General features: G+C 54.9%; 17 protein-coding genes across 17 annotated transcripts in view; 9 read left to right on the plus strand and 8 right to left on the minus strand.

Moving 5' to 3' along the window:
• Window positions 1-2,195: 2,195 nt before the first annotated feature.
• C8A04DRAFT_33784 (uncharacterized protein) lies at window positions 2,196-4,340 on the plus strand (the record flags this gene model as incomplete). The annotated part of the gene is made up of 3 exons (XM_062782598.1): window positions 2,196-2,205; window positions 2,864-3,130; window positions 3,202-4,340. The coding sequence occupies 3 exons, from the start codon at window positions 2,196-2,198 to the stop codon at window positions 4,338-4,340; spliced, it is 1,416 nt and encodes a 471-aa protein (XP_062640987.1).
• A 470-nt stretch (window positions 4,341-4,810) lies between these two features.
• C8A04DRAFT_33785 (Alpha/Beta hydrolase protein) lies at window positions 4,811-6,603 on the minus strand (the record flags this gene model as incomplete). Its single annotated transcript, XM_062782599.1, has 3 exons — window positions 4,811-4,977; window positions 5,055-6,277; window positions 6,353-6,603. The coding sequence occupies 3 exons, from the start codon at window positions 6,601-6,603 to the stop codon at window positions 4,811-4,813; spliced, it is 1,641 nt and encodes a 546-aa protein (XP_062640988.1).
• A 791-nt stretch (window positions 6,604-7,394) lies between these two features.
• C8A04DRAFT_24163 (uncharacterized protein) lies at window positions 7,395-10,066 on the minus strand (the record flags this gene model as incomplete). Its single annotated transcript, XM_062779003.1, has 3 exons — window positions 7,395-8,005; window positions 8,083-9,690; window positions 9,766-10,066. The coding sequence occupies 3 exons, from the start codon at window positions 10,064-10,066 to the stop codon at window positions 7,395-7,397; spliced, it is 2,520 nt and encodes an 839-aa protein (XP_062640989.1).
• Window positions 10,067-12,789: 2,723 nt separating this feature from the next.
• On the minus strand, window positions 12,790-16,290 carry C8A04DRAFT_24164 (uncharacterized protein; the record flags this gene model as incomplete). Its single annotated transcript, XM_062779004.1, has 1 exon — window positions 12,790-16,290. One exon carries the CDS (start codon window positions 16,288-16,290, stop codon window positions 12,790-12,792), a length of 3,501 nt encoding a protein of 1,166 aa, XP_062640990.1.
• Window positions 16,291-18,544: 2,254 nt separating this feature from the next.
• C8A04DRAFT_24165 (transmembrane proteins 14C-domain-containing protein) lies at window positions 18,545-19,015 on the plus strand (the record flags this gene model as incomplete). Its single annotated transcript, XM_062779005.1, has 3 exons — window positions 18,545-18,547; window positions 18,604-18,721; window positions 18,822-19,015. The coding sequence occupies 3 exons, from the start codon at window positions 18,545-18,547 to the stop codon at window positions 19,013-19,015; spliced, it is 315 nt and encodes a 104-aa protein (XP_062640991.1).
• A 1,399-nt stretch (window positions 19,016-20,414) lies between these two features.
• Window positions 20,415-20,660, plus strand: C8A04DRAFT_24166 (uncharacterized protein; the record flags this gene model as incomplete). Its single annotated transcript, XM_062779006.1, has 2 exons — window positions 20,415-20,555; window positions 20,628-20,660. The coding sequence occupies 2 exons, from the start codon at window positions 20,415-20,417 to the stop codon at window positions 20,658-20,660; spliced, it is 174 nt and encodes a 57-aa protein (XP_062640992.1).
• Window positions 20,661-23,863: 3,203 nt separating this feature from the next.
• On the plus strand, window positions 23,864-25,205 carry C8A04DRAFT_24167 (histone-fold-containing protein; the record flags this gene model as incomplete). Its single annotated transcript, XM_062779007.1, has 4 exons — window positions 23,864-24,023; window positions 24,587-24,697; window positions 24,811-24,938; window positions 25,014-25,205. The coding sequence occupies 4 exons, from the start codon at window positions 23,864-23,866 to the stop codon at window positions 25,203-25,205; spliced, it is 591 nt and encodes a 196-aa protein (XP_062640993.1).
• Window positions 25,206-26,374: 1,169 nt separating this feature from the next.
• C8A04DRAFT_33788 (RNA polymerase I-specific transcription initiation factor RRN3-domain-containing protein) lies at window positions 26,375-32,855 on the plus strand (the record flags this gene model as incomplete). The annotated part of the gene is made up of 11 exons (XM_062782600.1): window positions 26,375-27,619; window positions 27,685-27,782; window positions 27,841-28,035; window positions 28,091-28,268; window positions 28,326-28,399; window positions 28,468-28,784; window position 30,062; window positions 30,378-30,487; window positions 31,344-31,713; window positions 32,186-32,364; window positions 32,497-32,855. The coding sequence occupies 11 exons, from the start codon at window positions 26,375-26,377 to the stop codon at window positions 32,853-32,855; spliced, it is 3,126 nt and encodes a 1,041-aa protein (XP_062640994.1).
• Window positions 32,856-36,199: 3,344 nt separating this feature from the next.
• Window positions 36,200-39,846, plus strand: C8A04DRAFT_33789 (putative fungistatic metabolite; the record flags this gene model as incomplete). Its single annotated transcript, XM_062782601.1, has 4 exons — window positions 36,200-36,250; window positions 36,363-36,888; window positions 36,988-37,147; window positions 37,254-39,846. 4 exons carry the CDS (start codon window positions 36,200-36,202, stop codon window positions 39,844-39,846), a joined length of 3,330 nt encoding a protein of 1,109 aa, XP_062640995.1.
• A 1,867-nt stretch (window positions 39,847-41,713) lies between these two features.
• Window positions 41,714-42,750, minus strand: C8A04DRAFT_24171 (GTP-binding nuclear protein GSP1/Ran; the record flags this gene model as incomplete). Its single annotated transcript, XM_062779008.1, has 5 exons — window positions 41,714-41,845; window positions 41,924-42,129; window positions 42,199-42,352; window positions 42,447-42,539; window positions 42,682-42,750. 5 exons carry the CDS (start codon window positions 42,748-42,750, stop codon window positions 41,714-41,716), a joined length of 654 nt encoding a protein of 217 aa, XP_062640996.1.
• A 1,009-nt stretch (window positions 42,751-43,759) lies between these two features.
• C8A04DRAFT_24172 (uncharacterized protein) lies at window positions 43,760-44,692 on the minus strand (the record flags this gene model as incomplete). The annotated part of the gene is made up of 4 exons (XM_062779009.1): window positions 43,760-43,888; window positions 43,944-44,284; window positions 44,396-44,468; window positions 44,537-44,692. The coding sequence occupies 4 exons, from the start codon at window positions 44,690-44,692 to the stop codon at window positions 43,760-43,762; spliced, it is 699 nt and encodes a 232-aa protein (XP_062640997.1).
• Window positions 44,693-46,553: 1,861 nt separating this feature from the next.
• On the plus strand, window positions 46,554-49,535 carry C8A04DRAFT_33791 (uncharacterized protein; the record flags this gene model as incomplete). Its single annotated transcript, XM_062782602.1, has 9 exons — window positions 46,554-46,719; window positions 46,795-47,321; window positions 47,392-47,727; window positions 47,806-48,006; window positions 48,064-48,282; window positions 48,334-48,568; window positions 48,641-48,877; window positions 48,954-49,361; window positions 49,429-49,535. The coding sequence occupies 9 exons, from the start codon at window positions 46,554-46,556 to the stop codon at window positions 49,533-49,535; spliced, it is 2,436 nt and encodes an 811-aa protein (XP_062640998.1).
• Window positions 49,536-52,117: 2,582 nt separating this feature from the next.
• C8A04DRAFT_24174 (ribosome maturation protein) lies at window positions 52,118-52,989 on the plus strand (the record flags this gene model as incomplete). Its single annotated transcript, XM_062779010.1, has 3 exons — window positions 52,118-52,281; window positions 52,362-52,485; window positions 52,933-52,989. 3 exons carry the CDS (start codon window positions 52,118-52,120, stop codon window positions 52,987-52,989), a joined length of 345 nt encoding a protein of 114 aa, XP_062640999.1.
• A 2,867-nt stretch (window positions 52,990-55,856) lies between these two features.
• Window positions 55,857-56,444, minus strand: C8A04DRAFT_33792 (uncharacterized protein; the record flags this gene model as incomplete). Its single annotated transcript, XM_062782603.1, has 3 exons — window positions 55,857-55,916; window positions 55,980-56,296; window positions 56,387-56,444. The coding sequence occupies 3 exons, from the start codon at window positions 56,442-56,444 to the stop codon at window positions 55,857-55,859; spliced, it is 435 nt and encodes a 144-aa protein (XP_062641000.1).
• A 5,854-nt stretch (window positions 56,445-62,298) lies between these two features.
• On the minus strand, window positions 62,299-63,321 carry C8A04DRAFT_24177 (uncharacterized protein; the record flags this gene model as incomplete). Its single annotated transcript, XM_062779011.1, has 4 exons — window positions 62,299-62,479; window positions 62,540-62,770; window positions 62,835-63,081; window positions 63,222-63,321. 4 exons carry the CDS (start codon window positions 63,319-63,321, stop codon window positions 62,299-62,301), a joined length of 759 nt encoding a protein of 252 aa, XP_062641001.1.
• A 344-nt stretch (window positions 63,322-63,665) lies between these two features.
• On the minus strand, window positions 63,666-64,377 carry C8A04DRAFT_24178 (uncharacterized protein; the record flags this gene model as incomplete). The annotated part of the gene is made up of 2 exons (XM_062779012.1): window positions 63,666-64,244; window positions 64,312-64,377. The coding sequence occupies 2 exons, from the start codon at window positions 64,375-64,377 to the stop codon at window positions 63,666-63,668; spliced, it is 645 nt and encodes a 214-aa protein (XP_062641002.1).
• Window positions 64,378-65,222: 845 nt separating this feature from the next.
• C8A04DRAFT_24179 (uncharacterized protein) overlaps window positions 65,223-66,141 on the plus strand; it is a gene marked incomplete at both ends in the record, with an annotated part of 3,159 nt that continues 2,240 nt past the window's right edge. Inside the window, 3 exons of the mRNA XM_062779013.1 lie at window positions 65,223-65,522; window positions 65,584-66,032; window positions 66,098-66,141. The exon at window positions 66,098-66,141 is cut by the window's right edge and continues 2,240 nt beyond it. Coding sequence (XP_062641003.1) covers window positions 65,223-65,522; window positions 65,584-66,032; window positions 66,098-66,141 — 793 coding nt within the window. The remainder of the gene's footprint in view (window positions 65,523-65,583; window positions 66,033-66,097) is intronic.

Here is a 66,141-nt window from a genome sequence, read left to right on the forward strand (position 1 = left end):
ACCGCACAGTGTGGGATGAATGCACTCAGCTTTTGGCGCACCCGAAGCACCCATCACACGCCGCAACTCGCAGACTTCCAAGTTGGTTATGCCATCGTTTCCCTCTTCCCTTCATTTCTCATTCGCATCCTCATATCACGTTTCTTCTTCTTGGCTAAGCCATTTCCGTTGTTTGCTCAGGTTGGCGGTTGCCAGATTCAATTAGTTAATCGAGACTCAGAAAGGACTAGCCGGAAGGACGAGACTAACTCAGCCACTGACGTCACAGGAAGACTGCGGGAGCTGGTGGGGGAGTTTTGGGATCGAGAGCCTCTATCGCCCTTTGAGGATAGACCTCGCTTCATTCTCATGCGTGCCATGTCAGATTCCCATAACGGATTGTGATATGCACAATCGGCGATAACGGGTAGCGACCCTGGTGGGTTGCCTGCAGGCCGCTCGGGGGTTGAGGTTTCTTTTTCTTTTCCATGGAAGATGAAACTGCTGGTCGTGGTCAGCTGGTGCGGGCTGCCCCGGCCCTCAACATGTTTCTGAGTTGGGGCCACATGGGTGTTGGTGTTCGTTTGACGGATCGGCGCAGATCTTGTCTTGGTCAACTTTTCCGCACCGGAGAGGAAAAACGTTTGGGAGGCTAAAAGATGTTGACAGAAGAAAGAAGACAGAGAAGTAGACTACAATGAACAAACACCCTCAATCTGTTCTTGGATTTCTCTTGGATATTGCTCTTTGAGTTACCGTGTTATTGTTGTTGTTGAATGGCCTCAGTGGGTTCCAACCAACACTCTTCAGAGAATTCGGTCAACCCTGCCGGAGAACAAGTCCATGGCAGATGAACCGAAAACAAAACATTTGAAACGATGCCCAATACCCACCAACCGTGGGATGAGCCGAAGTTGGGCCAGCAAAAATCTCCATATTCATCTAGTTAGTTTTGTTTCGATGAATTTCCCGACTAATAATGTTAAGTCGTTGGTCCCATACATCCCTTCGGCACCAACCTTAATGCCCTAATGAGCTGTTCTTCGTATTCACCCTACTGCAGTGGATATACACGACTTTTGAGCCCTTACACGTCCACCTTTCCCCCACGCTCAAAACCACGCTTAGGCCTAGCGACCCTGAATGTTGGCATTCGCACTGTCCATCTCACTGTCGGCTTGTCTGTGCTTTCTTTTCTTCACGATCAGACACGGATGACCCCACCCCAACCACGGAGATGGGACAACCCCCAACAGCCCAGAACCCTGAACAGAGCGGGTCAGATTTCTGGCGATCACCACCTCACTCTGGCTTTTCGAGCTGAGGAGATGAGGGATTGGCCGTTGGTATGTTTGACGTTTTGATGAAGGGGCACGCCCGGCTATCAACACAAGCCTGAGACGGACGGAAGAGAATGAAAGCTGGGGAGAGTTTGTCTTGATTGTGAGATCACTGAGATCAGGTATCATCTCTCCTTTCCGTTCTTGCCGTTGGTCCCCCCCGGGCAAGAGGGAGGAACCCTGTCACCGCCATGTGCTGTGAGGCAGCCCACTAGGGGGAAGGGTTCTCATCGGCTCCATCCCCCAGAGCCTGCCATGCCCGTGAAGCCGACGAAGCCCACGATAACCCGGTCCATGCCATGGCCAAAAAGTCCCCAAGACCACCATGGACGCACCGGATTGGCCTCGTAAAGTTTGTGGGACATCAAACTCCGCCTGGGCCGGCGGTGAAACATCTCCCGCCAAGTCGGACTGCCGGCACCCGACGACGGCGACCCTCCATCAAAATCGCAAAACATTGGCGAATCAAGTCTTGTTATTTGCATCTTCGAGTTTCCCATAAGCGGAAAACCGACACAGGAAAATGGAGGGGCGGCCGGTCTGCCGGCCCCGCTTTACAAACCCTCGCTCTCCCCATCCGGCGTTGGTGTTGGCATGGGAAAGATGGAGAGACCATTTCCGATCGGCCTCCGCAAAAAGCAGATCGCACGAGCGGAAAGGGGACACAGATGACGCCCCGCGGCGGGTCTCGTGATATCCCACCACCCTAGTGTAGCCGACCGATGCTCATGTGGTGGATTGTTTGTTTCCAGGCGTTGCGGCGCTTGACGCCCTTCCCAGCCCAAGCCTTTGCTTTTGCCACCGTACCTCCAAGACGAGTAAAGTTGTCATCGGGCAGCGCATTCTGCGCTTTGGGCGGGTTCTTTCGGTTCGCCCATGGCCACGAGCATGTGCGCCCAACCTCTGAGACGACATGGGGCTGGCTGACGGAATTTCGCGAGGATGTCAGAGCCAAATCGCCGGTTGCGATGCGGGGAAAAGGACTCCTGATTGGGGTTATGATCCGGGTGATATTGGGATGGGGGTCTCTGTGGTGGTTGCGTCCATTATTAATTGTCCAAGGACGACGATGGCATTTTGGCATGTGAATTTGCGCTGCGTCCATCTAACGTTACCTGGTAGGTCTTACCTACTATCACGGGTAATTGTTCTTGGGTCGGCTATAGATGGTTTGTCTGATATTCTGACAATTACTTGAGGTTGGCGTGTTGATTACGAAATGAATAAATAACCCAGCACATAACGTGACTTCCATGAAGAGGATGTTGCATGTTGGGTATCGCGTTAAGTGACGGTTTTAGAGGGGTTGGCCGTTGATATCGCCCATCGGCCCCACTGTACCGCGCCTAGACGCCTGCCGCAGGCCACTAAAAGAATTGCCGTGATTTTTTTGACGGCCCCCACCAAACGGAACGACTTCCATTCAACCTGGAAAGGTTCAACAAACAGCCCCCGTTCAACTTCGGTGATGTTGCGAACCGCTCGCTTTCTGTGTGGAATCCGAGGCATCCACATTATGGCCACCGCCAAACAGACGGCAACAGCAACCGCTGCGACTGGGACTTCGGTTCCTGTTACTGCGACACAACTATCGTCGTCAACAACGGCAGCAACAGTCACGACACCAACATCCACATCACCAGCAGTGGTCCCGACACCACCCACGCTCACATCTATAACCACCCCGCATGTCCCAATTCCGCATCGTGGTGTCAATTACCGCGGGAAACTGGTGCTCGCGCCCATGGTCCGGTCAGGCGAACTGCCCTCGCGACTGTTGGCGCTGCACTATGGGGCAGACTTGGTCTGGGGTACGTTCGTTCCTTTCCCCTCCCCCAACTTGTTCATCTGTTCAATAACTTACCTCAACCCCCTTCTCCAGGCCCCGAAACAGTCGACCACTCCCTAATCGGCGCCACCCGCCGCATCAACCCCCGCAACAACATGATCGAGTACACCCGCCAGCCCTCCCACGCCAACAGCCCAGCAGCAGGCTACTCCGAAACCGTCATCTACCGCCTGGACCCGACCCGCGAAAAGAACCGCCTCGTCTTCCAACTGGGCACCTCCGACCCCGACCGCGCAGTAGCCGCAGCCCGCTTCGTCGCCCCCGACGTCGCCGGCATCGACGTCAACGCAGGCTGCCCAAAACCCTTCAGCATATCAGGCGGCATGGGCGCCGCGCTGCTGCGCACCCCGGAAAAGCTGGCGGGTATCCTCGAGGCCCTGGTCCGCGAGATCCCCCCGGCCTTTGGTATCGGTATCAGCGTAAAGATCCGGCTGCTGGAAACGGCGCCTGAGACGGAGGCGCTGGTGCGCCGTCTGGTGCGCACGGGTATCACCGGTTTGACGATCCACTGCCGGACTACGCCGATGCGGCCGCGCGAGCGCGCCATCCGTGGCCAGCTGCGCATGGTGCGGGAGGTCTGCCATGAAGCGGGCGTGGCGTGTCTCATGAACGGGGACGTGGAAGGGCGTGATCAGGCGGATGGGTTGGTGGCTGAGTTCGGCGTCGATGGCGCGATGATCGCGACCGCGGCGGAGAAGAACCCAAGCTGTTTCCGCGGTGCTGCTGCAGGGGGGATGGCTCCGTGGCAGGACGCCGTCACGCGGTACCTGCGTTACGCCATGGAAGCGGAGAACAAGCTATCTAACACCAAGTACCTGCTGGGTCAGATGATTCCGGGGAAAGCGCCGCAGTATCGCATCGTGCAGGCGGCGCGGTCGTATGTTGCGTTTGCGCAGGCGATGGGGCAAGAGGGGGAGGAAGAGGCGATGCGGATGGCGCGGGAGACGGATCGAGTGTTGGGTTTGGGGGAGTTTGAAGTCAAGCCGGAGCCGAAGGGCAAGCAGAAGAATAAACAGAAGCAGCAGCAGCAGCAGCCGCAACAAAACGTAGAGAAAAAGCGAAAGCGAGAGGATGAGGAAGAAGCGAGCGGGGAACCGGCGAAGAGGGTCGCGGATGCTCTGGAGGCTGTGCCTGTTCCGGCTCCTCCTACGGCGGCGTCGGTTGCGGTATAAGCGGCTGATCGATGGGTGTTCTCTCTCCTATTTCCCTTCATTGTTTCCTTCAGCATACACCACGGGACTGGTTCGGTGTTAAGGGCGCATGGTACGGATAAAAATGGGGGGTTGGCTTTTGAGGAGTATAGATGATATATCCCGGTGTGCGGGCAACAGGAGGACGGTGATGATGTACTTGTACGGGTTGTATGGAATATATGGAGGGAGGCAGACGGTAGTCTGCTCGGTAGACCAGGCTACTTAAGAATAAACCATTGGGGGCGGAGTCCAGCTCCTATCATCGTCTTCTCAAACGTGACGCAGAGTGAACTGTACCCTGTTGTCCTTGGGGGGAGTCACGCAACTGGTATCTTCGAGCCTTCTTTACCTATTCACCGTCTACTCCCCAGGGGGTACTGAACAAGTCCAGCTATGTCAGGCCCTTTCAACTCATCGCCCGACCTGCCTTTCAATGGGACCCTTACCCTTTACACCCTCTTCCCCTGCGCCAGTAGCTCCGAGACCTTGGGCGGCAGCACCAACGCGCCTCGGTCATTTCTTCGGTGGAAATCCACCAACGTCATCGCCGTCTTCTCGGGTAGGTCTTCGTGGATAAAATGCCCAGCCTCGGGGAAGACTTGAAGCGCGTATTTACCTATTTGCGTTCGCATGTTAGCGGATTTATCCCTTTAAAAAGGGGCGCACCGTAAGAAAGACAGGAGAGAAACATACCCTGCATCTGCCCAATCGTCAACTCGGTATCCAACCGGTCCGTTCCCGCCAGTAACAACATCTTGCCGCCACGGCCGCTCAAGAACTTCTTGCTAAGACCAGTGAACCAGCCCTCCCAGAAAGGCTGCGTAGCAGCCAGATCAGTTCGCCATCGCCACGGCTTATCTGGCTTGCCCTGTCCCGTCCGACTCCAGGCCCTGGTGGCGTTCTGGCCCTTTCCTTCCTCGACGCCGGTTTTAGCCTCATCGTCATGCTCTTCCCTGATGATCCCGTTTTCCTCAACCCCAACAACCCCCCGTTGGTCTTCATCTTTCCCTCTCCCTGGCTCTGGCTCTTGACGCACTAGTAACGCCGGCACGCTTGCCCGCGCGCTGACGGCGTTGCGTAACGTGCGCGAGCGCACATGCCAGTCGACGGCGTCGCGCGGAGAGGCAAAACCGGCGGGGCGCGTGGCTAGGTAGGCGTGCATGCTCTGCAGGGCGTCGATGGCTGAGCCTTCGACGACGTCAAGGACGGCGTAACCGAGGAGGTCGATGTTGAGTGGGCTGGCTGAGGCGGGGGATTCGGGCGATGGGTGTGTTGGTGGTAATGATGTTGATGGTGGTGGTGGTGGTCTCGCTGGTGATGATACGGAGCGATCGGGATGGTTGGGTGGTTTTAGCGTCGGCAGCAGAACTGAGGCAAACTCGGTCACCACAGCGCCACCGAGCGAATGGCCTACCAGTATCACAGGTGGTAGTGAGGTCCAGTTCATGGCAGCTTGAGTGAGAGTTAATACGGCCAGCAGATCAGAGGCTAGAGTCGTCAGGCTCAGATCCTCTGCCGTGTTACCCCCGCTCTCAACCCCATTCACGCCGTCATCTTCGTTCTCAGCACTAGTAGCAGTACCAGAACCGGCAGCGGCACTCGGGTTTGTAGTCGTTAACCCATGCCCGCGCGCATCCAAAGACAGAATCCCCGCGGTAGGCAACCGCTTCCGGATCTCCGCGCCCAGAACCGCGAATGACAATCCCGACGAACCGGCGCCGTGATGTGTGACAAACAGCGGGCCACCGTTGCTACTACCACCAGACTTAGCACCACTACTACTGACGGACGCAGACCCCGGGGCCGGTGAGGTGAGATAGGCATGGTAGGTGATAGACCCGTCCGCAGCAGGGAGGAACAGCTCGCGCTCAAAGTAGGTTGTCCACGGGATAGGGTCCAGCGAGCGGCCGGGGAAGCTGGCGTACGATGTTAGCCTCTTTTATCCTCTGCTGTGATCTCAATCCCCTCAAGAAGAAAACAAGCATACTCACCCCTGCGGCCGTGCAAATAATGCCCGCCCCGGCGACGGAATGATCGTGCCCGTAGACGACATCGACGACGCCGAGGACGAGTCGTCGTCTTGCGGGGTGTTGGGCACAAGACCGGAACCGAAGCGGTCCTCGGCTTCCTCGTCGGGCTCGTTGAATCCGGCCAAGGACAACGGGGGCGGCGGCGGTGCCATGGCGTGTTGGACGGCGGTGGAAAACTTTGCTTTTGCCCACTTCTTCTGGAGCTCGCTCATGATCCGTGTGCCTTGGTGGAAAGGAGGTGTGGGTGGTTTATTGAGTTGTGACCATCGGACTTGCTTGCTGTTTTCAGGGTTTAGTTTATTTTTATTTCCGTCTAGGGCGACTGGCGGTCCGATGACCGGGCCAGATGATATGACCCCAATTTTTTCTGGAAATATCCTAAGGGGCGCGAGAGATTGCTTTGCTGGAACGAGTCTCGCGTTCGGCACCAACGGTTGTGATGGCGGGAGCGTGCGAGTGTCTGGAGCATGTGAGGTCATTGGGCGGTTTCAAGAATTATCCGCACTGTGCTGCCCCTCAGTTCCGAGGGAAAGTGCGCCCAATGCTCCGTGAAATGAGGTAACCTTGGCAATATGTACGGTGTCAATAACACCCTTATGACCACTGTGCGAATGCTGGAGCGCTGAGGAAAGGAAAATACGAAAAAGAAGTCAGGAACATCATCTTCAGTTAAGTTACGCTAGGTAAACTTAATAACTAGTAGGCATGCCTGCCGCAATGTTTAAGCCGGTATCATGAAGGCGAATCAAGTACCTGGGTAATATATTTAATTATATTCTGCCTCTCACAGCCAACCTGTAAGTGTTTCGAAAAATAAAAATAAATACAAAGGGATATCAAGTCTGTATGTACGCAGTATATGCAATGCCCACCCGGGTATATCACCCACTGAAATCTTACATCCTGAGGGCGCCTACGTGAGGTCTGCCCGGATTCGCCTCGCCACCATCACCTCAATCCTCCTCATACACCCTCCCCTTCCTTAACCGATAGTTATGCTCCATCAAAACCTCCTATATCCTCCGCCCCCAAAACCACCGTACCCTCCTCCACTACCTTGACTTTGTGCTCCCCCTCCAAAGTTCCCGTACGCTCCTCCTCCTCCTACTCCTACATTCGGCACCGTCGGATCCCGCATCAACACATCCATCCCACTCACCCCATTCATCCCTCCCACCGCACTAATCCCACTGCTAGCACTCCGCGTATGCTGATGGCCCTTATCTCCTCCCCTGGCCGGCGGCGCCGCTGCCGCAACAAGGTTCTCGCGGCTTGGATCCCGAGCGTGCTGCTTGTTGTACGCGGCATACCCGCCGTTGGAGGTGGGGGGAGGAGCACCGCCGCGGGAGAAGTTGATGTGCCCGGTGTTGGAGAAGTGGCTGTAGTTGCTGCTGCTCCTGAAGTGGTTCTTGTTGTCGTTGGTGCCGTGGCTGGAGGTTGTGATGGTGGGCACGAGGGGAACGGGTGGGACAGATTTGTCGGACTCGACTGATACGAGAGGGACGATGCTGCTTTTGGACGAGAAGTAGTCCGATCCGGACTTGGGGTTGTTGAGGAGGAGAAGGGAGTTTCGGGCATCGAGCGGGGTGAGGGTGTCGCGGCGTTGCATTTTTTCTAAAAGGGGACAGTTGTTAGTAGGTGGACATGGGTGTGTTGTGGTGTTGAGAGGTCTCAACTTGGGGAAAGCTCACCCATCTCCTTCCGCCGCGCGCGATGGGGATTCTTCTTGCAGCACGCATTGATCGCATTCCACGCAATCAAAATCGTCAACACTCCCGTCAGCGCCGACTGCACAGCAATCAGCACCACGCCCGTGACGGTCTGCGTGGTCTGGGCGATCCCAAACTCCTCAACAAAGATCAAGATGCACGCGACGGACAGCACCCGCACGACCTGGATGGTGATGTTGATAATGTTGCTCGACTTGCGCTCGTACGGCCTGCTCCAAAGTAACAGAATCAACATGACCCCTTCAATTGCTAGCTGCCCAACCGTCTGCACCATGCCGTGCCCATCGCCCGCCGCGATCACGCAGCCCTTGGCAAACATGTAGAAGAGCGTGGGGATGAAAATCCACCAGTAATCCCGGCGGTACGATTCGTAGAACAGGCTGTACTTGACCCAGGTTTCCTTGTCGTCATACAGCCCGCCCGTGTCGCCCTCGTGCGCCTTGAGCTTGCGTGCAATGGCCCAGATCTTCCAGCAAAAGAAGGCCAGGATCGCGGTAAACAGAAACAGCGTGACGCCGGCCAGGGTTTTGGCCGCCCACGAGTCGCCACGGGTGAACTGGAACACACAGTATAACACCCAGATGCCGTACAGCAGCAGAATAAGCGACGTGATGGCGCGTGCGATCGAACCCCAATAATGCTTCCGAAACCCGGCGAGCGACTGTGGGAAGCTGCCGAAGAGCGCCCAGAACTCGAGGATGACTTTGACCAGCAAGATGCCCACGACAATGACCGCGATCACGATAGCCACGATGAGGAGAATCGTCATGAACGTGTTGGCCGACGGGATGCTCAGCTGCTCGGCGTACCCCTTGATACCCGACACCGTGACGCGGACAGTGCGTTCAGCGCCGTTCTCCTCCTGCCCGGCAGATGTGTCGCCCGAGGTGCCGTTGACGCTTGTTTCGATCTCGCGCGCGGCCAGCCGGACGAACTGCTCGGCTGCTCTCCCCAGTAGTGAGCTGCTCCCCCCTTGGCTTGGAGGGGCCTGCGAAGAGCCGTCCGGGTAAACGAGGGTCGCCTTCTTGAGGAAGGCCATGCTATTCTCGGTCAGATTTCCACCCGTCGCGGCGCGGAAACCGTCAATAGACGTCTGCAGTTGCTCCCATTGGATCAGCCCAGTCGAAAAGCCAAAGTTCTTGGAGAAGCTGCGGTAGACGGGCGGGTAGTTGACCGACATCATCCCATTGACGGCCATGCCGTGAAACCAGCCAAACACTTCCGTGAAGCTGGGACTCAGCGTGCCCATGCCGCCTGCTGAGCTCCCTCCTCCCGCTGCCGCACCTCCACCCCCGGCGATGGCAGCTCCAGCAGCTGACACGCCTCCGAGAATAAGAGCAGCGCCTGCTACGCCGGCCGCGATGTAGGACACCGCGGGAACACTGGCCGTCTTGCCGTTGGTCACCTGGGACTGGATGCAGGCCACGTCTTTGCCGGTTTCGAGCGACTGCAGCTTCAAGGTCGCCATAGCCGCGATATCTGGCACCTGGAAGGCGATGGCCGGGACGAGGTCGGCATACTTCTCGGGGATCTTTTGCGTGCCTTTGGCCGAGAAAGTGCCAGCAGGGACTGCTTCAAGTTAGCTCACCATTACCTCCTAAGAAAGAACTGCCGAGTAGCAGCAAACAGAGAGCGAAAACGTACCAGGACAGAGCTGCTCGACAAACGTTTCCTGCGAGCATGGGTCGAACGAGTTCGAGTAGATGTCCTCGCCGTAGGCCGTGACACTGAGGATAGCCGAGACGTTTTGTACCGAGCCGCTGGACCCGGCCACGTCGAACGAGACCGTCTTCGCTTCATTGTCGTACTTGATCTTGACCCGCTGTACCGAGACGCTGGTGTTGTCCTCGCAGGTACTGAAGCCAATGGTTTCCAGAACGTCGGCGGCCAAGACGCTGCTGGAGAGCAGCGCCCCTGCCAGGACAGCCCGAACAATCCCCCTCATCGTCTGATGTCCTGGCCTTTTTTTCTTTCGTCTGATTCTCGAGATCCTCTGGCAAGGTTGGGGATACCCAATCCCTCTCTCAGAATCGACGCCCTTGCTCTCTCTCCTCTGTCCCTTCGAATCTCACACGTCAGGTCGTCTATGGCGTTTCGGTAACGATTGTCGAATTCTAACGGGGGAGGGGAAAAGCTTCCAACGGAGAATTAGAAAGTAACGACGGTCGAACGTCTCAGAACAATGTGGCCGGGGATCAACCTCGGAACGAAGGGAACAATAGAACAAGGGAATGCTAAAAGTAGCAAAATAAAACTAGTAATAACAGATCCCTCTCAAAAAGATGAATGAATAAAGCTTGTATTGCGAGCGATCTAGCACAAGCCTCCAAACCCGAGGGGGCAAGGTCACGAATTGGCACCAGCCAAAACGGAAATCGACCGGGAATCCGTAAGGAACAAAACCAACAAGCAAAAAGAATTAAAATAGGAGAAGAACAAGCCAAAGCATAAACAAGAAGAAAGAAACGGGACAGGGGGTTGTGGGGAACAACGACGAGAAGATAAAAGCAAAACACAAAATCCTGGCCAGGGACCCAGCGGGTGTCTGAAACGGCATGGCGATGCCAGCGCGTGGTGGACAAGCCAAGGGCAACCCCTTGCATTCTCTCCAAGACAACCCCAGAGCCAGAGAAAATCTATGAAAACTTCCTTGGCCGCCCCGTCTTACCCCGAATCCCCTCTCTTTCCAACCCGAACGCACCCTTCAACTGGTGCGGGCATCTCTCCTCGTATCCATCGGCTGCGTTGTTGTTCGGCAGACCTGCCCGATTCACTCTATCCACGACTGTCCCAAAGCGGATATCGATTCACGGGTGAACCAAAAGGTCACACAAGAAGCGCCGGACTCGGGACGCCATTGGGAACAAAATTACCACCCAAGACAGGGGAGCTTCTCCAGCAAGACCCATCTTGCACCAGTCAATCCGCGCGGTCTTGCTGGCCAAGGTTCCGCTGGAAACGTTCGCCCCTCGTTCTGGGCAGGTGCAAAAGATCAAAGAAGGGAGCAAACCAGCGAGAGGAGAAAGGGCAAGTCTGAAACAAGTCGTGGCAAAGGGAAAGCGCTGAGCAAAACACCCCTGCCTCAGCCTGTCAAGTCTGGGAGGTCTGGCCCACTTGCCCCGATCGTACCGCCAAGACCCCCTGCCTGGACTGGTTTGGGCGGCTGCGCGGGCATTGATTGGCTGTGGGGCTTTCTGGGACCGTTGTGAATTGTCCGGGGGCTTCATTCGCAGGCGCTCTCGAGGCGCTTTGTTTTTCTGCCCGCTGGCCGACTCACTGAACGGCGCTTGCCGTGTCGCCTCGCATCGGAAACCGAGAGACATTGGCACGAGGGCAACGAGGCGATGTTGTGGATTTTGGAAGCTCGGGGTCTGAGGGAAGTGGTTCGGTCCGAGGGATGGGCCGGAGAATGCCTCCCAGTAAGGAAGCCCATCAACTGCGAAGTGAGTTAATCTGTGGGACTGGAGATATGAAAGCATAACTACACCATTTGTCCATAAATTTACCCTTGCAACGAACCATGCGAAAGAAGTTTACGTCCACGATCAGTTCGAACGCCGATTTCTTCATCTTCCATTCACCCGTCCGCGATGTGTAGTACGAGAAACGGATGACAAGAAACACTCGCAGTCATGAACCCCAAAAACGGCGCCGCGCCGTCTTAAGATTTATCGCGACCAAGCCGGTTAGTTAACTTCAAACGACATGATCTCTAATGAACCTCTTGATTGGCGTCAACTTCCTTGCATCGACTTGTTGATATTTACACAGTACTTCCCCTTTCCCCGGTGCTCGCGACTAGCACGGTACCCCGTATTGATGGAGAATGAAGGCCCAGACTATGTGGACGTCGTCTTATTACCTTCCCCACCACAACTGAAACTCTTCATTCAATACCCACGCAGTTTAAGTCTTGGTAAACGGTTGAAAAATTACCACCGCAAGGAAACGAGAAATCCGAGATTAACTAACGATCTTAAGCCCTGCGGCTTCCATGCGACCATCGAACCCCTCGCGTTCACCCCCCTAGTCGTCTAAACCATGCGTTCATCTTATGCGCCGAACGGTGCTAGTGTAATAACGGCCGGACCAAATCTCTGGATCTGACCTGAGTGGCATAACTGATCGACCGGTTAACTAGCTAGGGGGAGGGTTGAGATAAAATTAAAAATAGATGGGGTGGTGGCTCAAGTGCGAGAACTTCTCATAAATATTATGCCTCCTGATGCTTATCTCCGTTGGCGATGTTGGTCTAGGGCCGGTCCTTACTTGAGATTCTCGTGGCATGAATTGACTGACGGCAATAAACAAGACCCAACCGCTTAACTGAAAAGGAAAATGGTATTCATGATAAATAAATCCAGTAACTAGCTGCGCTCCAAACACCCCTGTCTATCGAATCGATCGTGGGAACAAAAATGCGCTTACAAACAGCACCCACCCCCTTAAAAAGAGATCATCTTTCTTCATCAACCCGCAACCCAGTACGTGCACCGTGTATTTTCCGGGGAAGGAAGGAAATCAACCGGCTAACAGGCAGAGAAAAAGCGTAAATCAAGAAGAGATAAACCAAAGAAGAGGATCGAAAAATTGAAGAAATATATAAAAAGAAAACCACCCGGCAAGAAACCCTTTTGCCTTATGCCCTTTGCCCTTTTCACACATGAACTAATAGAAGGGCCCCTGTGGTGCATTCGGCGACCGTCCATAAGGCGACACCGACCCCTGAGGCGAATAATGCTGCTGTGGATGCCCGAGCTGCGGATGTCCTTGATGCTGGTGATGCCCCGGAATCTGATGCTGAGGGGCATTACCGCCCACACCATAGCCCATTTGGCCGCCAATAACAGCAGCATCAGGACCGGGATTTGGCAGCCCCAACCCGAGCGCGTCCATATCTAGCGACGGAAACGGCTCAAGGTCTGGCGCAGGAGATACCGAAGCTGACGGCCGCGCCGGAGGTAGTGGCGCCGCAGACATGTATGGCCCCGCGGGGGACGTCACGGGTAGCCCGCCAGCCGAGAAGGCTGAAACGGCCGGCGCGGAGGGGTTGTTGATGGACGAGAACTGCGGGTGGTGTGCGCCTAAGGGGGATATGTTCATTTGTAATTGGGGCGGAACAAAGTCGTGGGCGAGGTTGTCAAAGCCGCCCGGGTTGTAGAGGTTGGCATAAGGTTGAGGTGCCGTGGGAAGACCCATGGGATGAGGGTACATGCCCAGCGGGGGCGGCTGGGCTGAGTAGGCCATAGGCCCATGGGCGAGAGTCGGAGATGGGCCGAAGGCGGTCCCGGCGACGCCAGAGCGGGGTTGGTCCGGGCTGGTGACAAAGGCCGGGGGGAAGTGCCGTGGCGGAGGGTCGTGCACCGGGGAGATGATGGTGTCCTCGTCGAGCTCGGCCTTGGCGACGAGCCGGAGGACCGGCAGGCTGATGTGTTCCATGTGCTTGGCCAGATGGACCGTCAGCTTCTTCCAGCTCGGGAACGTCTTGCCGCAGAAGCGGCAGGGTTCGTCCTGGGGCTGCTTGGGGGTCTCCTGGTGGCACTGTTCGACCTTGGCCCAGGTCGCGTCGTGGCCACCGTTGAGCTTGATGGCGGCCTTGGTCTTGACCTTGGGTTCGACGAATTTGTGCTCGCGCACGAGATGCTGGAGGAAGTTGTCGCGGCGGTAGCACTGGTGCGTGCAATCCTCGACGTCGCACACCCACCACTCGAGCTGGCGGTGCCCTTCGTTCTCATGGCGTACCCAGTCGGCTTTCCGCTTGAACGGCTTGACCTCCTTGCAGGGCGTCCAGGTGCACGCAAAGGGCGCGACGTCCTCGTGCACGTGCTTAGTCCAGTCGGACGGCTTCTGGAACTTCTTGGTCGTGAAACACAGCTGGCACTCAAACTCGGAAGGGAGTGAAGCTGTCGGTGGCATGGGGATGTCCTGTGGGAAACTCTGCTGTGTGATGGCCCCTTCTAACGGTGTAATGTCTCCGTCTGAGCCGTCGTATCCCGCCGAATGGGGGTCGACGGCTCGCTGGCCGCCTTTTGCGTTCAGTGCGCTGGCATTGCCGCCCAATGCAATACACCGGGAGCCGCAGGCGCAGTTCTTGGCCGCGACGGCCTGCAGATGCTTCACTCTATGGTTCAGGAGTTGCTTGTAGCGCATGGACTGGAGATAAGCGAGCCGCTCCGTCAGGACGGGGTTTTGGGATAAGAGAGGGTTTAGTTTTAGTATATGCTGCTTGAATCCCTTAATATCGGGTGTAATGCCGTCAATGAGCTTGTCGGACTCGCCCTTCATGTCGTTGTCCTCGTACTGGTCGTCTTCTTCTTCCTCGTCCCCATCCCCTTCCATCGCGTTCGCGTTAGGGGTTAGATTTGGGGTTGCGTTTGAGGCTTTCGTGTTCGGTACCGGTGGCCCACCCGTCTTCCTCCACAACGTAGCGATGGTAGTAAGGGAAGACCCCGTTTCCGACTTGCTCCTCGACCGACCAAGCGTGTTCCTTACCATCAGCCCGAGGCCGGCTGGGCTCTTGGGGGACGTAATGGGTGTCGCGCTGACCGAGCCGGCGCGGGCATGGCTTGACGCAATGGAAGCAAACTTGCTTCCGACGTCGGCGAACGCCGTGTTGATGGTGGGCACGCTCTGCTTCTTGGCCCATCCTAGGCTAGGACTCGGAGGTGCGAGCCGGCCCTGGGCCTTCTCCGTCGAAGACTGGGTCATGAAGGAGCTGGCATCGTCCGAGTCGTGGGTTTTCCGTTTTCCGCCGTTCACACTCAGTTTCCTGACGACGCGACTGCGGACTTCCCCAAAAATGCTCGGCCGCCTCGGGTCCCCTTTGTTGTTGTTAAGGGCGAGCCTTTTGAACAGGTTTCCGGTGACCGCGACCTCAGCGTCTATCGCGCCCGGCCAGCTAGTTCGCCGTGTTCCCCACGTCGCCGTTCTCGACACGACGGAATCGGTGTCCCGGCACATCTGTTGGTATTTAGCCATGGCATCCGCAGAGGACCCCGGTTGGTGACGAGAAGACGGCTTGGAGATGGAAAAGGGCGTGGGCGCGTCCTGCCAAACATGTCCCTGCCGCATAATCTCGAGGTCATCGGCTGTTGGAGCGCCGCCCGTCTCGGTGTAGTATGTCCGTCCCGGCACAAACTTGTTTTCAGTCCGTTCGCCGCCGGAAATCTCTCGTGGAGATATGTTATCGTCGCCATCATCCGGGGCCGCGACAGGATGCTCATCGGGATGATCCGTGTCTCTGGAGAGCGGGAGCGATACGGACGCCGACCTATTCCGCCAAGCGGCAACTTCCTGGTTGCGCTCTTCTAGGTCACGCTGGGCAGCTTGGTTGTTGACGCTATCGACCTCCTGAGAGGAGCGGGCATCGGGAGCCCAACCGCCACCCTGACCGTCGGGACCACGTGCGGTAGAAAGGGATGTAGAACTGTTGTGATGATCCTGGGTCCCTTGGGCATCGAAGGCGCCGATGTAATCGCTATCCCAATGCGAGACAGTAACTTGCGGGCTCTTCATGGCCGCAGTGGGGGCGACGCCGCCGTCGTCACTGGACTCGGTTCCGTGGCTGGTTTGTGGCGTCAGCTCGAAGCCGGGCTGTTTGACGTCAAAGACCGCAGAGGAGGTGTGGGCCAGCGACAAATCCTGAGGCACGACAACCGCCCTGGGAAAGTCCGGGAATCCGCCACGTGGTGAAGGCGCCTCGTCTTTGAACTGCTCGTTCGATGACACCCCTGGCATTGGGGGGCTCTTGTCGGGACTCAAGGGCAAGTAGGATGCGGTGAACTGTACATGCTGCTGTGCGTTGGGGGGTACGGCATGCGCACCGAGGCTGTCGGTGGGTTGAGGTCCGTTACCGTCAAACGGGACGTTTTCGTCGTTGAGGAAGGACGGGGAGGCGGTATCGACAAAGTTGCTAAAGTCGATGGCACCGAAAAAGGGATCCTCAGACTCGCTGAACTCGCTAGACTGATAGTGGACGCTGAGGGTGGACACCGAGTCGGCGGGTGTGTGGGCGTTCAACCCTGGCGACGACAAGTTGCTACCGAGCTGCGGCGATAGAGGGTTCAAGAACTGAGAGGGATCTTGCGATGGGATACTGCGGGGTTGTTCAAGCTGGTCCCGGCGGGTCGTGTTGGGGCCGGGCGGGTAAGAGCTGTAAGTGGAAGACATAGTTGAGGCGGATGGGGCCCGGTTGGCTCTTGAAGAGAGTATATAATATTTGCCCTTTGCCTGGGTACTGATCGCCCCGGGGCCGGAGCTGTGCTAGTGCGCAAGGGGTCGTGGGTGCTGTGCGTAAATCCCAGATTTTGGACGTGGGGAAGATCAGGCGGCACACATGGCCGGCGATGTGCGGCTGCAAACGCGGCAGGGCAAGGCAAGCTGAGAAATCGGAATTAACTTGAGAGTTTAGGTCGCGATCCAAGCTGCGACACTCTCTTTGAAACGCCTTGGGTTCAGAGCGGGTTGTAAGGTGTGGCTCGGGGAGGAAGCCTGAAGAGAAGAGGTAGTCGTTGGTCTTGCTCAAGGTGAAGGGTTGTCAAAAGGAGGGAGGGGAATCGAGCTGAGCTGCCTTTGGCACGCGCTCCCGTGCTAGGCCTGCTGTGGTAGCCGCCTCGCTTGGCACCCTGGCTCCTTGGGCGCGGAAAAAACTGGGGGGTGAGGCGCAGGGCGGCTGCGCTCCCGACCTTTTGGTTTTCAACTGACGGGATAGCGCCGAACGAGACGGGACGACTACTGCGGTTGGCCCGGGTTTGGGACAGAATAGTGTATAGGAAAGAAGACGGTTTTGTCCAGGCGTTACGGAAATCTGCTGCCTTCACTGAGGTCGGTCGTTCAAGATGAGGAAAGAAGCACGCCAGGTAACCAACCTCAATGGGACGCTAGGTCAGCGAAGTTGATTAGCTGTCTCTGCCTCTTCTGCGCAAAATATCTCGATGCGGTCTCGAGGCGTGATGGCCAGCGATCCGTTTGGTGTGCTTCGCCAATGGCAGGTGATCCGGTGCCCGAAGCAGCATCGAAGAAAACGCCCAAGACTGTGCCCACAGGCAACAGGGCTTCTAGAACCACTTTCGAACAAGAAATCGCTCTGATCGGGGCAGGGTTCTTATTCTCCGTCAATGTTCAGGTACTGCAAATTGGCTTGTCTCGACAGTAACACAGTTGTGATTGGCGAGTGGTCGCGAGGCTTGAAGCTTCTTGAGGCTGTGCAGGGAATTGATGAACTGGCAGAGCGGTGGGCGGAATCGAAGAACCATGAAAACCCCACAAGTGTCCATCCGTAGGGCAGGCGCGGGGGGCGTTTTGTGGGCCGGGCGGCTTCCTGCTGCACCGTCGCTGGTGGGGTTGATTGCTGTGGCTCTGTGGCCGAGGCGTTTTCTCAACTCGGGGCGAGGGTAAAGACCTCCATGCCGACCTCGCAGGAAGAGCTTCTCAAAAAGAAAATGCGACCCCCCATTTGCAGGCAAGGCACTTTTTCTGCATTGAATCACAATACCCCCACTCATTGCTCCCTGGCAGTGCGCCCGTTCGGCTCCGGTCCATATCATGTCGACGCAGCTTCCGATCCCGTTGAAGGTCCACTGTGCTTCGACTTGGTTTCTCTCCGGCGCTCAGTGATCATCAACCTGAACTACATAATACTTCCCACCTTTGCATAGTCTTCCAGACAACAACTCCTAGCGTAACTAAGCTCAACCTTATAATGGTGGCGGAAAACGGCGCGTTCGGGGAATTCCCGTTATGGTGCGCTAAAGGACCGAAGCCGCTCGCGGGGGCGGAAAAGTGCAGGAGGCTCGATATTCTTCAACAACACAGCCACAAGGCGGTGTTCGTGCCGTGCAAGCCCCACCTGGTCGAAGGCTTCGCTTGTGCTTCGATGCATTCATGATAAGATCCGTGTTTCGGTACCGACACGGGGTATTCTTTTTGGGATGCGTTTGGTTTGATCTGTTCTCTGCCAGTTTTGATTTTATCGTTTGGTTCGGGACAGGCGTTTGTGAACCGGTGGGTGGATCAAAGGTTTCGAGGCTAGCCCTTGGCTCTCAAAGAACATCGGAAGATATCACATGCTTAGAGGATAGATAGTCTTCCGGCCATCGATACTTGAGGCCAACTACACACCTCGCCAGTGAATAGCCCACCTCATGTCTCAGCTCAAGAAAATCGAGAAGAACCGCTCCCGTCAAGGGTTGAGTGCTTGAAGATGGCGGGCCTCAGTGGCTTCGGATGACGACATGGATCAGCACCCCACACATCGGGCTCGGCAGCTGCCGACTCGCCGCCATTGCGAATGATTGGCTTGGAAATCAGCGCGGACCTCCAGACTGACTGATCCGAGCTGTGCCGGAAAGAAGAACACATCAGCTCGACTCTTGTCCATAACAACAAAACAGCAACAATATTCCATCCTGGAAACGCAATTCAAATGGTGGGTTATATGTAACAAGAAGATAATCGATGCTCAGTCATTAACAGTGCTTGAAGGGTCTCGAACTCCCGTCATACGTGCTTGCGGCGCTGACGGCCGCCGGCGGAGCTATCGGCTACGCGCGGACGGGGAGCACGCCTAGTCTTGTTGCGGGGACGGCCGTCGGTCTTCTTTGTAAGTCGCCGATTTCTTTTCTTTTTTGGTTTTACAATTTGTTCCCCCTATCTTCCTCCTGAATCCCTGGCGACCGCTAACTCGCGTCCCTTCCCCTTAGATGGCCTCGGAGGCTACCGTATCAGCAACAGTGAGCCCTACGGCATTGAATTGAGTCTGTTGGCCTCCGTCGTTCTCGGCGGCTCGTCGATCCCTCGCGCCATTCGGCTCCAGAAGCCTGTGCCCATCGCATTGTCCTTGATCGCGGCGTACGGGGCGTACACGTTTGGAGATGCTTTCCGTCGCACCTTGTAAATGGGGTTCCGTCGTGGTACGCCGGGGAGAGGTGGTGGAAGTGGAAACGGGAAGATGATGTGATCTTATAGTCTAGAGCACCGCGGATACTTTCGCGTTGGTTCTGCTTTTATGTTTATACAACCAGCTTCTCACAGGGCTCTTCGTATCGTACACACCCCCTCGTAGCGTGTCCTGCTCTTTTCTGTCTTCCCTCCTCGTTCTCGGGACGTTGTCTTCTCGCTTTTCGATCGAGTCCATCCTTGGAGCGTGGTATCAACCGAGAGCCGTCGCAATGAACTAGTTCGAAGAAATGTTATGAGTTTTCGTCGATTTCTTTCCACTTCTGCCGTACTTTAGATCGTTTATCGTCATCGTTCCGATTCGAATCCTGACTACGCGACCGCTCTTCCCGCAAACACTTGATGAGTGCTTTCTTTGTATCGTTACACATGCCGGCCGCCTTCCACACGAAGCCCTTGGCGTGGCATTCCTCAAGGGCGGCCATGACTTGTGCGCACCCTAAACCCAGTGTCGTTGCGTTAGAGGGCAGATCTGCGCGGGGTCGGCGCTTGGAGTGTTGGGCTTGGGAGTCGGCTCACCCGTGTTGTCCTTCGTATGGAGATGAGGATGCATTGTCGCGACGGCCCCTCGGAGGCGGCTGGAGCTTGTTCTCTACCGGCGTTCCGTCGACTTCTGTTTCGTGGAATTCAATTCCAATGCAGACAAAGACCCGGGCGGTTGGGACGAACCCGAAGCTTTGGCAAGGTTTCAGGGATTGGCCCGCTGTTTTGTTGGTGGACCGCCGCAAATCTTATCGGCGCCCAGCTCCCACAGCGGGGCACGCGAGGCCGACCTCATTCAACGACGACGTCAGATCTGAGGTCGTTTTGAAAGCACGGCTGGTCCCTACTTTACCCCTCGATTTCACTTTTCTCAGGAATCAAAAATGGCTTCACAGGCAGCTGCGGGAAAGAGGCAGCAAGGTGCGTATTGTCCACCCCGAAACTCATGCTCGCCCACAACCTTGAAGACACAGCTTTTTGACACATCCCCGCAGACCTCCAAGTGCAGTATAGCACTTACAAAAACACGCTGCAACAGATCGCTCAAAAAATTGGCGATGTCGAACAAGAAGCTGAAGAGCACAAGTCAGATGGCCCTTTCTTACCCCTCCCGTCCACATTCCAACGAGTTCCTACTTTTCCCAAGACTCAAATCTTGCCATGCCAAACTGAAACCAGCCCCTCGCCCCACAACACCCGACTTCCGTGATCCCCCATCACACCGCTTGAAACAATTCTTTTTTTTTTCACTTCCTTCCCGCTAGCTCACCGCTCATTAGCTAACTCTGCAGGCGAGGGGTAGGCTTGTTCTTGAAACCTTAGAGCCTCTGCCGGGGGACCGAAAATGCTTCCGGATGATTAACGGCGTGCTGGTGGAGAGGACCGTCAAGGATGTCGTCCCCGCACTTCAGACCAATGCAGAGGGGTTGAAGAAGCTCCTAGATGACCTCGTCAAGCAGTACAAGACAAAACAGGATGAGTTGGATAAATGGAAGGTATGTAGTGAGACAGATGGCTCTTGAGGCGTGCGTGCGTTTGCGGATTCTGACATCGAGATCTCATTACAGAAGAAGAACAACGTCCAGGTTGTGCAGTCATGAGGGGAGCAGCCTTCCCAGGACCTCCAGACCCTAGGGGTGACGCCGCTCGGCGGAAATTTGTGACGGAGTATGGGGTTAGTATCGTGAGCGATATCAATGCAATGCTGTTCAAAGCATCCCTTCTCCCGACTTCTCGGCATGGGGCTAGGCAAGCCCGCTGAGGCCGGAGATGCCGTGATCGAAACATTGGGACACGGGAACTCGAACCCCTCGTCAGAAAGCTTAGGAATATCTATGACGCTATCTGCTTGCAGAGATCAGCATGCCCCATTTGGATCCATTGATTTATGTGGTATTTATTCGATTATTTGTTTTTTTCTTAGCTCATGTTGAAAGGTGTGTGTGCTGAGTTGTTCAAAACACATATTGTCTTTGTTGCATCGGCATGGGGCCTGATGTGCTGCCCAACCCACGAACACGCCAGCTGGTTGGGCTGCGACGGGATTGGAGCAGGTCATGTTGAAGTGGGGTGGCCCCAGAAAGAACCTTGGAATTAAAGTTTCAAGGTATAACCGGTGATGATGGGAGACATGAATCAAAACCGGCGACGGAAGACAGAATCAACCTTGTGATTACCCGGCCAGACTTGGAGTCCGATGTTCGCAGCTAGTATCTCGTCTCCCCACCTCCCCGCTTCGTATTGACGATTGATCTCTGTCTTACCCCAGATCTCAAAACCCCTACATAGGAATCAGTCTCCATTTCTCAAGTAACAATCTTGAACCGTCTACCAATGAGAGTTTCAAGACGTTGCTAAATTCTCTGATTGGGTTCGACGGCGCAAATTTAACACCATTCACATTCCTTGGATGGACCGGGCTCTCAGAGGAGGTCGGTCTCATCCACCGGCGGCAAAGCCTTGGCCAGTCGTCACACAAGACTGTGCTGACCCGGCCGACCGCTCTCCCGAATGTAGCCTTTCGGCCTGAACCCGCTCATCGGACCCGTCAGGCTTCTTCCGGGCCCATTTCTCAGCCTTGCTGTCCCTTCCTGCATAACCTAGACATGCAAGAAGCAATTGTCGAATCAGTCCTCGCGGTCCCCCACCCATATTGGGGTTTCTCTTGCCGCCTCTTCACCTGCCAAGAGCTCACTAGCGTCACAGAATTGACGACAACACTGCATCGTTGAAATCCTTGACCTCCTTGAAGAGACGGGTGACGGCCCTGGGAAAGGGACCACCGATGTGATGAAAACAGAAGACATGCAGTTCTCACACGTCACCTCTGGACCTAGTTTTCGGCAGAGCTCGACTAGAGCGGTATGACCGGTCCCGTCTTGACGAAAAGAAAGGTCCAAGCGTTGGGAAGTCAGTCGGGAACGGGAGGTAAAGAAGGAGGCCTCGGCTAGAATGAATGTGAATGAATGAGTGAAGCCCCTGGTCTGATGGAGCCTTATTGACCGCACCGGTTCGCCCGAAGATCGTATCTTCCATGGTTAACGTTTGCGGGCGGAATTGGGCTGAGAGCGAGGTTGGGAAGGAACCAGAGGTCTTGCTTGATAGGTACGAATACCCCAAGATGAGGTCCGGGTTGTGCAGGTGGGCCGATATGTTTGAATCGCTGGACAAGGGTGTAGCCTATACCTTGTCCCAGAGGTAAATGTCTCTAACTGAAGCAAAAAAAGACTAAATATGGAGTTTTAAACTGTGGATAAGTCAATCACAGGGGTTCTAAATAACGGAATTGAAGAGAACGAGACATTGAAGCTCATGAGACGGCTGCAGCTTGTATGGAGGCTCAGAATGCAAAGTACTTGATACTCGCAGCACGTAAATAAAACGCCTCTTGGCGGTCGATCTTTGTTGCTGTGGCCGGGATTAGGGCCTCCCTGGCGGGCGCTGCGACCATGCATTTCCTCGTTTCTCCCGACCTCCATCTTCCTTCCCATTGCAACAACCCCACGCGCGTGCGCTTGCAGTCCTCTCGAACCCCCGTTTTTCCTGTTGCATCAATCGCAGGACCCAAACACCGACACACCGAAAAGTTCAACGCCAACGCAGACACCGCCCACTCGGCGCAAACTGATGCACAAGGACAGGCCCGCCATTGGAAAGTCAACCGACACAACAAACTAGCCAGTCACTAGGGCGAGCCGACAGGTACGTCCGATAACTAGCCACGCGCGCATGGCTCTCTGCACCACGGCCCATCGCAGCGCATCGCGTCGCCGGTCGTGGGAACACTGGAAGCCGGGCCATTGTCTGCTTTGCCCTACAATTCCGGCACGTTTGCTTGCCTGCTTGTCTGGTAGTCTGTCAATTTGCTTGACGGATGGGCTCATGCGTCTTTCGCTTCCGTTGCGCAACCGGCACATTGCGAGCAAACTTCCGCGGCTGCCCTCACTCCCACCTTCACACACAGCCCGGAGAGGAAATGCAAGGACTTGTCTCTGACGCGACTCTGCAGTTAGACCGTGCCCCCACAGTTAATTATTTTTGTGGCCCCAAACTTTGAGGTCGTTCTCTCCGCCTTAGCTTCGACAACCGGTCCCGGATACCTCTTCGTCCTGTCCAAGTCCGGTGTGTAACCACGCGGGACGATACACTGTACCACGGAAACCAAAACACCACGCGTAGCCGAACGAACGGAACAGAACAGGGCACACAACAACAGCCAGTCGCCACTCTGCCCAGTTTTGGGGGTCGGTAACAAAGCCTCCCATACGGTCTAGACAAGCCCTGCACCAAGGCGATCCAGCAGCCGACGAGAAAGCTGCGAGATTGTTGTTGCTCCTCCTGTTCTCTCGCCCTATCAACCACTCGTCGCAGGGCCCGCAGTTCCCGCAAGTCCCACACCTCCTGCGCCCACCCACGGGCGCGGCTCACCCCACGAAACCCGGCCAGTCTCGGCCTCCTCTCGTCTTCTTCGCCCTGCGCGCGCCCCTCCCGGCTCCCCCCTTCCCACCTTTTCTTACCCCCACCCCACCTTTCGACGTACAGCGTTCCCTCTCACCCCCAACCTTGCCCTGCCGCAGCCTGAAAATCGGGCAGAGGAACCAGTCAGAGCAGCCCTGGGACACGCATAGAGGAACCGCTTGACGCAGCTCTTGCAGGTCAAGCCGCCAAAGAGGAAGCAGACCGCAAGCCCTACAGCCCTGCAACGTGTCCGGCGACACATCATCCACTTGAATCCAGCTGTGCGAGCTGGCAGGTCCAAAGAATTTACAAGAAGCCAGCAGCCGCTGCAGGTAGCCATCCAAATATGTCCGACTCTCCCCAATCCAATGCGAAGGATGTTGAACAAGGTGCACCGTCGGGTGACGAGGAAGTACACATGAACGACCCTCAAGACCCACACTCGACCGGGCTCGGCTATGAGTTCGAGGTCAAGGAGCAAGATCGGTGGTTGCCCATAGCCAATGGTATGTTGCCTCTTTTCCCTCATCTTCCTTTTTTGTTCGATTTGTTCAACGGCTTCTCTGGTGCTTCCACTCGGCTCGTTATGGTTTGAGTTGCTTGCTTGCGTACCTTGCGTGCCTTGCGTACCTTGTGTGCGCGGGGCGCGCACGAGCACGCAGTGCTAGTCGTTTCAACCGCAATGACGCTAGAAACAGCGAGACTCAACTCATTCCATTTGGCGCTCCCTCTATTACATGGTGCGGGTGATCGAGATCACGCTACTCGCTTTTGGTAGACCGGCGTTGGCTTCGGCGCTCTGCCTGCCTATCAGACAAACGCGCGCCACGCGTGGGTCTTGAAACAGAAGGAGAAGAACAATTGCTGCTCCCTTCGCCGTCCATGTCGGACCATTCATCACCGAAGTCATCGTCGCCGCAGCCGCAGTTGCAGTTGCAACTGCAGCCACAGCAGCCCCGACGCCCTCCTTCAACCCCCTCGCCAGCGGGCCCTCGCGCGGTCTCGTCATCTTCTAAGACAGTGGATAAGGCCGATGTATACGATGCTAACATTCGCAACTTTGCGCCAGTGGCCCGCATTATGAAGACGGCACTCCCAGAGAATGCCAAAATTGCCAAGGAAGCTAAGGAGTGCATGCAAGAGTGTGTGAGCGAGTTCATATCGTTTATCACCAGCGAAGGTAAGCTGTTCCTCTAGGTCCTTCTCCGCGAGACGCCCCATCCGCGACGACGTCGCCTGTGTTTAACTTGGCTTTCTTTTTTTCAATTGGCTAACAAACCTTTGTCCTATCAGCCTCTGAAAAGTGTCAGCAAGAAAAGAGGAAAACAGTTAACGGAGAAGACATCCTCTTCGCCATGAGCTCGCTTGGATTCGAGAACTATGGGGAGGCGCTTAAGATCTATCTCTCCAAGTACCGAGAAGTGAGCAGACCCCTTTCCTCGCTTATACTTGTACAAACACCCCCTACGCCATCCGCGTTACTAACTACTACCCAGCAATCTCAATCCAACCGGGGCGATAACCAACAGAACCGACCGAGCAGCCAAGGCTACGGCGCGCCCGGCGGCTCGAATCCCGCTGGTGGTTTCGGCGCCGGCCTTCCTGGGCAACAGGAGGGTGGTGAGGCGCAGGGATACAATCTTTATGGGGCCCAACCCGGTCATAATGGCGCCGGGCCTGAATACTAACTAAAGATTGGACTGTGCATAATGTTGGGTAGAGAGCCCCGATGCGTCCGGGGTTGTAGCTCTCTTGATCTGGGTGAACTTTTGTTTGGGTTTTTGTCTCTATTTTCCTTTCCCTTTTCTCTCTGTCCTATCCTCTCTTTACTTTTCCATTCACGTGTGCTTGTATGTGTATAAGTATCGGGGGCCCAGGCATTACTGAGATACCCGGGCTGTAACTATCTACGTGATACTGCTATATCTCCACTGGACAAGTAAGGTGCATGGCTGGCCTCGATTTTGAGCGGTGGTTTAATTGTCGAACAATTTCAGGCCATGAATCAGGGAACCTGGGCGGAGGAGTACGTAATCCGGGTCTTGGGTTGGGCGTTACTGACATATGGGGTTGATACACAGAGAATAACACCGTTATTCGTTGTTTGTTGTTTGTCGCCTCTCACATGCTAACCGCCGCTCATCAGCTCGGGGACGTACCTGTATACTTTGAATCTACCTCACGGCTTTCCCACAGTGCCGGTGTTGCTGCAAAGGGCCTCCTCGTCGTGATGTTTAATTTGACCGCCTTCCGCTTTTGGCACACTCAGATTCTTCTCAGCAGGCAACCCCTGGCCCACTGCGCACGTGCCATCCGCGGGGAACTTCGCGTGTTCCTCGAAAATCAGGTCTGGTTCAGGCCTTTTTTTTCCTCTTTTGATCACGCCGACTGTGGGGACGGCGGCAGAAAGTTTGTCACCGTCGTAGCGAAAGAAAATCGTTAAACTTGCATTTGCCCGCTGCACGCCACTAGGCCTTCTGCCCCACGACAAAACGCTTTGTGTTTTCATCGAGAACACCTTTCCTTCCGCATTTTTGACGGTGTTGTGTCGATCTAATTATGTTTGGCCAGTTGTCGTCACTCGCAAACCTCCCGCACCGCCAACTGATTACGATTATTTCTTGACTCTCCCGGACGGTTCGCCCAGTTGGCGGCCCCAGCGTCCTCTGGCGCCTAATCCGAGGAGGTGGAATCTACGAGGTTCCCTCTCCAGCCGCCGAATCGAGGAAGAAAACACACTCTCAATAGACCGTCTCTATTTCCTGGTCGCGAAGAAACGAGACGAGCGACGAAAGAAGGGACTCATAACACGACACACGACATACGGCACACAACCATCCATCACACCCTCTTTACCATGACAACAATATCCTCCCTTTCGCGAAGCGCCGCGGCGTCTACGGCTACCGTCCTTGCGTCATCCTCACCGATTAAACCAATACTCCGCAAAACTTCTTCCATTTTGGGCACGAGGCTACGAGGATCCGGCGGGAATGATTCCGACAATGACGACAACGACGAACCCCCGGCGAAGCGACAGAAAAAGAAAACGGTCGTGTTCAACGAGGCGTTGAATGTTGTTCGCGAGATCAACGGCAAGACATTGGAAGATGCGAAGGAAGAGGTGCGGCTGGCGCTGGAGGCGCACGAGCGTGGCGATGATGAGGAGTATGATAGGTTGAAGGAAATCTTCTTGGCGGGGTCGAGGCAGTATGGTGGGGGGAAACACGACGAGGAAGAGGAGGAAGATAGTGAGGATGATGAGGATTGGGATGTCACATTGGGAGCGAGACCGCAGGACCTGCTCGTCTACGTGGTTGCGCTTACTGGGTCAGTACCACTGCTCGGGCGCTCGTGTACTGGATTACTTCGAAGTGTGTTGCGGTGCAGCTGGCTAGAGCGGGACGAGACGTTTGCGAAGGCGTACATCCAACTGCTGGCGGCGCTGTCGTCGGTGCAAGGATCGCTGTTTACGCAGGTGCTCACCATGATTGTCGACAAGTTCACCGAGACGGGGCGGACCTCAAATATCAAGGGGTTTGCACCAGTCGATCCCCAGACCAAGAAGAAGTGGCTCCATGTTGGGCTCAAGTACCTTTTGGAACTGTTCCCGGCAGGACAGCGGATGGTTCTCAACTTGGTCGCGTCCAAATTCCCATTCACCGAGGAATCCAGGGAGCTTCACATGGAGTACATCGACCACCTGCTCCGCCTCAAGACCTCACGGCCAGAACTGGAACGGGACATCATGGAGCTGATCCTCTCGCGCCTAGTGAAGCTGGACGTTGAGATGACTCTGGATTTGGAGAACGACGACGACGAGACGACGAGAGCAGTACTACGCCAACTGGATACATCAGATGCCAAGGATGGTGATGGGGATGATGACGACAGCGATGCCGACTCGGTTATGAGCGACGACGACGATTTAGACGAGCACGCCAAACGGGTGTTGGTGATCAAGAGCAAGCTAGAGACGATGGATGCGATTCTCGATCTACTCTTCTCCATCTACAACCCTATCTTTGAGGAGCCAGAGAGCCCAAGGGCTATAGAGGCGTTCCAGGACTTGTTGAGCGACTTTTCCAACGTCATCTTGCCGGTACGTTTCCCGTATCACGAAGAGTTGTTTATCAGACACAGACAGTGGCTAACGGGACCAAACAGCATCTCAAGTCGCGCCACACGCAATATTTACTCTTCAAGTTTGCCATGAAATCTACTCAGCTCATGGAGATGTTCATTGGGACCTTGTTTAATCTAGCGTAAGCCCCTCTTCCAGTACTCTCCTGAAGGACTTTTTTTGATGCTAACCGATCATAGCTTTGAGTCTAACAGGCCACCGGTTGTGAAACAGGCCGCAGTCGCGTACTTGGCGAGCTTCACGGCACGCGGGGCCATGGTGCAGAGCGATCAGGTGCAGCTGATTACCAACACCTTCCTCGGTTATATGGACCATTATCGTGCCACCCATACGAGCTGCCGCGGGCCAGACGTGAGGCGGTACAGCCAGTACTAGTAAGTGCCTTTTTTCGTAGGAGGATGCGGCTTGCGGCGCTGACGTCTTTATCAGTGCATACTTCCAGGGGCTGCTTTACATCTTCTGCTTCCGCTGGCGTGACCTGATCGATCAGGACATGCTCCCACCGAGTCTTGATTGGGATGATCCGGCTTCGTTCATTGGGCAGGATCTGCCATGGATGACGGGACTGAAAACTCGGCTGCAGGCCAACATTGGCAGCAAGTTTAACGTAAGCTTCTACCCGTCAGCCTAGTTACCATTGGTGTCAACTAACGTTCCCGAACAGCCCCTCAAATGCTGCTCCCCTATCATCGTGGACGAATTCGCGCGCCTCTCCCACCACCTCCGGCTCCTCTACATGTTAGTCTTCCTCGCTACCGTCCCTCATTTTCTAAATGTTGATGACCACGCCCACTAACCTCTTCCAGCTACCCCCAAATCGAAAAGAACAAATCCGTGCACCTCTCACAATTCTTCACCGGCAGCTACGCCACAGGCGGCGCCCTGCGCGACACCGGTTTTGAGTTCGACGACGAGAAGTGGACGCATCTCGAAGCATGCTTTCCGTTTGACCCGTTCCAGTTGCCTGTGGCTAAACGGTGGTTGGATCTCGAGAGTAGTTATGTCGCGTGGCGGCCGATGGCATTGTTGGATCGGGATGATGAGGGGGAGTTTGAGAATGGGGACGAGCACGACGAGGATGATGAGGATGGGGATGGGGATGATGATGATGGAGAGGATGAGAGTGATTTTGATGATGGGGGAGATGGGGGTGATGGGGTGATGGTAGGGAGTTTTATGGAGGACACGGCTACTGATGAGGAGGGCGGAGAAGGGTATGACTGAATCCCCTGGGGGTTGGTCGTAGGTCTAAGGGCAGGAGGGGCGATGCTCTCTCCGATGAGCGTGGGTTGGGTGGAGGACGAGGATCTGGTGGTGGTGCTGCGTTGCGCCTGTCGAGGGCCATATATATACCCTGAGTTCGGGCGGTGGGAGAACCTTTCATTTTGGGGGCATTTGTGGCTGGACGTTTACGAAAGTTTCAAGCATACTCGGGGGTGTTTTTGGCGAACATTTACACAGACGGGGTTCATGGCGCGGCTGGGGAAAATTCGGTCTGGTTTAAGTCCTTTTCTTCCTCTTTACCTTTACCCTCTGAAGTAAGAGCAAATGGAAATAACTCGGTAAATTCACTCTATTTAACTCGGTAAATTCCCCTCTTGTGTATGTACAGACTGCTTATTGGTGTCTTGCAGCATGCTGCCGGTGCTTACACACAAATTATCTGAGACCGCGTTAACGTGTCAATTCCATTCGTCTGCCTAAAGCTGAGGCACTGTTAGAAATAACAAGAAACAGAAAAAAAGAATCCAAATATGCCCTAAGACTATCGGCTTTTTTTCCTGAATAGCCCGCCGTGGCCATCCTACAATCGGCTAACTTTACTAAATCCGGCATTTCTGAGGTCCATCGCAGGTTCCGGGACGCCCAAGCCCCCAACATGCTGACTGTGCACAGCTGTCCACCGCCTCGATTGGTGTAATACTTCTTTCCTAAAATCGACGTCTAGATTTCAATCTCCGCGTGGAGTTCCTGGAAATATCAAGATCAATGGTGGCGATGCGCAGAGACTGATCGATTTGGGATATATTTCTAACGATTACAGATCCTCGTGCTCCCCTTTCTTTCTTTCTCTCACGCTCTCATTGTCATCTTTCCCCTGGCTCATACCTACCATACATACGTACATACCATACATACAGTGGGGGTCATACTAATTATCGACTTGTCGTTTTGTCATTGACATCACCTTCGCGCGCTCAAACCCGGCCTTATTCGTCCGTTCGTCCCATTCCGTCCATTTCATCCACGGCCGTCCACCGCTCGCTCGCTCGATAACCCCGGGGTTGCAAGAACCGAGCCGGGCCGGAAGGTTTTGTGAAACAATCTTGTTGTTTATCGGCGCCCCGGGGCTGATTGGTCCCTTCGCGAGATCTCAGAACTATCTGTCATCCCTACTAGGGTGCATACCTAGGGGGGGTCCAGGGGTTAAGAAGACACGCGACGTTACCCTGAATAGGTCGCGGCCAAACAACAACATACCGACTGCATACCTTCGTGCATACACTATCTACGTGGTGCTGTGTGCTAAAGGACCCGACGGGGCACAGGACAACGGAAACGGAAACGGAAACAAAAAGTTACCGTTGGGTTCCTCATCCAGGCACGCGCATCCGGATCGACCCACCCGGATCATTAGGGCTGGCGCCTGGAAGCAAGAGTGTCTTCTGGAAGAAAAAGAGAGGCACAGAGAGCTTAAACGCACAATGGCGGATAGGGACGGCGACGACGACCAAGGCAGCCGGCCTTCGTTCTCGGACTTCTGGAAGAAGTCCAAGGAGGCGCTCGGAGGAGGGAAAAAGATTCGATTTGTTGAGGGGCTTCCTGGTGCTGCTGCTGCTACTGCTGCTGCTTCTGCTGGTGAGTGAACAAGACGCTTTCTTCCCCACCCGTTATCTCATCTCATTTTTTTCCCACTCATTTTCCCTTGTCTCTTTATTTGATTTCGAAAGATGTTTCCATATCTAGCGTCGCAGTCTTTATTTTTCCCATACACGTACTCGGACTTGTCATGGGTCGTCGGGCAGGGTGCATCGAGGACTTGGCACAGCGCGCGCCATTTGCGGGCCAAATGATTTGTCATTGCAAGGCCGCAGTTGGTCGGTTTCCTTTTTGGGGAGTTGTGATCGTCTCGGATTGGATAAGCCCTGGGGATTTGGCACGCTTCGGCGGCTTCGGTTCCCCGAGCCTTTAAGGTTCTTACTGTCCGAGAGGGAAAAAGATTTGAGCTTTGAGCCTTGAGACAGCTGGGTGGGTAACTGTTGGGTGTGACGGATCATGTGGGAGAATTTGAGAAAGGCCCATGAGGAAACGGCCTCGGAACCGAGAGGAGAGAGGACGGGAAGCCGGGTGAGAGGGGCACGCGCACGCACGCACCTTGATGGTCACGATGATCTCTCACCCCTCCATGCTGTGTTTCCAGGTCTGCTGCATGAGGTGATGTGCTAGCAGTGGCCGATTTGGGTTTTAAGATGGGGGATGTTTAATTCTCTGGTCCTTCTTTCGTCTACCTATCCTGTATCTCTCTATCCTCCTTCCTATTTCACCTTTCTTCTCCCCGTTGTTCTCTTCTCTTCCCTTCTTCTCTCAGACCTCATCAACCCCAACTCACCCCCAACCATGCGCCCAAATACTAAAGTCCGCCGCCGCTCAGGTCACGGAGGCAACGCCCAGCCCCCAACAGGAGGAGGAGCAGGCTCATCCGGCAGCCCGAGCCTCAACGCTACTCCCGCCGACACAGACGCAGCTCTAGCAAAGGACAAAGCCCAAGCCCGGCGCGCCCAGGTGCGCAAGGCCCAGATCCAGCACCGCCAGCGCAAGGCCAACTACGTCAAGCAGCTCGAGATGGACGTGGCGCGCATCCGCGAGACGATCGAGGCGGCCGAACGCGATACCCGTGCCTTGCTCGACGAGAACAAGGCCATGCGGATCCGGATTCTACAGGCGGCTGGCGGCGGCAACGGCGGTAACACGGCCGTGCCGCTGTCGTTGAATCGTGGGGTGGAGTTGTTGCGGGAGATGCCACTGCCGACGGAACTCACCTCGGACGTGGGGTTGGATATGCAAGGTGCTTCTGCTTCTGGGATCGCTTCTGGGGAGGGCAGCAGAAGTAGCGCCACTGGAGTGACGGTCACGCTGGGATTTGATGAGGTCATGAATGCCCCGACGTTTTATATCAGCAGCCCTGTGTCTTCCAAAGGCATCGAGTTGCCGCCCTCAGGTCCCTTATCACCGTCCCGGCAAGAGATGGAGACGGGGACAGGTGTATCACCCAACAACAACAACGACCTTCCCGACCTCACCCCGTCCCAAAGCCAAGCTGCCATCAACTTCATTCTCGCGTACGCTTTTCATCTTCCTTCTGTCACAAGTCTCGCCTCACCACCCAGTTCCCCTTGGGTTTCAACTACCAACCATCCTAACCTGAACAAACACCCCAACACAGCCTCCCATCATACATCACTACCTCTTCCTATCCTGACCTGGAGATGTTATACTAACCACCAACCCACAACCTAAATACAGTCTCGAGCACCTCTGCCGCGATCACTTCCACCCCTCCGACTACCAACCCCCGCCCCCGGACACCGTCTACCCGATCCCGCTGATCGGCCACGCCGGCCACGGCCACACGCTGATGGCCACCAGCCTTGCGCTACAAGGCGCACCACCGGCCATCTTCAAGGCCGCATCCCGCAGCGGCAGTAACCGACCGGGGATGCTGTTGGCCGGGGCTGGCGTGACGACGGCTTTGTCGAGTGTGGCGATGGGGGCTGTGCCGAGGGGTAGGTCGGGGGGGTGTAAGGGGAGGAAAATTGAGGATGATGTGTTGGCAGGGAAAGGGGGTGGTGGTGGTAGTGGTGACAACGCCAACGCCAACGATGACCCCCTATCGTGGACCGCGAGCAGTCTCACCCTGCGTGCCCTACACGGTATCGCCTCATCGCTCAACCCCAACGATCAAGTCGAGGTTACGCCTATCCAGGCGTTATTTGAGCTGTTGGCGCGGTTTGGAGGGGGGTGGTTGGAGTCGACGGGCGTGCCGGGCAGCGTGGACGACGGCAGCGATTTGTTGCTGTCGGAACGGCTTAAGAGAGAGCTGGTTGGGGTGGTGAAATGTCCGCATTATGGTGCGAGTATGGAGAGGGGGGCGTTTGAGAATGTTGTGGGGAGGGTGCTTGGGGTATCGTATTGAGGGGTGAAAGCGACTTACTTCTTGATACATCTGAAAGGAGACAAGGGAGAATGGGATAGATACCTGGGATGACGGTCGATTGGGTGTTGGATAAAAGTCGTAACCGATACCCCGCTCTTTTTTATGTTATTTACTTACCTAGCCTATACGCCAACTTTTACTTTGTTGTAGTTAGGAATCTTTCCACCTACCGAAAATGTTGAGTCTCACAGCAACATACATATGAAACCATGCCTGGGGTAATGTTTGGGACGAGCCGTATTTGGTTGTCCCCCGAATCGGCGAGCACAGGTTTAATGTTTTGTCCTGTCTGCCTTCCTTGTTTGAGCAACTGAGACAAACGCTTTGGAATTATCCCAATTCGGCCTGACAACCTCGAATAGGCACTTGGCAGCTCTCGAGCAACACAACGCATGGGTTGATGATCTCACGCGATGCGGAGAGACAGCAGTGTTGTTCTCCCCCGAACGTGGTGCTCCACAACAGTTGCTTGAGCCTTGTGATAGACAAGTCTATTCGTGGAGTAAGGTGACTGGTTCCTGTGTTGCTATCGTCGCCGCTGTTTCGTTAAAGGACTTGCCCTTTCTCATTCTCTCATACTTCGGATCTTATTAGTAGTTGAAAGTCCCCCCATGTCTAACTGAGGGATTATTCCCGTCGGTCGACGGCGAGATAAGCCAGAACCAGGATTGTTCCATTCACTGTCCTATGTAAAATCTCCCGGAATCCTCGGGTTCCATGATGCGGCTGAAGGCCTGGTCTCGAGTCTTGGTCGAGAATTATAGCCCGGATTTTTTGAAGTGGCGGTTGTCGGCCGATCTTAGCACCGGATGACAACGATGAGGTCGAGAGGTCACATTGCAGGAGAACGGATGCACGGCGGAGCCCCACGGCCTCGTGTTGGCCGACGTAGGAGTTATTGCCCGACTACACGGCACCTGTTATCCGAGAGGAAGATTTTGTGGGATTTTTGTTTTCTTGGCTTTTTTTGGTTTGTTTTCTTTTGGTGTGAAGCATATTTAGTTGGTGACTACTGATTTTGAACTGTTTGAAGCTGGAAGTGGTGACAACCTTCAAAAGAAATATAATGTGCTGCATCTTTAATCGTTTTATTATATGGCGTAGTCCTTTTATCTGGTGGTGAGTTGCTGAGCAGATACGAGCGAAGGCGCTGCGGGACGCCGATAACTCCGGGGCAACCCACTGGGATGTCCAACGAACCTCGGTTGGGAGGGCATCCGAGACCGCATCCAATTACTCCGTAATACACTAGTTTTAGTTAACGTTACCGTTGAGCATAACATCAACGGTTCACTAAGGCGGATGGGGAGTTGAAGTAGTTCAAGCTGGTGATAAAATAAAGTTTCTGATCTGCGCCGCTGCCCGCGGACGATGATCAGATCAGGGTGGGCCACAGGGTTTGGAGGGCGACGATCTTTGCCGTCGATCGGAGGTGATGAAGATCACTGTTCAGCTGCGACCCGCAAGGCACAGGCGGAATTGGGGTTTCTGTTGGGGTCTGGAATTTCGACGATAATACGAATAGACTGGACCATCTCAAGGCGGGATGTGAGAAGTCTGGCCTTCGTCTGGAGGTTCCTTCCCGCCTGTAGTCTGAAGAAAAACATCTTGTGGCCGTTTTAGGAAAGCGCCTTTTGGAAAGAGGTGATGGTGCAAAGCTCCTTCTTCTCTTTGGGCGCCGTCTGGGGTTACATTTTTCAGCGTCACCCAAGTCCATTCAGTCGGAAATGTTTTGTGAACTCGGCCCGTGCTCGAAACTCTCAAACCAACGCCCGACCAATGGCAACGACACCCCCAATGATAGCAATATCGACGATTTGACCGCCTGGGACTTGAACTTGTTGTTCTGGCGCCCAATTGACAAAATCCCTCATGGGCGTTCGGGCTCGCCACAAGCCAAGTACACTAAGCTGTTCGTGTCCGAAATAACTATCTGTCAACTGGCTTTCAATGGCCTGCACCAGCTCGGCTAGTCTTTTCAATAGCCCGGGAAACTTGGCACCAGAGATTCACAAAAATCATCCCACCGCTCAGTCTGGCGGCCGACACGTGTGGAAGCCGGACGGGCCCGGGCTTGGCCCGGAGTGAAGCTGTTGAGGGGAAGCTATCGAAGAAAAACGGATGCATAGGAAAAGTGGACAAGGATGGTACTGTATACCAAACGGGCAGCACCACCTCGTATTGACGATGGCCCGCGCAGCCACCAGCTTGGTGTCACGGCCAGATCCTGCAGTCATCTCCCCCAGCGGACGAGCATTGGCCAACCAGCGGAACAGCTTGGCTGCAGCCCCTCAGAAACCCAATCCCAATGCGCTGCGCGGGCGATTTGGGGTTCAACCGCCACGTCCGCCAGGGTCCCGGAACAGGCACGAGAGCGAGCTCCGATCTAGACTCTCGTGTCTTAGAGCGTTCATCTCCACATAGGGCTTTTTCTCTCAGCCCCAGAAGTCCCGAAGCGCTTTCCTCTTTTCTCCGATTTCGTCTTGCAAGTCAACCGCCTGATTTGAGATAATGGAAGGGGGGATACAGTGACTGAATGTTAGTGCACTGAAAAGGCGCGCCGTTGGCGCTGCTGGTTATCTTTGCAAGCATATCAGGCCTGTCGTGGGGTGGGGCTCGAAAGATCAGCCCTGTTGCCAAATACGGAACGCCCAGGATTTGCTGGTTCCTGCATTCCGCACGGGCATCGGCTTTCTGGATTTTCTCCCAACAGCCAGATCGTCCGTTTTCACAGTTGCAAACGCTCGAAGCTGCGTCGAAGGGAGGGACTTCGAGGGCCGGAGAAGGAAGGAAAAAAGGAAAACACCGAGGATGAGCGCTGAGACACAAAAAGGCGGGTAGCGTTCGCTTCTTGTGTCCGTCTGCTGCGAGGAATCTGCGCGCCTGGTTGCATCCATTGTCAATATCACCCCTGTGTCCTTGGCCGCCGCGCTCTCCGCGATGGGGGCAGGGCAGTGTTGGCCCACTTTCTCTCGCTTCTTTGCGCCTGGCCACTGCAGCCGCTCTGCAGCCTGGCTCGCCTGGTGGGTGGCTCGGCCACTGGCACTGTCCTAATGGATCGAGCTGACCCCTGGCCTGTCCCCGTTCCCAGGGAACAGGACGATCGCCGTGCTCGACCGGCGGGCCATCACGGGCTCGGCACGTTGGCACGTTGGACCCTTGACCGGGTGCGGAAAGCGTCCTGGAGTATATCTGAAAATGGCACCCCCCGCAATTTTCAATGATTTTCCATCCGTTTCTCGCTCCACCTTGACGTTCGTTTGTCGTGTCTGGTTCTTGTTGGTGTTGTCGGCGTCCGTTTCGCGGATACATCCTCCGGCACCATGAAGACAACACCATCACGGGCGTTGTTTTCGTCCGTTCTGCTATCCTCTGTAAGAGATCCGTGATCTCGGTCACTGCCTTGGACGACCTGGCCGAGCCAGTGTTCGGGGTAGTAGTACTATTGGTGATCTTGGACACGAAACTAACATGACCTATCCATAGCTCTCCTTATCCCTCGCTCAGCTCACAATTCCCACGCAGCTCTCAGGAGGATGGGAGTACCAAGGATGTTACACTGATGTACCCGGCCGGACGATTAACTCGGCCTCCTACACCGATGGCGAGGGCCTGACCATCGAGACATGCTTGGCGTACTGCTCGTCTAAGGGCTTCCCCTACGCAGGCGTCGAGTACTCGGTCGAATGTTACTGCGGCAGCAGCCTGGCCACCAACGCCGCCAAGCTGAACGACTCGGACTGCAACATGGCCTGCTCTGGAAACGCCAACGAGCCCTGCGGCGCCGGGAGCCGACTCTCTCTTTTTCACACCACGCAGGTGTCCGGGCCGGGGGTGAACCCGGGCGTCAACGGCTTCGATAGCCTGGGCTGCTACGCCGAGGGTACCACGGGCCGCGCGCTCACGTACAATGCCGGCGTTGCTGGGGCGAATCTGACTGTGGCCAAGTGTACTGCCGCCTGCCGCGCGGCCAACTACATTCTGGCCGGCGTTGAATATGGGGGAGAATGCTGTACGTGACTTGAAGTGACTTGTGCCAGGGGCATGAGATCATGAGATGGTGTGAAGTGGCGTATGTTTCAGAGCTTACTGACGATGAAATTGATGATAGACTGCGGCAACACCATTTCCAATGGCGGCGCGCCTGCGACGAGCGGGTGCAGCATGCTCTGCAACGGCAATAGCAGTGAGGTCTGCGGCGGGCCTGACCGTCTTAATGTCTACAACTTTCAGGGCCGGTATGATCCGACCTCGACCACTTCGGCGCCAACGTAAGTCTTCACCTTCTCCCCCTATTTTCATGCATTTCATATCATACACTTGGCTTGTTTGCTTGTCTTGTTTGCATTTTCCTGACCGACGAGCTGACAGACGCAGGGGGGAGCCAACTGGAGGCCCCGGTGCATCTGGACCCTCCCAACCCGCTTCCATCGGCGACTACGACTGGTACGGGTGCCGCACCGAGGCCACGGGCTCGCGTGCGCTGAGTGCTGCGACGTTTGCGTCCGACACCATGACCCTTGAGGACTGTCAAACTTACTGCTCCGCCTACACGTACTTCGGCGTTGAATATGCGCGGGAGTGCTACTGCGGCAACAGCTTCAATGCCGGCTCGAAGGCTGCTCCCGCGGGTGATTGTAGTATGACCTGCATGGGAGATGCCGAGCAGTACTGCGGCGCCGGCGACCGCCTGTCTGTGTACGCCCGGAGCGGCACACCGCCCCCTAGCTCGACTACCGACGCCGGGCCGACCACGACGTCGTCGGTGCCTGCTGTGACGGGTATCCCCGATGGCTGGAGCTACCAGGGATGCTGGATCGACGGCAAGGCCGGCCGTATCCTACCGTACCAGGTTCCCGACAGCCAGGCGAACAGCCCGGCCGTGTGCGCGGCTGCTTGTCTTGCGGCGGGCTACATCATCTCGGGCACCGAATACGGGGTGCAGTGCTTCTGCGGGAATGCCATCTACAACGGCGGCGCCAAGACAGCCGATTCGGACTGTAGTTCGGCTTGCCCGGGCGCCCCGAGCCAAAAGTGTGGTGCTGGGGACCGCGTGAGCATCGTCTCGGACGGTGTGCCGCAAGCCTACGCGCCCCCGGCTCCGATCCCCAAGGTTGGCGACTGGACGTACCAGGGCTGCGCGGTGGACAACGTCAACGACAAGCGCACCTTCTACTGGCAGGTGTTTTTCCCCGGCGTAATGACGCCCAAGATGTGCCTAGACCGGTGCGCCGACTTCGGCTACCACGCGGCAGGGCTTGAGTACGGCGAGGAGTGCTACTGCGGCGACCCGGCCAACATGGCAACGCGCGGGTCGACGTTTGCGGACGAGGCCGATTGCAGCATTGTGTGCGCGGGCAACGCGACGGCCATCTGCGGCGGCCTGGCCCGGCTGACCACGTACTTCTGGACCGGCACACCGCTGTACAACTGGGACTTCCCGACCGACTACCGCGCGGGCAAGTACCAGTTCCTGGTCGATGGTGTCAACACGCCCCTGATCACACAGGAGGCCATCACCGGCAAGGTGTCCTTCATTTCCAAGGGCGCTACGGGTCCAGGCAACGAGACGGGCGCCTACGAGCTGGACCTGTCCACCCTGACCTTCCGCACCCTGCACATCAAGACCGACGTCTTCTGCGCTGCCGGCGTGACCCTGCCTGACAAGGCTGGCCGCCAGCTTAACATTGGCGGCTGGGCTGGCGATGCCACATACGGCACGCGCTTGTACTGGCCCGACGGCTCGCCCGGCACCCCCGGCACCCACGACTGGCAGGAGAACGTCAATGTGTTGAAGCTGCAGGCCGGCCGCTGGTACCCCAGCGCTATGGTCATGACCAACGGCTCTGTGCTTGTCGTAGGCGGCCTGATCGGTTCCAACGACGCGGCCACGCCGTCCCTCGAGATCCTGCCGTACACAGGCACTGCGCCCTTGTACATGGACTGGCTGGACCGTACCCATCCCAATAATCTCTACCCCTTCCTCTGCGTTCTGCCCGGCGGCGGTATCTTTGTGCAGTACTGGAACGAGGCCCGTATTCTTAACCCAGTCACCTTCGCCACCACCACCGTGCTACCTAACACTATCGGGGCCCCCAACGACCCCAAGGCCGGCCGCACATACCCGCTCGAAGGCACCGCCGTGCTGCTGCCCCAGAAGTATCCTTACACCGACCCGCTCGAGGTGCTCATCTGTGGTGGCTCGACCGATGGCCCCGGCAACGCCCTCGACAACTGCATCTCCATCCAGCCCGAGGCCGCCAACCCGACCTGGAAGCTCGAGCGCATGCCCTCCTTCCGCGTCATGTCATGCATGGCCCCCCTGCCCGACGGCACCTACCTGATCGCCAACGGGGCCCTCCACGGCGTGGCCGGCTTCGGTCTCGGCGTCGGCCCCAACCTCAACGCCCTCCTCTACGACCCGACCAAGCCCTTCGGCTCCCGCATCACCGTGGCAGCCAACACCACCATCGCCCGCATGTATCACTCCGAAGCCATCACCCTCCTCGACGGCCGCGTGCTCATCTCCGGCTCCGATCCCCAGGACGGCGTCAACCCGGAGGAGTACCGTGTCGAGGTCTTCCTTCCGCCCTACCTCCTCAACGGCAAACCCCGTCCGACCTTCACCATCACCAACAAGGACTGGTCCTACGGCCAGACCAACATCGCCTTCACCCTGGGCGCTGCTGCCCGCAACGGCGCCATCTCGGTCACGTTGCTCGCTGCCGTATCTAGCACGCACGGCAATTCCATGGGCGCCCGCACGCTCATGCCTAAGGTCTCGTGTACGGGCACCGCGTGTAAGGTGGATGCGCCTCCGAGCGCGAATATTGCGCCGCCTGGTTGGTACCAGTTCTTTGTGCTGGATGGCGGGGTGCCGGCGGTGGGTGTGTATGTGCGGATTGGAGGGGATCCGGGCAAGATTGGAAATTGGCCACAGGGCCCGGATTTCTCGACGCCGGGGGTGTAGGCAAGAAGAGAGAGAGGGAGGCAAAGGTGAACAGGGACGAGTGAGGTGGAAAGGTGGATGGACTTCATTTCTCTGTTTTAATGTTGACGAGGTCTGGGCTAGGTAGAAGTTTCTTATTAATCTAATGATGATGATTGCAACTTTGGGATATCTTTTGTTCGTTGGACTGTACTAGTGTGGCATAGCAAGAACTGGTTTAGTCCTCTAAATTGTAGCTCTTGACACACTTGATGTGGAACGTAACTCTTTTAACCCTTTGATCCCGGAATAACTTGCCTTCGTTTCAGTTTATCAAAGTACTCAAGCATTTGCTGCCGGCTTGATACAGTTCGACCATTCATAGACCTCATTTACGCCGGAATCACTTTCTCTTTTTCGACCCATCAGAGTATGCCTTGTTACCTGCCGGCTGGATCCGTAAATGTTGGAGGTTGAGGACCGCATCTCGAAATCAAATACCAGCCTTAAACGTTGAAACCTGTGTTTTACCTCTCCCTCCAATCCTCACGTTTTTTGTGTTAAATTTATCACCCTGTCCTAATGTGTTAATGTTAGTTCGGAGGCTCAGAGGGTTGATAGGGCAGAATCAGGGTTAGGGTTAAGATTGTTCGCCCGGGCCAGACCGCTGCGTTTCTGGGCCAACCGCCACCGGGTGGATGCAACCGTCCTGAGGTTCCCTGTTCTGACATCCAGTGCACTGACAACGGCGAGTCAGATAACTGCCCAACTACACTTACACAGTAAATATTTTGGGTTAATATCCTAGCTCGCTGTGGCCAAAAAAGCGGCACACCAAGTCCCTGGATACCTTTGCTATAAAAGTGAAAAAAGACCAAAAAGAATAAACCAAAAAAAAGGGAAAGAAGACAAAAAAGAGTATATCAATCAATAAGATTTGATCAAATGTTAATGGTAGACTTGAGCTATCTGTTTTAGTGTGTCGCTTTTTTTGGCCATAGCGAGCCTAGGTACGGATAGCTCTGTAGTTAATTAATCAAGAAGTTTGAGTCCCCCGCCTGGCTTGGCTTTGCCCTGTCCAACATTCAGTTGGTAATTGAGCTCTTCACCATCCATCAATCCAGCTGACAAACTTTTTTTTTTTTTTTTTTTGCCTTGTTTCTCCTGCCTCCCTGCCTGCCTGCGGTGCCTGCTTCTTTCGCCCCCCATCGCTCGCCGCCTGATAACGTAGGAGCGTAGATGAGCCAACCCGAGCTCTCCCTCGGCAAATTTCGCGTGAGGTCATGAAAGCTGCGCCCCACCAAACTAACTTACAGCGGGGCCTCACCGCCTGGCCGCTCGGCAGCCCAAATCGCCCCGCCCCCTCCAATTCCCCTCAGTAAGGTCGAGCAGGTAGGTAACCGACCGAGCTTGCTGAGGGAGAGCTTCCTGGAGCTGAAGATTATAGGAACTTCTCTGGATGCTTCATCACGTCATGTCACATTGTAAACAACAAAAGGAAAAACGGGCCGTTTTTGCAAGACATTGATGTCTTATAAAGGATCTACCTAGCTGCCGCAATTTATGCGGCAATGTTCAGGTCTAGCTTGCGTGATGTGGTCAAGTTGGGTCCAAATCAAATAAAGAAAAGAAAAAGACGATGTTTGCCGCCCTCCCCCCTCCATTGTTGAACGAAAACCCGCCAAGGTTGGCACGCTGTCTTCCGCCCGCCTCCCTGAGTCCATCCATTCCTCCATTTTCCCAAGTTCACGGCTATCCTCCCCCTCGGCGACTCGTCCTAAACGCCGTTGCCTCGGCCGTTCACCTGTGCCTTGGGAGAGTGACGTCTTCTCCTTCATAACGGGCATTACCATTTCCTTGAAAAAGCCAAATCCATTCTTGGACTGCACGCACACATGCGCAGAGCCGCTCAAAGGTCGTTGTCATCGTCGTCGGGCAGCGGCTCGGCGGCAGCCTTAATGAGTTCCGCATCGTACTCTTCCATGAGGTTCTGGTCGACAGCCACCTCGGCGGGGGCCAGTGCAGGGGCGGCAACGAACTCCTAGATTGTGTCATTAGCTTTAACTCGTGGACAAGAGAGAGGCGGATAAGGAAGCAGAAGGGGGTGGGGAACACGCACTAGACCCTGGTTGCCGCCAAGCTTGCGCGCAAGCCAGAGGAAGGGCTTCTCAAAGTTGTAGTTGGACTTGGCCGAGATGTCATAGTACTGCAGGTTCTTCTTGCGGTGGAAGGTGATGGTCTTGGCCTTGACCTTGCGCTCCTTGACATCAACCTTGTTGCCGCAGAGGACGATGGGGATGCCCTCGCAGACACGGACAAGGTCACCTATGTTGACGTCAGCGGCGGGTGCCCACGTTTACGCGTAGGGTTTGTATCATTCTGCAGTATACATACGGTGCCAGTTGGGGACGTTCTTGTAGGTAATGCGGGAGGTCACATCGAACATGATGATACCGCACTGGCCGTTGATGTAATAACCATCGCGGAGGCCACCGAACTTCTCTTGGCCGGCAGTGTCCCACACATCGAACTGGATCGGGCCATAGTTCTGTGGGTTTGGTTAATATCGGGACCGCCAACAAGCCATCGCCAAGCAGCGACGTTGGGGAGAGAAATGGGTTGGTGGGGAGGATGCGGCTTACGGTGCTAAAGCCCAGAGGGTGAACCTCGACACCAAGAGTGGCAATGTACTTCTTCTCGAACTCACCAGTCAAGTGACGCTTGACGAAGGTGGTCTAAATGTAAAGTTAAAAAAACACACAAGATGTCAGCCATGTTGTCAAGTAAATCGGTTATCCTGCCCACATGCGAACCCCGCAACGGTAGCTGATGCAGGATGCATGCGCTCGTCGCAAGAGATTCCAATATGAAACTGACCTTGCCAGTACCACCATCACCGACAAGCACAAGCTTGAAAGTCGGCACCGTGCTAGCGGGTGCAGCCATGTTGTCTATGTGGTTGTGCTGATCAAATTCTGGAAAGGGAGTTGGGGTCTGGAGTCGAGGTTGCGAATTAGCTTGCGAAAATCGGCGAGGGGTTCGGTTCTTGTAATTCAGCGAATAGGACCGGGATCAGAGCGGAGGGGCCGCACTGGTGTGAAGGGTGCGCACCTTTCGATTGTCGCGAGATGTAACAGGGGATGAAGTGGTGGTCGGGTTGCAGGATCGACCCAAAAAGAGAGAGAGGGAGGGAGCTCGATGTTGTTTTCAAAAGGCAGCCGCTTGGAAAGCACAGCAGCCTTGACGAAAAACTCGTTGGGCGGCGGGGTGATTGGGTCACGTGTTTTTGTGGCCCGTTCCGTCAGGCAAAGGCCAGGCACAGCACTGATCGAATGGTTCACTCACGAGGTGAGCGGCAAACCTGCAAGGCAGGAACATTCTGGGGGCCTGCTTTTTCTCTCGCTGTTTTGATGTTTGCAACCAAACAAAGGCTTTCGCGGGAGCCCAACAGCTTTGCCGCCCGGCCTTGTTTGGGGGCGTCACACGTTTAATTCGTCATTTTCCTAACTGTTTTTTCGCGCCAGGGCACATGGGCGCCATCTCGTGCGCCTTGAAATCGGCCAACTTTGGGCGTTTTCCAAAGTTCCCGACCAGCCTTAGCGTTATCTTTTCTCATCATCGCTGGGGGAGCTTGTCGCCCTCCTGCCCGCTAACGATTCGGCCGCACATTACTTGCCTTGCAACCCCACGAAGCTGAACCCCCCCCAGAGCCAAGTTCTTTGCCAAGCAGCCTCAGAGCACTAACCGGTCTTTGTGCCTAATAACGACATAATTCACAAAGAAAGCAACCTGAAGCATTGCGTGCCGTGGCTTATTTGGGCCCAGGTGGGGACCATCATTGTTAAAAGCTCTCAAAATTTGGCCCAAGCAGCCAGAGCCCAACGAAGCGCCGGGCAGTTCCAAGGCGCGTTCATCACATTTATCGCCCTTGCACTCACTGCCTTGCCTAGTTTCCTTACAGAGGAAGAATATGACACCCAAGCGTGCCTCGCCCACCCCAATTCCGCTGTGGCGTCAATGTTAACCGGAGCTCCCGGGGTCCAGATCCCCCACTACTTCTCGACACCTTGACAAGAATGTTTTGCTGTTTCTTGGTCAGTATTCTCTTCTTCATTTACATTTCTGGGTCTCAGCATTACCCCTTCATTGCCCTGCACACACTCGGCGACCTTTTTTAGGCCATCATGGTTCTCGAAATTGACATAGCCAAAGTTGCGGACTAAATCACCCGGCTGGAGCCCGGCCGCAGCTGCCGGGCTGTTGTCCGCCACCGTGTTTATCTTTGCAAAGGGTCGGTCGAGAGTTTCGGGAACGGAGTCTCTCGGTACGGAGGAGGCGCCAGTGCCGTTGGTTTGGGCCGGGGCTGTGTTATTATCGTCATCAAGGCTCGCAAAGTGTTCGTGGAGTCGTGTCTCAATAATGCCCATCAGCTCCTTCCAATCGTTTCGAAGGTGGATGATGCGCGCTCTTGTGGTACGGACTGTGAAGACCCGGTCAGCTTCTGGTATGCCTTCTGCTCGAACCGCTGCTTATCTGAACGAGGACGGGACAGGGGGAAGGGGAGAGAGAAGAGTGATCTGCCCTGCCGTACTTTGTGCCACATCGATGTCGGCCCGGGGAAACCCATCTGGGGTGAGAAGGTTTGTGTTCATGTCGACACCGTGCTGAACGCGGATATAGGTCAGTCAACGGGCCCAGTTGATTGTCACGAGGATCAGTGCAAGCCGCGTACGGAATCAAGCACGCCACCCAACGCCTTGAGCTCCCCCTCAACGTTATCCTTCTTTCTCTGGAGCTCGGCGATAGTAAGCTGGGCGGGGTTCCCGTTGGTGGCTCTGGCGGCCGTCGTCGGCCCCGAGGGGACGGTGGGCGCGTGGAGTGTGTTCATCGTTTGTCTTATTCGTGACGCTGCAAATACACTCCAGACACAGCGTCCGGTTTCATAGCACCTGTAAGGAGATCGAAAGTCCAGCCATAGACTTCAATTGTTGCGGACGACGATTCGATCTGGAAAGTCTCGGGAGTTGGTGCGGCGAGGTTCCGATGGACACCACCTGCACGCGGCTCTAGCCTGCCACAAATGACGCGTTCTGCCGTTCTGGTATGCGCGGCGCGGGGTAGTACAGGAGCTGGAAGCCCTGGAGGAGCTTGTTTGGGGGGGCAAAACGCTGCCCAATGGAGCCGGGCCCCTGGAAGGCGCTCCAGTTCGGCGGTTCCATGGCAACCTGGAAGGCAGGCTCCCAGACTCCTTTCACCTGGGAAGCCGCGTCCAGAGCTGGACGGGAATTTCCAGGTTAGCACTACCTAAGCTAGAAATATCCCACCTTCATGGTATCCATGTGGAACAGCACATTTAAATACATCCTTGTTGGAAATGCCCCCATCCCCATCCCTCGTTCCACAGCTTTAATTGTTTACTCACTAACTAACTACGAATATGTATTCGCCCCTTTCTCCCGGGGTCTGCCTCGCCAATGACCGCCGCTTTGACACTTTCGTTTGTTGATATTTACCCTCCAGTATCTGTTCTCCATTCCAGCATACCCTCAACCTCCCTGCCCTTTCGCTCGAGCCGCCGACGGCAAATGACGCCTGCTCTTGTCACAGGCTCAGGTCGCTAGGACGAAGAATTGCACTCGCGCAGCGAAGAGAGCTCGTTTTCTTCGTCTTTTCCGGTTTGCCGCTTTTGATCCTTGCCTCTCAGCTCGGCCCTCTTGCAGCCGACTCCCCGCATGAGTGTTGTGCAACGAAACCGCTTCTCAGCGAGGAATGTCTTGTGCGACTTCGTTCCGACTTGTTTGTCGATACCGTCTGCGTCCTCCGTCATCCGCGTCGTCTCCGAACCGAAGCTGAACCTAAACATAAGAATGCTGCCCAAACGAAATGCCAGAACTAAAATTCAATTTGAGCCAATCCAATCGAGTCCTCGACGTGGCTGGCAAGCCTAGCCAAGGTCGAGCTCCGGGCCATATCGTGGCAATCCGGACGTCGCTCCAATAATCGGACCCCAGCAGTCCCAGCGTTCAGCCAGCCCCGGGGGTTTTTAATGTCTCGCCAGTGCGCTGGCCCGATGTGCGTGCTCAATGCATGAGGTAGTGCAGTAGATGCATCCATCGAGCAATTGTCCGTCTCTAAGGTACCGAGAAAGACACCCATGATCCATGACAGCAACCGAAGACACAACACCGACCCACAACACCAAGCTACATAGAACACATCCAACGCATACCGACGCAGACAGTCCGGGCCGTGGCTGCCACCCATTGCGCCATTCTCATATCCTTGCTATCTCGACTTTCTCCCCCCCTGTCTTCTTTGCGCCCCATGTACCGTGTATTCGTCCCATGTTTTCGTTCTCATAGCCATGTCTCAATCCGGATCTCCCGCAGAGACAGCCGCGCTCGAGAGCGGCCAGAGAGCCGTTCTTTCCTGGCGCCCTTTGTTGTTACATAGTTGGCTCGCGTGGCGCTTCAAAGTCGAAGGAGGTCCTTGACTAGTTTCTCCTTCGGCTTCCTGCTCCTTCCTCTTGATCTCAATTCCCCGTTCCACTTCGCCGGCTCGCCGTCTTGCTGCATCTCATAACAAGAACAGCGCCACTAATACCACTTTTTTGGGTATACCTTCAGTCTATATCATGCTTTGAACGGCTGGCCGGCCCTGCTCGTTATGTGCTGTTTGTTGCTGCTGGATTTTGGAAATCTTTTGTTTTCTTTTCTCCCTTTATCCCACCACTTCCTTGACCGCACATTATGCCCGCAGTGATCGTCGAACCTAGACCGCCTTCCTCGACAGATACCGAAGAAAACTTAGTGGGCCGCAAGGAAAGTCTGTATTTTGATGCCAACGAGAATGGAGACGGTCTCGAGGCTTTCTCGACCCCTCCTGCGGGGGCAACGCTTGTAGGCACCACGGAAGGTAACAACGACGACGACGAAGACGACGTTACCTCCCCTAGAGCCTGTGTCGAGGATGGGTCACCTGCCGCTGCAGACCGCTTCTACTGCCAACCGGGCCGCCGTCCCCCAAAGCCGTTTCAAAAGTGGATGAGAACACTCCACAAGCGCGTGCTGCGGCAGCAGGAAATCCTCGGCTACGATGGCAGCGTCCCGGGCGGAATGGTCACGGGAGACCTGGGCTCGGACTTCCGGCGGTCTGATCGCCACCACCATCGACACTCGTCCTCCGACTCCTCGCTCGCCTTCGTCACGGCCGTCAAGCCCGCCAGCCTGTCCGTGACCGGCATCAGCCTCTTGACCCGCTCGCGCAAGACGACGATCCGGTCGGCGCGGGGATCGCGCGGCCCGCGCACGGCGGAGGAGCAGCGCAGTAGCAGGGCGTCCTTGTCTGTCATGTCTGGGCCGCGCATGTCGGAGGATAGTGGGAGTTATAGCCTGCCTGAGAAACCGGCGCCGGTGGATCCTGCGGTGGTCGAACGCGCGTTGCAGAGGAGGAGGATTCTCGAGGAGTTGATCAGTACTGAGGAGGGGTATATTGGGGATGTGCGGTTTCTGATGAATGTAGGCTTTTTTCCCCTCTCTCCGGAGCTTCGTGTTTCAAGAAGGCCCCAATTTGTTTAACACCGTTTAGGTCTACGTCACCATACTCGCTTCCCTTCCCACGTCCCCCGCGGGTCTGCGGTCAACGGTCAACCGCAACCTGACGGACCTCATCGAGCTGCACGAGGAGGTCCTCGGGGAACTGCACCGCGCGGTTCCGGACTCGGAGTACACGCAGCTCGACCTACCGACCCCACCGGCGACGTCGATGAAGCAATCGAATGCGTCTCTTCAGGGGCACCGGCGTTGGAGGAGTCTCGATGCTGTTCCGGAAGGCCGGGACGAGGTGTCGTGGTTGCGAGACGTCCCCGGGATGGTAGCGGAACCGCAGGCGGCCGCAGAGGTGGCGAGGGTCTTTCTGAAAAGGGTATGTTAATGGGGGTGTGAGAATCGGTATGCTATGTATGGCGTGGACTATACTGACTAGGATTCGGGGTCCTCGTAGATGAACCGCTTCTTTGTGTACGAAGAATACGGCGCAAAGTATGAGATGATGATCAAGGACATCGCCGCGGCGTATCGGACGATGCCCGGGTGGGCTTCGTACCAGAAAGGGCTGGAAGTTCTAGCGTCGTCGTTGACTTCGGCGGAAAGTTGTGACGACCAGGCAAGGAGAGCGCTGACGATTGGCGATCTGCTCGTCAAGGTAGGCCAGCCAGTCCTCAACCTGTGGTTAGGAAAAAGAACGAGCTAACAAGAACAGCCGATCCAACGGGTGTGCAAGTATCCGTTGTTGTTCTCCGAGCTCCTGAAGCATACCCCCGTGATCGATTGTCCCTATTCACACATGGAAATTGAGAATACGCTTATTCGGCTCCGCGAGGCCACGGCGGAGATCAACCGAGCGACAAACGATTCCCAGGCCAAGTGTGTTCTCGAGAAGACTTGGATCCTCCAGGACCGGCTTGCGTTCCCAGACAGAGTAAGCATGCCCTAGGTTCATTGTTTGTCGAACTTAGCTAACAGAAAGCAGCAACTCGATACCGCTTCGAGAAACCGAATCCGGTCGTTTGGTCATCTTCGATTATGCGGCGCGCTGCATGTCTGCTGGCAGACCAAGGACAGCGTCACCGGCCAGTACATGGTTGCGCTGCTCTACCGAGATTGGTTTTGTCTGGCTACGGCTGGCCGTATCGATCAGATCTACACTTTGCAAGCGTGTATCGCTTTGAGCAATATCAAGGTGGAAGAAGTGGACAACGGTCGGGGTATGATTCACGAACCCCCCTATTACTTTCAGTAATTGATTGGCCTCCTGGGTTTGCTAACAAGCACGGCAGGTCTTCAATGTCATACGGCGCGGCACTCGTGGAAGATTGTGTTCTTGTCGGACAACCAGTTGTATGAGCTCATCCTAACGGGTTGTTCAGCCAAGGAGGAGTTGGAATGGCGTGCGCGACTCCGAAACAACAATCTAGACACCGAGAGCGATGGGTCGTCTGATCAGATGCGGGCTGAGTACTTCAACTTTCTCTCGTTGAACATCAAGGCCTTGGGCACGGTGTTTAGGAAGCCAGGTGTGTATTATTTTATTTCCCCCTTTTTCCCCTTTGGCTCTTGATGGGGGCGTCTTGTGGGATTGACCAAGAACAGGAACCATGGCCAGAAAGATCTCGGTCCATCGCGCCACCACCATCGGTCCGAAATCCCCACTCTGCCAGGTCATCCTCAAGAACACCAGTGCGGCCAAGGATACACACAATTCCAACAACAGCGGTGTTAACTCGCCCATCAACCGCTCACAATCTCTTCTCTCCCACAATAACAGCAACTCCAACCCGTCGGCCCGCATTCCGGTGCTGGCCCCGGAACGGGCCGAGCGTGCACGGCTTGAGGCACTGCTGTCGGATGTGTGGACGCGTAATGTGCTGCCGTTCCCCGGCATAACGACACGGTCACGGAGTGAACATCTGGTGCGTGCGTCGGCATCGTCGATGATGCGCAAGTTGAGCGCCGTGAATATTACCGGTAGTTTTGGGCGGAGGACGACGAGCCTGGCTAGTTTGCCACCGGGCCACGGGCAGGCCGCGGCTTACGTCCAACAGGGGGCTCTGTATGGGGGAAGCAGCGCCGGAGAAAGAGAAAAACGAGGAGCTGAGGAGTCGGATGCGTTTTGGGCTGGGTACGGATATGACCTCGGTTACGAAGCGGCGGCTCATGCGGCCGGCGAACTAGGAGACGAATTTCCCGCGAGGAGGCGTTCAACCGCCCGGTCTTCAATCCTCGATCGTGACCACGATCGAACCACACCATCCTCGCTTTTCTTCCCGCCTACTACACCTCCTACCCCTACTACGCCCACATTCACGACTACCGGAACAACTGTGACTACAGCTGCAACCGCTTCAGACCGAGGATCGACGGCTGATGCGAATCCGGGGGTACTCGAGGTCGTGGGGCGTCGTGGGTCGCAGACTTGTGAGTCTGGTACAGGTGCAGGAGATGGTGTAAGGGGACAAAGTGTAGCGGTGTATGACGGGGAAGTGTGTGCTGATGGAGAGTCGGCTGAAGGGTTTGTTGGTGTTACTATGTATAAAACGGGAGGGAGTGGGAATGGGGTCGCAGACACTGGGGCGGGAGACGGCGGAAATATGGGAGCTCAGCGGTCCCAAGAAGTTTCGCCAAGACAGAGCATCCAGTTCTCGTCGAATGTTAGTGAAGTGTCGGGGGGCTCGATGGAGAGGGCGGTTCCTGAGGCGGTTCCGGAGGCAGAGGGAATGGGGGCCAAGTTGATGGGCATGAACATAGGGCGCTCCGGGTCCATGATGTTGAAGAGGTCGAAGGCGAAGAGGGAGAAGGGGGGGCGAGGGAGAGGATTGGGCCTGGGGATGGGCTCGTTGAGAAGAAGGCGTGGCAACAATGAAAATGGGGATAGTGAGGCGAACGAAGCCAGCTTTGGGTTTGGGTCTTGGTTAAGTGGACTAGGCACAGACGGCGTCGATGAGAGCGCTGAGATTGCCCAGGGGGAAGCGGCGGCGGCGGGTCGGATGTCTACGGGGGACCGAGACAAGGAGAAGGAAGGCCGATCAAGCAAGTCGAGCACGCCGTTTTCGGTCCGGTCAAGGTCCCTGAGGCTGCCGCGGCGGAAATCGGAGAGGTCGGAAAAATCGGACAAGGGGGATAAGGCGGATAAGGCGGATAAGGCTGGTGGGAGTGGGAAGCGGAGGGATGGGGTTGTGGAGGGATTTCGGAGTTTGTTCCGGCCTGTTGGTGCTAGTGTGAGTAGTGGGGGGTGTTGATAGGCATGGGAATGAGGATGGATATGGAGATCTGGTTTGGTGTGGTTGGGTTAAGGGGGGGTTCTGGTGGTGTGAAAAGTACTTGCAAGGAGTTCACTCGTTTACTCTTTTTTTTTGTTCGTTTGTGGTTGGGGGTGAATTGTTACACTTTATGATGATAAAAATGGGGGGGGGGGGTACAGGATACAAGATTCGATTCACTACAAAAATGGATGGGCTGGTGGGAGGGATGGTTAGATGGCTTTCGGGTTGGAGAGTACAATAATGCTACATGTAATATGATTAGAAGTTGATTCATTCACAAACCAAAGAGAACTGGTAATGACTTCAGATGCTTGGTCAAACTGTGGTGAGGTATGTGTTAGGGGCTTGAGAATGGTCACGTTGACTTGTGCGTTTCCGTCTCTTGTACTTTGTATGGGCGATGGCACGATTTTGTTTAGGTGTATTTTTTTATTATCCCCCTTCCCCCCCCTCCCCCGGTTAGACCGTTTCTCATCGACAAGCCCTCTACGATTGAGGATTATTGTATCTCGAATGACCTGTAGTTATCTGATGCAACCACACATTGTAGGTAGCCAGGAGGCGCTGCTGTTAACGGACAGTTGCGAGCAAGCTGCCCCCATGTGCCCCTTGCCCGTTTCCATTGGATTCCCTTGCCAAGCGGTTGGTTGCGGAGGTCACAGAGGTTTGGCTTGGAGGCTTGTTTGTCCGTGTTGGTATGAAAGGCGGGTGACGTCAAATGATACCGGGGAAGTCGCCGTGAAGTTGGGGTGAGGTGGCTCAGCGGCACTGGGTGGATAAACTGGTTTAGGCAATGTTGCATGGGTTCCAGGTTCTGTACGGAGATATTGGTGCTGCTGGGATAGGCAAGTGGATTGGGCATCCGAGATGTGGGCACGTGAGCGGTTACACGAGAAGAATAGATAAATTAGGACTCATGGGAATGAAATCCATTTAGAAGGGCGGAATAAGCATACGCTGCTATTAACAGTGTCTTTTTTACGTGTAGTATAATATGTTATGGCGATGCCAAAAGGGCAAGTTTCTCGCTTCCACCGGCACCAGCCCGGTTCAATGTCGGTGGGCAAGTGGGCCATTCATCCAGTGCCCCGCCGACAATCTCCAGCGGGCGGAGCCGCTCTGGGTTGCACCTCATCGTCACTTGTGAAGTATGACGTCAACAGTCCCGTAGACAAGCAAGCAACCCGCCGTCTTGAGGAAGGCAGGGAGCACCTCATGGATCGCGGGGAAGGAGGAGTATTAAATTACTCAGAGGGAGCTTCGTTCCTAGCTCTTGTATTCTTCAACTTCAATCAATTCGAACCACTTGAACTTTGTGAACACCGCAACATCCACGACTGAAACATACCATTCTCTGCGATTTACGAATTACGAATACACTCAGAGACATATCTCACGAATTCTACGCCCACTCGAATTTCCATCGAGTGACCCAATCAAGCTATACCTACCTACTTCAAACCAACACTTTTCTCCTTTCCAAACACCGCCAAAATGGCTCGCGGAGAGACCAACCAAGCCAAGCTTTTTTACAAGGGCGCCGACGAGGTCTTCGCGATCTTTCTTGACAGCGTCGAGGACTACGAGAAGTGGCGCGAAGACAAGTCGATCCCCCTCGCCCAGGTTGTGTCGTCGTTCAAGGTGTTTACCACCGGGAAGTACGTCATACAGTTGTCCTTTTGTTTTACGTCCCACTTAATACATATTTGGATTCTAAACTGACGATCTTCGCCATTAGACAGAGCACGACGGGCCTACTGGATGGCGCATCCAAGTCAACACTAGAGAACGAGTTTGGTACGTCTGTTGATGACGATGTCGTGTTGAAGATTCTGGAGGGAGGAACGCTGCAAGAGGTTCAGGTATGTCATTCTCCACTATGCTAATTTTTTTTTCCCTTTTTGTTTTCTTTTTCGAGTCCCTCTATTTTCGTCGTGTTATTCTCAGGAGCTATGACTTCCGCCCCCAAGCTTTTGTCCAACGCGGTGACCTCAAGTGGTTGGCCACTACTACGCCACCGGGCTGATCTCTCGGGCGCTCGGGTAGCGCCACTTAGCCGCTTGTGACCCCAAGGCACAGCATGAAAAGAGAGAGAGCCCGGGCCAAGCGGCTCACGAAACGGCCCGCGCTTGTGCTGGGCCTCACCCATGCCGTATCGCCTATTGTGGGGGCTTCCGAGTCGGCCGCTGAAGGTGGTCGTAGATCAGACCCGATCCCGGAGCCATCAAGCGAGATGTGCAGCTTTTGCTTACTTGTCCCCTTTTTTCTTTCATCAAGAGTAAGCTGATGCTAACGGACATGATACATAGATGCCGGAGCGCCAAGGTCCCAAGAACGATTCTAACGGGGTATACGGCACCCGCTAGATCTAGCCACATGATCGAATATCCCCACGCGTGCGCCCTGTAGTATTGGCCACCAATTCCGGATGTCTCTTTTGTCTTGAGCGTGGAGTTTGAGCATCATCACCTACCACTGCTGTGGGTGACTGATGATGGATGGGACTGGGTTGGACTGTCCTGGTAGAGACAGCTCGGGGCTCGGAGCATAGGCATGAGACTGGGTCCTGGCGTTATGGCACGACACAAGTGTAGTATCACAGGGCGGTTGCGGGCTTGGGCTAGAGGTGAACTAGCGGGCACGAAGGGACCGAGTCCGTCGAAATACGGCACTTGTCCTTCGTCACTGTCTCATCGGTCCCGATCTCGACCCGGCCCGTTCAGTGGTAGCACACCCTATAACTAGTTTTAGGTTGTCCGTAACACGACATGAGTGACCAACCGGCTCGTTTCCCCAAATCTTCACTTTTACCTGTGCGCGTGGGAAAATGCTTTTGCGTTTCGGCTGGCTCAGCTAGCCGCAGCGGTGGAAACTGTTTCTTGGGTGAGCCATGTGTTATGTAACACCTGATGTTTGCCTTTGGTTTACGCCACATATCGCCGGCCTATTGCAGACGCCCGGAGCTTGTGTACTTTTTGGCTGCGTGTCTCTTTTGTCTCGGACTAGGAGAGGGACGATTGACGACAACTTCGGCACTCCGATAAGAGGATGGCGAGGACCGGAGGGTGATAGATGTTAAGGGGCAGCTACCTAGGCATACGTTGTCCAGTGATCACGGGCAGACAGCCTAGTGTCTTGGGGAGATGGCCAGTTATATAGGTATGGGAATGACGGTAATCAAGAGGGAACATTTTGATCCCACCATGACGGAGTGAAGAGTAGGAGTGAGGAGGAGGAAGGGGAAGGGGAAGGGGAAGGGGTTGCAAATGAACAAACCGAACATGGCGAAAGAAACACACAAGGTCTCTGCATCGTTTTCCGTCTCTAATTCACCCACCTTACTGATCGACTTGTCACCACGTTAGTTACCAATTGTTTAACCACCTTCTCCCAAGAAAGACATATAGCCCCCACCCGCCGCGGCTTATAACAAATCACATAAACTCCCCCTTTTTACCGTTCGCCGCTTGGTTATCAAGTTTCCTTTTCACACATGCTACCTAAACAAGGAAGAGTCCGCTGTCCTTGTAACTCGAGACCCGGGTGGCCGGCGCTTACCGCTACCAGTACCACCCACCCACCCATCCATCACCCACTCTTCAGGCATCCATCCATCCATCCATCCACCATACAGCGCTTGCCGGACAGGAAATAAAAATAAAAATACCACGTGAGATTGGATAATGTGTGGTTCTACTACATTAGCTTTTAGGCCTAACAAAGTGCTGGTATCATTTGCCGCGAGGGGAGGCTCTGAATACTATGGAAGGGTAGGTTAATTTTGGATCTCGGTTAACATCTCCGACGTTGTATCATCCATCCATTCGATTCACCTTTGCGTCGAAGCATTCTGGAAAAGTATTGGGCGTTTTTATCTTCCCGAGATAGGGGGTTGTTTTGATCTTTTGCTTAACCATTTATGTTATTATTTTGTATTTTTTTTTATTGTCCAGACATCGGTACTGTATGTACATGCCCGCCCGCCCTATTCGCAAGCTTTGCCTGTCACGACTCAGTCAGCAGGGTCATACCGGCTGGGATGTTGTCGTCGACGCAGGTTAGTCCTTGTAATACACGCACACATATTGTAGTGAAAACAGCAAGCTATGCCAAGCCATGCCAGTAACTGGGCTCCTGGGATCTTGTCTGTCTGTCTACCTTTGGTGTTTGTGGGGCTGGGAGTTTGGGCTGGACCGTTCTGCACGATAGTGGAGTTTCAGGGGGGTGTTTTGGAGTTTCGAGATTGCATAAACCGTCTGACGCTGAACGGTGTTTCGACCAAAAAAGCCCCTGGAGATGATAAGTGAGATTTTTTCTTTTCGGCGAAGCGAGAAATGGGGTATGACACTGCGGGTGCCTTTGTTTTTTTTCTTCTCCGGGGTAGGCGTGACGGCTTGGGGAGGAGTCAAGATTGGGACCTCATAGTGATTTAACTGTGTTTGTATTATGTGCAACAAGCACTCCCACTGCTTCTGCTTCATCTGCTTGCCGAGCGGACTGTGCCGTCGCAAGACAGTCTCTTTCTTCCTTGCTCGTAGCCAGGTCAATGGTCAGATCCGCGATGGAACCATTTCCCACGTCCTAGCAAAATTCCCTTCTCCCACTCCTAGCGAACATATACATCTCCCCTCCCAGCTTCGTCTCTCATCACGGGTCATCGGTCCATCGGTCCATCGGGGCTTCGAATCCGCCTTTGTTTTCCCATGCGTTAGCTGCCCTTTCCGTCTGGCGGGTCGGTCCCAAGCCTACTCTACGGGTAAGGCGTTCCATCATGCTGAAGAAACAACGAAAAAAATAATAGAAAAGTAAACAAGAAGAAAATGCTGGTATAAACATCAAGAGAAAATGAGACAAGAAAAAAGTAGAAAAACAAGATGACCAAAAAAGAAACGTTCTTTTCCATCGCTATGAGCAGAACGTGGGGTCCGTATTTTCGGTTTTGTGGGCGCCTCATGTACGGCATCTTTTCCAGCTTCCTCCCACTCAAGGCACATCCTTCACTCTGGGGTGGCATGACAGGCCCGGCTCCGTCGTCGTCGTCATCCGAACCGTTGGCGTACCGTGGGTTGTCTTTGCAGCTGGCTCGGTTGAGGCGTACGTAGACCGGATAGTCGAAGTCGTGTATGAGGAATCGCGAGGTCGTGGGAGGCGGCGAGGTAGGAGAGATGCGGGCGGCAATGAATATTTACATGTCAGTTGTGTGTGTATCGACATGTGGTTCGCGGCCGTTGTTTTATACGCGCGGCCCCGACGTTGTCCTTTGTGGTAGAGTCCATGGCTTCGCGCAGATCATCTGTTTCTCACAATAAGTAATGGCCCCTAAGAAAATTCGAGGCTTTGAATAGTGCAAGCTCACCTCTCCTTCACTGTAAGCCCAAAAGTAGACACCCAACCCAATCATTTGGTAGATGGCGGCGTTGGTGCCCTGGTACAGTAGCGCAGCAGCAAGGGCGGTCAGCGGTAGGAAGGCGAGGCGTGCCTCGAGGCTGCGATGGAGGCTGGAGCCGGCTAGGAAGCTTAGCGGCCATTCCCAGGCGAGTAGGATGAGGCCGAAGACTAGATTGATCGTCTGGAGGACTGGTATTGGTTTGACGGCTGGATCGAGCGTCTTTGTGGCGAAATCCCAAAAGATCTTGGGCCAGAAGAACCCTTCGAACGCAGCAGCGACTTGGTCTGAAGGTATGTATTAGCATACCTCCTCTCGTAGGTACTTCACTGTCCCAATCTTCTCTTCATGACCTCATGAGGCGTGATGACACTTACAAAGTCCCGCGGCAAGCACAATGAGCCTCGCCAAGTGGTTCTTGATAAGCCTTCCCATGATCCCGGCTAGAACGTCGATTCCTTTCCCAATAATGACTCCGAGTCCTTTCCTTTAGAGTTCCTGTCTCTTGCCGTGTCTAAAGCACGCTGTCTCAAGATACCGCTCCCGTCACTCGATTAATGGTCCTGGAGAATTCTAGGGCGCCGGGGAGAGGAAAAAGATGCGGTGCGTCGGAAAGGAATAACGGGTGAAAAAAATGGAAGTAGAATAATAATACAACGTAAAATGTCGAAGAGAGAGAAAGAAGGCGAGGTTCCGGACCTGCGAGTGGATTGGCGATCAAGAGGTGCCAGTATCCAATGGAAGAAAAGAAGATGGTCGATATGAAAGAGGGTTATCGACCAGCGGCGACGACGAAGGAAAGAATTGAGAGGCAGAGGGATTCCCGGTGGATTGGATCGCCCACGGCTAGCAGGGCGGTGTTGAGTTGATATTGGGTCCCCCGTCTCGGCCGTTGTAAGGGGAGAGAGTGGGGGGTGGGACGGAGTATGGCACTCGCCCTGAAGGGCGTGCGCCGGAGTCCGGAAGCTCGTGTATCAGATGGCCAGTCCGGGTTGTGCTTGTGTCTCGGGTCTGAAGTCTGGTGCTGGGGGATGTTCGTGCCAGAACCAAGTTCGGGTGATCCTGTCTACTAGCACAGAAGGCATCCGGGCGAGCATTGACGGGGTGATTTTCTGTTCCAGGGCCTGTTTGACGGTTTCGTCGGATCCAAGACTAAGCGGCCATGGGTATGCCGGACACTGAGGGAAAGGAGGCGAATCTCTTGAATCAGACGAAGCTCCAGTTTGGCGAGGGGAGGTCTTGGTGCTGTCAGGTTTGGTGCTAGGTGTGAGGCTGGGGCAGGCCTCGCATTAAGGCGCGATGGAGATCAGACAGGCTCGTCGTTTCTAAAGGGAGGGGTGAAGTAGGAGAAGAGAGTTGGGGCGTCGAGGGTTGAAGCGTGAGGCGTTTGAGTATGGAAGTGAAGTCGGGACAGAGCGGGGACGGATGCTTGATCGCCCAAACATCCGGGTCCCTGTGAGTTTTAAGAGGGTGCCGGGGTGTGTTGCGCCCAGAACGTCCGAGGTGTGTGTGAGTGTGAAGTGTGTGTGTGAGTGGGTGGGAGTTCAGCGAGCGGCCTTGTCTCGGAGGGGACCCTGCGCGGGAAGCGAGCTCCTTTGGTGTAAGTCAAGAGTGGAGCCCTCCCCGGAACTTTTCGACGGCGGCCCCCCTGTCAGACGAAGACGTCAACCCCAAAGGAAAAGAATACGCAGTAACTCGTTCAGAGGTGAGAACGAGGCGTCCGATTTGCTGGTCGATGAAGAGGGAGAGCGCGCGAATGGAAGCGTGATCTGTGTCATGAGCAGAAATCAGCCACGGCCGGGGCCGCCTCGGCGTCTCTTCGCAAGCGACTGCGAACCACTCTCGTCCCCCGCATTCGCAGCAGCGCCGCCAGCGACGGGAGGTTGCTGGGCCTCTGGGGGCAGGGGTGGCGGCTCGCGAAGCAGAAAAAAGAGACGGAAACAGGGGTGCTCACCCCAGCCCCTCTCGGCCCCAAGAGACAGACCAGCGACGGGATGCTCAAAAACTGCGGGGCGGACAGACCCTCCGTGCCTGTCGCCCAAGCGTCCAGTTGCTGTTCTCTTGTCTGATGGACGGTCTTCACTCAAACTCAAGGCAAATCTCGGCCGCTGCCCAGAGCGGTACGGGTGGTTAAACGGATGCGCGTTGCGTAACCCTGGATTTTCTTCTTCGATCGCTCGAAGGCCACAACTGGCGGCCTGTGACCCGCTGCTTATTTCCCCTTCCCTTTTTTTCCACTTTTCTCTTGACCAATGCGTTGTTTGAGGGCAACTGGGGAAATGGCCGATCGCCTCAAGAATTGGCAGACCGACAAAAGAACTCATTTTGGGAGTGCGTGGGTGCCGACCTGGAGCTGAGTTTGGAAAGGAAGTCATGAGCTTGGTGGGCTTCTTCTGGCAAGCGTGGGAGAACAGAGACACTGTCTGGAAGGCGTGATTGGTGTGTGCCGAGGGCGGCAACAGTGCAGGGTCAGCCAATCAGATCCCGGTCTGCCGCTGTCTCTGCGTCTGGAGCTGGGGTCCCTTGCATCACTCCCCACTTACGACGGACCCTTGTTGAGCATGTTCTCACCTGTCAACGCCCTGCGCTTCGTCGGCCGCAAGTGACAATGCGGTTTGTTTCCCAAGGCTGCTCCTGCCAAATCGTACAGGAAATCCTCTTGCTCCCAGGCGGGAGAGTTGCGTCGTACCTGCACGCCGCACACAGTTCCATGGGGGAAATGGCACTCAATAATAACCCCTCTCGGCTCTGTTTGCTGCCGTCTGCAAGCAATAGATCGATGCGAGGCGGGAGCAAACCCCGTTAGCGGGACGCGGCCAATTTTTACTTGTCTCGACGAGGAGCCACAACTCTATTGCCTTTCGTTTTCCACTTTGGCACTTTTCCAGCGCCTGGAGCATCGAACAAGCCACAGGGAGAATTCTGAGACCCGATCCCGCTCATCCGGCGGCTTGCTGAAGCAGAAGCCGTTTGAGGAGGCCGGGACGGTCCACAGGTCTTGGCAACGCCGCCTTCTCGAGCAGGGTAGGGATGCTCGCTCACGCACGCTGCCGTGCTCCCGCTGGCCCGCTTGAGCGGCGGGTCTGTCGCGGGTCGCGCCAGGGCAACCCGCTGCTTAATTCTACTCACATCAAGCTATCGACATGTTGACGAAGTTGGCCGCGCTTGTCTCTGACGGCGCAGACGCGGAGTTGTTCATGCCCACCTCGCTAATTTTATTCCTTGACCTTCCGTCTACCACACGTGATAATCTCCTGGTAAACAGCGGACTGTCCAGCGCACGCACGTGAGGAAGGCCTGGGGCTGAACCCCTCGAGCTTGTTGTCAGCCCCAGACGCCAAGGGTTTGATGCTCGCTGAGACGGACTTGTTGAGCGGGAGAACATCAACAACCAGCAGCAATCAGCATGCTGATAAGAACTTGATCAACCATGAGAAGAAATTGAATCTTCACATCACCGTGTCCGTCTTCCCTAGGTTTATCTTTTCGGCGCAATCCGGAATGAATGCATATTGCTGTCTCAATTGCAGCTCATGATCGCGAAACCCAAGTCCTTTCCCATGGCACTGGTGTCCGCCGGCCCGTTCCCAGCCTCCGTCAAGCCTGCATATGCACATCGAACGGTTTTCCTTGCTGAAAGTCGCAATCTTCGATCGAAGAAAGAACACTAGCGAGCCCCGCCTTTTCCCGCGGCTGGTCTCCGTCCGCCATTGGTGGATTCGCTTTGGCTCGTTATTTCTGGTCCAATCAGACCCAAGAGTGACCTCGCCAGCAAAAGCGGTCGGCGGGGCTTTTCGCACTGTCTCTTGGCAATCCCTCCATTTTCTTGCACCTGACCACGATGGGCTGATTGATGCAGCGGAGCGGATCACAGCTATTTTTGTACCAAGCTCACCACATTCGCTTTCGCGAAACGCCTCTTGCATCCGTTCTCATTCTATTCTTGACGCTGGGAGTTGAAGAAAAAGATAAGTTTATTTTTGATTTTCGCCTTCTCCGATGGTGACTCGCTGTGGCTAAAAAAAAGCGGCAGACCAAGACCCTGGATAACTTACTTTTCCACAAAAGTGAAAAAAAAAACCAAAAAGAATAAACTAAGAAAGCGAAAGAAGAGAAAAAAATAGTACATCAAAAAAGAGAAAAAAGAGGAAAGAATAATACATCAAAAAGTGAAAAAAGAAGAAAAACAGTATATCAATCATCGGCTGTTAATGGATTGTACTCAAGGTACGAATATAGCCAAGGCATCGAGACCTCCCTCTGGTAGTTATAGTCTGGCCCTCCCCTACCACTCTAGGGTGGGGGAGGGCATCTAAATACTACTTAACTACCATTGCCTACTGGTCGTCGTTCAGGTCACCCTTGTGCTTCATGCCCTCGCATCTCTCGACGACAACATCGTCAAGAGAGTCCACGGCGTAGTGCGCTCAGACTAGTCCGTAGCACTGCCGCTTTTTTTGGCCACAGCGAGCCCAGGTCTGGCCTTTCGGCGCAACCTGGAATGCCTGCATATTGCTGTCTCAATTGCAGCCCATAATCGCGAAACCCAAGTCCTTCCCCATGGCGCTGGTCCCGTAATGGAGACCGGCACCAACCATAAAACTCTAAAATGTAACAAGGCCACACAAAGCTTTGATTCGCTCTCTTTTAAGCGTGAGTTCATCTTGTCCCATATTTTCGCCCAGGTGCTGCAGGATCTCATTTGCTTGAATAGCTAATAGGCCATATGTTAGATCTAGGTATGGGAACCGTTCTAGCAGGGATACTTATGCTTACGAGTTAACGTCCTAAGATCATTCAGGGTTTCGGGAAACCCAGGAATCGGGTTTCCAATTATAATTGAGCGGAGAGACTCAAGGGGCTAGTCCGCCTTCTTTACGAGTACGTTGTTCGTAAGTCGTGCATGGTTGTTTGCGTCCCTGTGAAAATGTAGATGTTAATTAGGTTTGTGCTTAGATTTTATAGACCAGTTCTAACCTGTCTTACTCACCTCGCTTTAATTTCTGTAGTTAGCCCTCTAATTTGCTGCGTCTGCTGTTGCATCTGTTGCTGCATTTGCTGTATCTGCTGTTGCACCTGTTGGTGGTTCTGCTGCATCTCTTCGTGGTTCTGCTGCATCTGTTGCTGCATCTGAACACGAAGGGCATTGATGGCGTTGATGATGTTCTGCCCGTGTATCACAACGGGCAGGTTGGCGCAGAGCGCTAGCTCTTGGGCGGCATCCGTCAAACTTGCAGAAGCTCGCGCGAAATCCGGCTGTCGTAAAGCCATCAGAACGGATGATGTTAATATGGTAGTGAAATGTTAACAGAATTGATGCACTTTGTATACGATGGATGGGACTGACAAAGGGATGTGTCAGAGGGATGTTGACAAGGTTGGGCTGGAGTTCAGATCTGACGATTGTTTACGAGTTATCTCTGGATCACAGCCTGCTTGTCCTCGCGGTCGCGAGGTGCGCCGCGGTGTGGCTCTTGCGCTTCTAGGCCCGTGCACATGTAGTATATGGGCCACATGTACACTAACGTTACCCGTGGTCAAGTCTGGCTCAGCTGTGGCTGCGCATGTTGTACTCGGCAGCATTGGAACAAACAACTCTTCACCGGATCACAAGGGTTCAGAATAATAATGTCTTCTTCCATCCACAAAGAGCTAACGCAGTTTGTCATTTTCCCAACGCTCGATCCAACCACGTCGATCATCCACCAAGATCGGGAAAAGGGAGAAGAGGAAATAATGCTTCGCGAACCATGGTCCTCTGCAGTTAAATTTAGCAGTATTGGGCGTGTCATTGGGCCCCCTAGCATGAACAATTCAGCGCCGGTCCACATATGCGGCCAAATCACGACCGCCCAGAAGCACTAACGAAATCGCCATGTGCCATGTGTGCGTAAGCGAGGCTCTTCGTTGGTGATTGCCGCGGCCAAACTGGCGCGTCAAACCTCTGTGGTGAGAAGAACACGTGTGTCAGTGCGGCTTCTGTCACACAGCGTCTCAGATCTGGGAGATTGTAAGATGCATGACTGGAGAAGGAGAGACGTGCGTTGAGGCCGGCAACGAGGCCGAACGGGGATTTAACCGCCAGGCCGAACCACAACCGCGCCGTTGGCCTTCTGGGTAGCACAGAGCTCGTTCTCACCCCTTCCCTCCAGCCTTGTGGCTTCGAAACTGACTAATTATTTTTCGGATCAACAACCACCAAAAACCAAGCTCAAACGTGCAATGGGTGAGCCTAGTCACTTGGTCGTAACCTTTTAGCAACACGGTTTTACCCTCTGCAAAGATACCCTTAGCTGGTAGCAAACTCGTAGTCCCAGAATCCCACCAACCCCCCCCCCTCCCTCGCTCCCACAGCCTCGCTCACTACCATCCGCCCATTCTGCATCGACATCTCCCACACCATCTCTCTCATACTCATCCACCGGTTACTCACCGCCTCCACGGCTTGCGGGGACATCCCAACCGGCTTGCTGTTGTTAGCTTGACCTTTTACCCACATATTTGCTCGACCGGCTCTGGAATTGGCAGACCCGTTCGCAATAGCCAGGGTAGTGGCCTGGGGAAGCAGGTCATGCTTGGCGTTTACTCCGTCTACAGCGGCAGCGGCGGCACGCGAAGCGCTGAGTGATGTTCGGAAGGTCTGGAGGGCGGCGTCTAGTTGAGCGGCCGTGACGGTGGCCGCGTTTGTGCTTCCCGAGTCTGGATCAGGGGCAAACGGTGGGACAGGGATGATGGGGAGGAGGCAGTTGTTGGTTAGGAGCCTTTTTTGTAGGAGGTGTGATTAGTGTGGATGTTATAATTGTGTTGGATAGGTAGGTCCCTTACTCGATGTGCAGTTCCATGAACGGCTGCATGGCAGGCTGGACGGTATCTCCGGGCCCTTGGGGTCGGAGGGAGAAGACAAGGCCCGCATGGCGACCGCTGGTGAGGCGGTGGAGGTGTTGGATTCGGGGAATTGTGGGCGGTTTGAGGAGGTCTTCCGGGGAGAGAAGTAGGAAATAGTAGGGATCAACGGCACCGGTTTGAGCGTTCGGGATACTTAGAGCGACATCATGAGTCCCGAGAGTCGTTTCTGTAGTCTTGTTGGTTAGCTACTATGGTGTTTATTGTTCCACAATTTCATTGCCCGTTTTTTTTTATCTTTCTCTTGTTTCTTTTTCTGGGTCTCGTTTTGTATGCTTCTTGGTTTTGTACCTTTCCACCGTCCTCTACCAAACTGGATCAGCTCAACTGCGGTTGCTGCCCACATGGGGCGTTGCCTCAGACTTGTGCAGATAAAATTCACTGCAGGTTCACCACTCGAGGAGTCCATGGTATTTTCTTTCGAAAATCGAATGTGAGATGTGATCTATTTGTATTCTCATGGGTATCGTTTCTATCCAGATTTGTTAAATTTGTTGGGAGATGGGTTTGTGCGCTGAAATCAAATGTCCTTTGCGCCTTCCTCATAAACTCATATCTCTAGCCCTTGAAAGTTGACCGACATAAACCCGTATGTTGTACCTCTGGCCCCACAAATAAAGGGGGTTGGAACGTTCTATCGTCGTGCGGACAAGCATCTCCCCGACGGTTCCGTGGAGCCATCCAGAACCAGCGATGAGCACCTCGTCTAGGTGTTGAAATCGATATTCCGAGGTCATAACGGCAGCCAAAGGATTAGGCTACCGCGGTGGGCGTCGCTAAAAGGGGCTGCTTTGTTTTGGGATCCTTGAATGCCCTCAATGCTTCCTCAATCAACTGCAGCCTCTCCTGTTGCGCGCGCTCCTTGGTTTCCAACTCTTCTTCTCTTATCCTCAGATCGTCTATTCTCTTCTGCAGGTCCTCGATCATCTCTTTGTTCTTATCCGGCTTCTGTGATGATCTCCAGTACTCGTACGTGATTAGCCCACCCGCAACGGCCAGGATGAAAGCGTCGCCGATCACGTCGGCGAAGAGGTCGACCGCCTTGTCCTCCGGCAGTGGCCGGAACTTGCGCTTCCATACGCTGACTGGTACTTTCTTTATTACGTCCTTGGCCGTCGTCCCGTATTTGGCTTTGAGCTCCTCCTCCTTCTTCACTTGTTCCTCCGTTTTCACCGTTGGCACTTCTGCTTTCTCTTTTGCTCGTTGCTCCGCATCCGTGTTTCGTAATACGGCGACTGACATCCGCATGTTGATCTGGTGCATCAGTTGCCCGTAACGGGCGGCAAACGCCCGGAATCGTGGGTGTTCGTGTGCTTGGTGTTTGATGTGGTTCTGTAGTAGCAGCCGAGCGCGGTTAGTACTGGAAATGTCTTATTCCTTGAAAGAGGAGCATGCTAACCGCGCCATATTTGGAGACGTGTCGCACGAGCAGCGAGGCAAGTTTGAATAATGGCAGTGGAACCATGGTGTTGAGGGTCCACTAGGGGTCTGCCGGGGTCCGGTTTCCTGGGTTGCGACGCTTTTGTCTGATGTTTCGAGCTTTCGTTGGCGATCGGTTGTTCAAGGCCGGGACGCGGTAGAGTTGTGTTTCGGCCTTCAAACGGTCGGGGGACGACAAGTGGAGGTTATTCGAGCCTAATGGACTCGGGAGCCCGAATTCAAGGCGGCAGAAGGGATCATCTCGGCTTTGGCGGGGAGCCGCGTCGCCAATGAGGGGCCAATGGTGTTGCGGCGTGGCCCAGTTCCTGGCGGGTCCAGGAAGTTTATTTCGGGCCTGGATTTCTGCAGCTCCGGTTACCGTGGTGACCCAGCGTGTGCGCTGGACAGCTGCTGTAATTCCCCACTCCTGGGCGGAAACGCAGCAGTTCTTTGGTGCAGCACATTCACACGCACGACACGACACACTCAACCAGCATTTTTTCCTCACTTCTCCTCATCGCCTCTTCAGCCACTCCTAGGTGTCAAGAGTGTGGTTTCCTGCACTGCATCACATTTTGGATTGCATGTGTTGTGCTGTATGAAACATCACTGAATTGTAAGTCGCTCCGCTCTCTTTAGGCCCTTGTGCGTGCCTATCCGTTTTGTTGTGTTTCTTTCCCTTTTCAGAAGTTCGAGGTCCCGGATCCTAGACTTTTGATGACCTCGCCGCGCCTCACCCTCACGTTATCCGGCCGTCGGAATACCACTAACCAATCCCTCAAACACAGTCGACAATAAAGACCTCGAGTACTCGACACAATTATTGGCACCCAGTTCACCGCGATTTGCCCGGGTTTGTTTGTACGGCCTGGAAGTGCGGAGGATTTCGACATGGAGGCGTTATCCCCTAGGGATGCGAACGCCCAGCGGGCCCCTCGAGCACACGAACTCAAGACCAAAGCCGCCGCTCAGTTGAAGTCCTCGAGGGACAAGGAGCACCCGCCCCCGCCTCCGAACAATGTTGTCGAACCACCGAGCTCCGACCGCAAAGATGGCACGGTGTACCAAGTTGGCAAGTTGCTCGGCAAGGGTGGGTTTGCGATTTGCTATGAGGGCAGAGCAGCCGGGGCATCAAAGCGCATCGCCTTGAAGATTGTCAAGAGCAAGATGCCGACGAAGATGGAGCAAAAGGTAGGCCATGGTGAGTTGCTGAACTGGTCAAACATACAAACCGACTAACTCCTTTCTGCAGTTCCAAACTGAGTTGCAAATCCACTCCAAGATGCGCCATCAAAACATCGTTCAGTTCCACCGAGCTTTCACTTTCGAGAACTGCACCTATCTCGTCTTGGAACTTTGCCCCAATGGCTCTCTCATGGACATGGTCAAGCGCCGTAAGGGTCTTACCGAGCCCGAAGTCCGATTCTACACCGTTCAGATCGCGGGCGCCATCAAGTACATGCACGCCAAGGGCATCATCCACCGCGATCTCAAGATGGGCAACATCTTCCTGGACAAGCACATGAACGCCAAAATTGGTGACTTTGGGCTGGCAGCTTTGCTTCTCAACGGCAAGGACATGCAGGTCATGCGGCGGACGACACTGTGCGGAACGCCCAACTACATTGCTCCTGAGATTCTGGAAAAGGGGAGGAAAGGTCACGACCACATGGTGGACATCTGGAGCCTGGGTATCATTGTGTAGGTCTAGTTCTTTTTGTTCACAGCGGGCGGTACGGGAGGGTATTGTGCTAACAGATGGCTAGGTTTGCCATGCTTACATCAAAACCACCCTTCCAATCTGCGACGA

The sequence above is a fragment of the Dichotomopilus funicola genome, assembly GCF_033296635.1.
Source record: "Dichotomopilus funicola strain CBS 141.50 unplaced genomic scaffold C8A04scaffold_2, whole genome shotgun sequence".
Taxonomy (NCBI): Eukaryota; Fungi; Ascomycota; class Sordariomycetes; order Sordariales; family Chaetomiaceae; genus Dichotomopilus; species Dichotomopilus funicola.